Genomic DNA, 72,089 nt, shown 5'->3' on the forward strand with positions numbered 1-72,089 from the left:
TTCATCCATATCAATTAATCATGCATAAAGTAGTCCCATACACTGGGAGAAAAGGAAGATGGGGAGAAGAAGTGGGGATCTGGGAAGGTCGGATGGACGTGAAAGATAAGAACGAGAGTAGATATTACATGTCCGAGACCCTTTAAATGATAATTTACTAGTGATACGTGCTGTTGGCTGTTTAGGACAAATACTGTAAACAAGAAAGGTAAGCACAATAAATGATTCCCTGTGCAGTACTTTTTGAATGATATGGCGAGCCTCTACCAAGTTGTGATTTATGGTGGCGTGTTATGAGCTGCATACGAGCAAAAAAAATAAAAAACACTTTTGTGTCCCCCCCAATCCTGACATTGGATCTGCACCCCTGCTTTCAGCTTATTAATTGAACTGTTTACGTATAAAATTTGGCTAACTTAATTATTTATTAGTAAAGTTCAATTACTATTATCCAACTATATCAAATGGTGCAATGAGCAGGATTTGGCAAGTGTTTTATGTATTTTATGTTTAAAGCATGAGGAGCCACATTGATGATGACACCACCAAGATAAGATATGATCATGCTAACAAATGTTTATCTACCTCCCAAAAGATGGCTGTTGACCAGAAACCACGTTCAATGGCAAATATTACAAACAAAACAAAACACAAGTAAATCTTGGTGCAGAATTGGTTGTGTCATCATGGGGTGGACTGTTCCCAACGTGAAATAATAACCGCTGCATTTAGCTTTAAAATTTGAGCTGCTCAGTCTTGTTTGTTTGCCCACAAGGAATCTATGTGTGGGTGTTTAATATCCATCAATCTCCAAAAGCCCATCTGTGTGTTGATCTGGGCAATTGTTTATTAGGCTGTCATGGTTAGCGCACAATACAACAGATTGATAGACACAATAAAAGAGACAAATAAGCCAGGATATTAATGTGAGTGAGTTTTACATCTAAACCTAAAATAAGTTTGCCTCACACACACGTGTTGTTGTCGTACCTACTTTTCAGTTTTATTCCACCATTTATCTCACTCTTGTAATTGCAAAACATATTGGCAAAGATGAATAGATTCAAAATCCAACTTTCACACAGCATCAGCGGAGACATATCTTAGAGGAGCTTAGACAAATCCCCCATGTCTCCAGATTACATTTTGTGCCTCTCCCAACCGCACTCAGGTAAAGAACTTTTGGCATTAGATTATGAAGCAGCTCCAACCGCCACAGGGCTGACGACATCCAGTCTACACCCCCACCAGGAGTTGGCCTGGTACCTTTACATTGAGAAAGCCAAGGTCAAGTAAATGGCACTTTGTATTAATCCAAGCCAAACCTCTGGTCCTCTGGCTTTCTGTAAGAGTAGAGCCCCAGCTGTGTGTTGCCTATACAACCCCTCTGGGTGACTGGATGGTCAGGGCTGCCCTAAATGGTTTTCTCTCTCTGTTTGTGGCCAATGGATTGAACAGGCTGAAATGATGGATGAGAGGGGGAGGAAGATCTTTCAATCAATCTGTCATCCGCAGTTCTCCTCTCATCCGCGGGAAACAGGACTGATGTCATGGTCGATACAGTCGGGCTTTCGTCACTAGTGGATGTGTGTGTGTGTGTGTGTGTGTGTGTGTGTGTGTGTGTGTGTGTGTGTGTGTGTGTGTGTGTGTGTGTGTGTGTGTGTGTGTGTGAGGATGTATTTTTGCATGCAAGTGGCGTAGAGTACCTGCTTTTGTCAGAGGATGGTGGAGGATATGAATTTGTTTGTTTTCTCTGTGTGGAAGCTTTGTGTGGTTAAACTGTGTGAGCATATACATGTGTATATGTGTGCATGTGTGTGTATGTGATAGGAGAATGAGGGAGTGAGAGAGAGAGAGAGTGTGCTGAAGTTAAGTAGGCAAACTGTCACCATCTGCTGCCTGGAAATACCCGCTGACATTACACATCAGGCAATATAAATGCTCACTTCAGCATTTGGCTGGGTGGGAGCAGCTCTAATGCTAAACATGTGTGCTGATACAAGTGTTTGCTTGTTTGATTTTTATTTCATTCTTCATTTACATCCCCTTACAAGAAGATTACCTCTTAAAAAAGACCCTCAAGACTCCACTCAAGGGACTCTGGAAGTTATTTACTTAATAGGTCCTTGTCATGGTTGACATTTTGGCATGTCGCAGCAGGGGAAAGCGCAAGTGTAAATAAATGGTTTAATTCCATTCGGTTGCTTCGGTTTCCAGGTCCAGACATTGTGTGCACTGGCTCACTGTCACATTGTCATGGCTTACTGGGACATTGCAACAGAACAGAGCCATGTTGGCCTGCAGTATTCCCTGGTTGGGTAATTTGGGAGGAAATAAAGTGGATGAACTCAAAATAATGAGTGTGTCAGTCCCTGCAAATCCTGCAGTCTCTCTCTGTCCTGCTTTAGTTAATTTTAAATACTCATTAATACTAGTTATGAGACATTAAAGGCTCATCAAAGTCCTAGGATTACAGTCTATCTATCTATCTATCTATCTATCTATCTATCTATCTATCTATCTATCTATCTATCTATCTATCTATCTATCTATCTATCTATCTATCTATTTTCACATTTGCCAGTAATAAAGTGTGTTTGCTCATCTCCAAAGGACAGTCCATAAAAGACTCCACTCCACCCCATAATGGAGTCCATTCTTTCACAAGATATATTGATGCCAAAGCCAAGAAAAAAAAGATTTCAATTTGATGAGGACTGCCTTGGATGCATCATTAGTTTTGATAAATCCTCAGAGGGTCATTTCATTTGTGGAGGAGGTGCCTCAAGGATATACACTACATCTGAAGCCCACTGAATAGAGAGCACATCGTGGAGGACCAGCAGAGCTCTTCTGTCCTCCCATGGAGCTGCTCTCTGTTGTTTTGTTGAAGAATAAAGAAGTGGAAATCTTGACCCTGAGAACAGTATGCGCTACATAATAATCCCCAAAGGTCCATGTACTGGCTCTGTCTGGAGCTTTCAACCAACTTATTTGGCATCATGACACAGACACCAGCTCTGTCTGCTTATACACTAAAAACCATGAGGCAACACCATTATATCAGTTTTGAGTTGGAATTACTTTGGAACACAAAAGAAAGAAAGTATTAAAGGGATAGGTTCAACATTTTGGCAAATTGGCCCATTGCCACAATCCCTGTCATAGCAGTATAGGTTCATTACCTTTATTTGTCAGTGCAAGCTATTCTTACGTAAAACGGCGGAGCAGAGCCGTGAGCTGCTCAGAGCTACGCTACAGAGGCTCATGGGATTTCTTGGTTTCCCTCAACAAACTCATCAAATACACAATCCAACAACTCCAAAACGCTCGGGTGGACAAGTTGTGAGCTGCACATTCACCACGCTATGAGATTATAACAGAATGTTACGAGATGGAGTTGTTTTGGAGGCAAATGCAGAGACTGCTTGGTGAAAAACTGTCCCTGAAGGCAACGCGCATCAGCGGTTTCGCATGAATTTGCCTCTAAAACAACTCTGTCTGGTAACGTTGTGTTATTATCTCATAGCGTGGTGAATGTGCAGGTCACAACTTGTCCACCAGAGCGTTGTGGAGTTGTTGGATTGTGTATTTGATGAGTTTGATGAGGGAAACCAAGAAATCCCATGAGCCTCCGTAGCGTAGCTCTGAGCAGCTCGTGGCTCTGCTCCGCCGTTCTAAAAATACCTTGCACAGACAAATAAAGGTAACGAACCTACTGCTATGACTATAGGGATTATGGCAATGGGCCAATTTGCCAAAATGTTGAACTATCCCTTTAAGATGCTATAACACCACTGTGTAAATACACAGAAGGAAAAGTCCTCCATACAAAACACAAGTGGAGAAAAATGTTTTTTAAATACCAAAAACAGAAAACAGAGTTAATCAGACTGTAGCTGTTAAGGAGTGTGTGAGAGCTTGGTGACCTGATCCGACCCCAAAGCTGCTGGGAGGGAAGCCAGAGAGTAACATTGATTAGCAACATTATCACTTTTATTCTCACTGATTCTCCTCAGTGCATGTACACACACACACACACACACACACACACACACACACACACACACACACACACACACACACACACACACACACACACACACACACACAGAGGTTTCTGCTGATTTCCCTCAGTTCAACCCCAGCCCCTGCTCTCAGAGCGAACAATTAATTTCTCAAGGTCTTGGATTTCTCACATAAAAACAAGAGTTTTACTTTGTTTTTCTTTCCAGCCAACTCGGCGCTATCGCTTTGTGAGTTATGAGAATATGAAGGACTCACTTGGCCTCCTCCAACCAGAGTTCATCTCCGCTGCTCCAGGTAATACTCATTTCATCTCACAATGGAGGAGGAAGGCCTCAAAGAAAAGCATGGGCACACAGGTATACTGCTGATTTGGCATTGTTTGGATCTTTCTGAGAAAATCACTTCTCTGAAAATGTATCTTGGGAACATTTGAAGGTAGCATTTATTACAGTACAGTAAATGCACACACACACAAATCAAATAACTCTTGTACTACTCTACGCACAGAGAGCTCTGAATCACTGATGAAAAGAGGTGGGCAAGGACAGTTTTGATGAACTGCTGGGGTAAAATGCACGAGAGTGTAAAGGTCGAGCCTAATGTTTTCTGGGATGAACAGTGGTAAAAACACTAAATGTTTCATGCTGTAATTTGCAGACGTCAGATTGGATAAGCAGATTAATACCATTTCTCATACCAGGGGTTTGGCTAATTAACACAATATGTTTTAATTTGTCAAATTCATAATTAGAAAAATGACAAGTGATGGTTTTATGCTCAGTTATGTACAGGACTATTTCTTGGCTGGGAGCAGTGATTCTGCCTGCCAGGAAACCATCAGGATGTTAGCTCTACTGAACAGCCAAGAAATATTAGGGCAAATAACCTCTACAACTCTTAAATGTTTCATTTCCGCCGTTTGATTTAAAGCTTTAAAATATACAGTGTTAAGAAGTAAGATTTAGGATATCAGATTTGGTTAGCTCTTGTGTTATCAGGCTGTTTCCCTTGTTTGAAGTCTTTATGCTAGGCTAAGTTAAAATCAGTTAAACACAGTTAATTAAGATAAACTAAGCTAAACCAAGCTGAGTTACAACAAAGCAAAACTAACAAAGCTAAAATAAGTTAAGTTAAGAAAAGTTGAGCTACAACAAGAATAAGATGCTTATTATTTAATTTACAGACTTGAGTTATGTAATCATCTCATCTCCAGAATCTATTCCAGAAATATTCCTCTGATGTGTTTGCTAACACCGAAGGCTAATTCACCTTGACGTAACCTAGATTACATCAAATGGGGTGCTTTATTTTGAAAATCATTCATCAGCATAATAAAGGAAAACAAATGTGATGACAGGCTGCACTGGTGAAGGTGTTACTGTACTGTACATGTATAAGGGAACTGATTGTGAGTTCAGAAACACTTCAGTCTTGTGCTCAGTCAGAGTTTGTGGTTTGATCAAAGCTCCAGACAGTTTTGGCCAGCGCAGCTCCTCGTCCAGCTCCATCATCTCACATCCAGGATGTTATTACTCAAGTTAATCTAGCTCGTATCTGCAGCTTCATTGTTTTCCTGCATGTCAGACGCATTGTGGGCCGCTGTGGCACCTGAGCCAGAAGGCGGAGCGGTGCAGGTGATTAATGCTCGCAGGACAGAGTTGATAATAAACAAAGCAGCCGCCCAGTTGCTGTTGGAGGAAGCAGTGGATACCTCCTGCCATCTGTTGTGGAAATAACTTTAGGGTTGTTTGTTGGCATCAATGTGATGCGTGGCTCTGCAGGGAAGAGATGCAGAGCTGGTTTATGTTGGAATAAATGTTTCCTTTATGTGATACACGCCTATCTCTGAGTGTTTGTGTATATATCATGGTGTCACTGACCCTGGGTTGCACTGCATCCCCGTCCCCAAGCAGGTGTTGTCTAAAACAGCTATTGAAATGCATGAGTCAGGTGGAACTTAATGGATATTTATGAATGTTGGTGACACAGCATTGGATATGGAGCCCGCCACCCTGACCTCCGCCCACAAACCTAAACATCATTCTGCCTCATAAGATAGTTTTCAGTGTTTTATTCTCTTCTCAACCTTTTTTTTGTTAAAGCCGGAATCCAAAAGGCTGCACAGAGGAAGGGAAAGGCTGGACAGACAACACCCCCTGGTGGCTACACATCAACATGGAGGCCAGGATCACCTTGTACCTAATGCAGTAGTTTGCAAAGGTGCAAACATAAGCAGACTTCAGGAACTACACAGTAGCACAGTCCTGGATCCAGCTACTGCAGATGTAGATACTAAAGGCACTGAGGTCTTGTACAAACACAGAGCTGCTAGGAGTGTGAACATTTGTCTTATATCAGTCAAGTGGACAAACACAACTCTAGCTGAAATCAAAAGTGTGTTGCCAAAAGCTGAATTATGTCAGTATGTGTACAGATGGTTTTCATTGCCTTGAAGTGGACAAATAAATCTGTAGTTTTATTATTTTCTCAGTGAAAGGCGACATAAGCTTCTGATCCAAGTATTCCCAAAATGATATGCACCACCCTGTGATGGACAATGAGCTCACTGTATACATGAGTCTCTGCTGTAGTTCTAAATCAGCCAAAGCTAACAAGGTCCGTCTTGTCAAATGTGGATCTTTGACATATTTAAATAAAATGCCCAGTCGTGGTCTGATGGCTTTTATGTAGTTTACAGCATCTAATCCAACAAAGCTGTGTGGAGGCCTTTTCTCTCGGACCACGCTGTGGACAGTTTGACTTGTCCAACACAGGTGTTACTAATAACATTAATGCTGGCTTGATTCAATTTAGGTGGAGCAGTTCCAGCTCTGGCTTTGTGCTGGCTGGCTCACTTCACAGAGCTCTGTGAAAGCCCTAAATGAAATGGAGCCGAGGTAAATGTGATTAGTTTCACCTGTGCTTCCCCTGATATGACAAGTCCAAATCCCTGCTGCTGTGGGGAAAAAAAAGACCTATTAAGATGTTTAGAGAAACAGTCGCAGTTTAATGTTTCAGTGTAAGAGGTGTTTGGATGCTTCAACTGGAATCGTGACAAACTACTGTGAAGAAGTTGACTCTTCTGGCAACTTTTCTTTTTTTTACATTAACACCCACACAATAAGCACAGCAATAAAATAAATGACTGTGATTAGTTATTCTAAAGAAATAATGTGTTGTGTTTATACAGTAATGCAGTGACTGTTGGAACATTGATCCCAACAGGCGTTTTCACAGCAGAGATTCTGACTCCTCGGTTAAGCACTAATAACATTAACAATGCCTCTTTTCTACTCAAACATCCCACTGAGTCATTATTCATTTTCATCATGTTTCTCTCTAACGTGACCTCTGATTTGTGAGAGAAAAATATCAGAACAGACTTTTTTAATATATATATATTTTTTATTTAAAAAGGGAGTATCGAGCATCAGCATCTCACTTCCCAACCACCCATGTTTGTTTTTATGTGCCAAGAAATAAAAGCTGGTCTCCACATATAATGCAGATCTTAAGTATCACAAAAAAGGATGCATATTGCAAAATTCATATAGGATTGTTAAGCAATACAAGTTTGTGATCATGCAGAGAATTTCCTAATTCGCACATCACAGCTTACATGGAGCACAGATGTTGCTACAAAAGGCAGTCTGTACTGCACAGTTCCTCTCAGTCTCTTTCATACACACACATAATACTTTTAGTTGTGGATTTACATACACACGCATACACCTACACATACACACACACACACACACATTCACAAAACATTTAGGATAAGAACAAAAACATTGGATTTGGTCCCAAGCAACCAGTTTATCAGAGGGCCGCCATCGCTGGCAAACAGGAAGTTACTCATGAGATCCAGGAAATATTCAGTACCAAGCTTGTAAAAACGGAGTATGGGCCAGTTTAAATCACCTGATACAGTCAGCTGTATCAGTGTAATGATTAGAAAGTCATTTTAAATTTCATGTTTCAATTGGGACCAGTTTCTGCTCATTACAATCTGACTTGACAAAAATGATGTCATCACACAAATAAATGTGGAAACCTTTGGGATTTTTTTTGCTGTTACTATTAAAGCAGAAGATCTGTCTGTCACACAGTCTTAGTTTGACACCAGCATATTTCTTTGTAACAACCACAAATGATGGGGATTGTTCTCTGAACTGTCATTTGTTTTCTCTCCTCTTTGTCAACCTCACAGCGTGAACATTGTTCCTGCTGCACGGGCTGATATTTTCCATGAAATGTAAAAAATCGATCAATAATTCCCTCAGTTTTTAAATCACTGGCTATTTTCATACAAAGTCATTCTCACCCAAAAATCGACACGTCTGGACTAAACATAAAAACACATTCATCTGTAGTATATTACATATTTATACTGCGAGGGTAACTATTCTTACCATACAAAGAAACCATACTATGAAAAAAGATTAACAATTGCACATAATTGTTGGCTAAAATATTTCAATGACACAGAGAAACATGAAAAATGGCACTATTATTAAAAATAGATCAACTTTTGAACGTAATTGTACATGTGTGTTTTTTTTCTATCCTTTACAAAAGAAGGACATTATCGCTTTTTTTTTCTTTCTTAGAATAAAAAAATGTAAGAAAAGCTGCTGTGAACATAAAGAAAACAAAAGTCTGTCAGAAAAATGATTTTTAAAACAGACCCTTGTTTTTCTTCAGGTTCTTTTGCTTCCAGTTTGGCAGGGCGTTGAACTCTACTCGACTCATCTCAAGAAGTGTCTGTAAAACATTAAAGTTAGAGAACATTTTAGTGCCATAGTAACATTACACTGTAAGAAAAAAAGACACAAAGGTCCTTGAGGTTTGATTTATCTATTAACCAGTTACTTTATGAAAGAAAAGTGTTTGTTTTTGTTAACCATTTAAGCTTTATTTGTTGCTTTTTGTATAGGTACGTATCATTTGTGTTTGAATATTGTTGTATAAGATTCCTCCTGTTTTCTACCAGTGGGGGCACCGGGTGTCTCACCTTGAAGTCCTCGTCAGACAGGTAGTCCTCCAGGCGCAGGGGGTCCACCCCCTCTGGCAGTGGTTTGTGGGTCAGCTCCTCGATGGAGTACTGTTGCTTACTGAGCTTGGACAGAGCCTCCTTCACCATGATCACTTTGTTCTTGGAGCTCTCACTCTGCACAGATAAACACACGCCAGAACACTTGAGTTTCCACTGCTTTATTTGTGCTAGCTAAAATGACACACAACAGATTTAAATAGATATTATGAAAATATGTGCAAATGAATTCACATCATCAGCCAATATGCTACATTGTTCGTGAGTTTAATGAGGCTGATTGGAAACTAAAAGGTCACTGTCTTCAAGTCAAAGCAACATTTTAACTTTACATAAATTATTTTTATTTTATTTTTTTATTTTTAATTTGACATCTGCTCTGTTGCACTGTTGTCTGTGAGATTTCTGTCCTTTTCCCCAGCAACTCCTTACACTGAATGTGACACATCTGAGTGGTGACACTACCAGATGAGTCTTTGTGTTGTCAACTACTTTACATGGCTCCCACCTTTGGAGTGATGCTGGAGTCTTTCTCCCAGTACGGGAAGATGTTGGTGAAGGTGAGGGGCTCACAGCCTGCAAGGACCAGATAAGCCTGAGGGGGCCGCCGAGGGTTCTTCTCTGTAACCCAAAATTCAAAGGTGGTGATGCATTTGAACTCAGACATTTAGTTACATAAAACAGCACACTTGCAGTCATTTAGAAGGAGTATTTATAAGTATGTAGTATTTTCACTTAAAGGGACAACGAGGAGTTTCTATTTGGTCATAAAAAAGTCTCACGTTAATGTGGATGAATCTACACTACCCACACTAGTTAATGGGCCCATTTTCGATAAATATATGGTTTTGTCTCTATCATTATTTTGTTATTATTAGTGTTTTTTTACTTTCGGTTTCGCGGTGAGTCATGGGAATAACGCCGCAGAATTGCCGTTTATGGTCGGAACTACGACAGTATCTGATCGTCTTCGAACCTCTGACTTTAATTCTTGATGAATGAAAACATGAGTCTGTCTTGCGCCGGTCAAAGAATTTCACGGTGCGCGGAGGCTCATAAATGTAGTGTGAAAACACTTCGCTTTTCCAAAACTCCTTGTTGTCCCTTTAAAAAGATCAATATCTAAAAAGACAGTTGCAAAAAAAAAAAAATTAATCAGCAAGATAATGTCACACATCTTATTTCAGATTCAGAGCAGTAGTTTCTGTCTGTGAAGCCTGTGCATATTCTCAATTGTCCAGGTCATAGTATCTCAAAGGAGTTTTCAATCGAAAGCAACTGGACTTGGTTATTTGTCTGTGAAGTCGGACCTTTGCAGTACTGCAGCACCGTCTCCATGGCACATTTCCTTTCGTTGTCCCAGCGCATCTTTGCAGAGCCGGTGCACTGTGTGTCTTCAGGCTGCCAGCCCTGCCACAGATACACCTCCATACGGTTATCCAGCATGAACAGAGCTGGAGACGGAACGACAGGAGAATTAGACCGGGGGGTAGAGCTCGTACATCCGCTGACAACAAAAGGGGGGTAATATATTCAGCTGTAGGTGTTTCAAAGGCGAGAAGGTTGCGCATGGAAGTCTGAACAATGAAACATATCCATCTACAGAGAGACACGTCAAAGAGTCTTTAAAACACTTGATTCTTATTGTTATATTTTCATCAGTACAAGGTTCAAACAGAACAGTGTGATAGTGAACGTCCTTGTATTTGCTGTCTGCTGCTTCTTTGTTGTGTCGTGATGTGACACCGGTTGAAGCTCAGACATATCTGACTCAGATCAGGGATGAAGCTCTAAAAAATTAAAATTATTTTCTTTTTTGACTCACGAGCTTAAATTAATTCAATTTCTTGCTTTTTCAGGAAAAGTTCAAATATTCTGCAGATTCTTTTTATGTGTATTGACTCCCACTGTCTCTTTAAACTTATTCTAACACTTGTTTACATACATTTGCATTCCAGAAACAAAGCAGGATGTCTAGTTGAGTAGAAACCGTCAGACAAATAATAAGCATCATGCAATTCACTGATATGTAACAATACTTGTGGTGTGTGGTACCTGGCTGCTGAGCGGCGTACAGGTTCTCCTGCAGGAAAGGCATCGCCATGACTCCCTCCGTCACCCGGGCAGGATACAGCTGCTCCTCCCCTTCAAACAGCCCAGAGCTGGCACTGAGCCGGAACAGCCGGGGCGTGTAGTTGTACTTCCCTGGATCTGGAGATGACACACATGTAAATCAGTCACGATCCATGTTGCAGATAATTTGTGAAGTCGCTGAGGAACGTGTGAAACGTGAGGACGCACCTTGCAGCATACAGTCGTAGGCCTTTTTGTCCTGCGAGCCCAGAGCCTTGACGAACTCCGAGGGTTCAGCTCCTTCCTCCACCTCCTCCACTGAGACGCTGCTGCTGCTGCTGCTGCTGCTGCTCAGGCCCAGCTCTGAGGGACGGCGCTGGGTCAGTTTGTCCGTGGCTCTTTTAGCCACCTGCCTGGCGCTGGGGAGTGATTTACAGCCGTGCCACACGTACAGCTGAGCTTTCTGAGCGTTAAGAAGCACCAGGCTGGCGCGTGACCTCAGACTGGCACGCTGGCAGTCCACCTCCACCAGAGAGGCCTCCACCTCTGCCTCGCCGCGGACGCAGAACAACCTCCAGCCATCTGAACACAGACAAGATTTTGCAGTGAATTAAAGGGAAACTATGCAAGTCCGCTCGCTTTTCCACTGTTCTGGTTACGCTGCTTTCACCCATGTGCATTTGTTTACAACAAAGCCGGCGAAAAATCAATAAATTGAGCGGTGGATAAAGTTACATAACATATATACGATGTTACGGCGTGTGTGTTTGTGTAGGCTTAACTGTCAAAAACAAAAGATTATGGGTTACGGAGTTGGGACACCGGGGCGGCGACCAGGTACTACACTGATGTTGCAAGGTTGGTTTTCAACCGTGACACGCCAGGTGGAAGTCAGAGAGCCTCCAGAGCTTTTTAATTAAAGGGACAATGAGGAGTTTTAGAAAAGCGAAGCGTTTTCACACTACATTTATGAGCCTCCGCGCGCACCGTGAAATTCTTTGACTCGTGTTTTCATTCATCAAGAATTAAAGTCAGTAAATTATTACTTGCAGCAAGCAAGAAAGCGGTCACAAGAAACTGGCTCAATGTGAACACTCCAAACCAGGAGCAGTGGTTGGGAATTGTCCAGGAAATCCATGTTATGGAAAAATTGACATACCTGCTGAGACTCAAAGAGAACGTATTTGAAAGGAACTGGGAAAAATGGAACATTTGCATGAGACATGACACCAACTGAACGAACGCTAAAAGGAACAGTGGACTGAACAGTAGCATCTCCAGACAGTATGTTAGTGTTATTATTGTTACTTTAACTTGTACCTTGTTTGTTGTATTGTTTTTTGCCTATATGTGAAAACTCAATAAAAATCTAAGTGATAAAAAAAGAATTAAAGTCAGAGGTTCGACGACGATCAGATACCGTTGTTCCGACCATAAACGGCGATTCGGTGGCGTTATTCTCATGACTTGCCGCGAAACTGAAAGTAAGAAAACACTGGTCGGCTCGACCAGCATTTCCGCCACCACTAATAACAAAATAATGATAGAGACAAAACGATATATCTATCGAAAATGGGCCCATTAACAAGTGTGGGTAACGTAGATTCATCCACATTAATATGAGACTTTTTTTATTGTCGTGGAATTTTTCGTTCTGCCGATGGAGAAACTCCTCATTGTCCCTTTAAGGCAAAAATGTAGCATAGCCACGGGAGAAATCTTGCTTAGTTCCTCTTTAAATGAGCACAAAAATAGATCATTGAAAACAACAAACTTCTTGTTTTTTTCCGTACCTGTGTCTTTTACGCTGTCTTCTCTGCTGCCCTTGTGGATGATCAAACCTCCCTGGAAGAGCTGGAAGAAGCACGGTGGCTCTTTCCCCTGACTCACCAACACCTTGAGCCATGCAAATCACATACAGTCAGATGAACAAAGCCTCATTCATATCAGCTACCACCTGAACATGCGGCCATTCATGTGTCTCTGTTATAAAGCAAATTGTTCTCCCTCGCTAAAGAGGAACTATGCCTCCGATGAAAACATTTCACTGATAGTGTGTGACAGTGATGAGCCGGTACTGACCTGTGACCCCCTGTGGCTGCCCAGCTCCACTGTCATCAGGGCCGACGTTCCTTTCTCGCTGATGCTGGAGCGCTGGCCCTGCCAGAAAAAACAAGCAGTCCTCTCTCTTCCAGGAGCTCCGGCGCTCAGCTCCCCGGGTTTCTGCCGCTTCCCCACTGACAGAGAAACAAAAGAACCAAAGTGAACCCAGCAGCTGAAACCAGGACTTCTGTCTCCACCTCTGGACCGTTGGAAGACTTGAATGCAACATGCAGCTGTCAACCACAGGTACATTTGCATCTTTTCAGTGATGCAATGGTAGTAGCATGTGCTCTCCAAACAGATGCATTCAAGTATTTTCAGTTTCCATTACAGTTTTTCGGAAAATAAAAAGTGATATTTCTGAAATTTGTGTGTTTTTCAAATGAGCAGTAATTCTCATAAAGTCTAGTCTCACAATATCCCATAATTCTCGTAAATTCTCGTCCCGTGAGACATCTTGCGTTTCCATGGTTTTGAGACCGTGATCTCGACTGCTGCCACAGCCGCTGTGATTATTTTTAAAAGAAGACGAAGGCAGAGCTTGACTGTTGAAAGGCAAAGCCCTCATGTGGGAGGGTGACCTTAAATTATCTCTGTCAATTGCACAGTGGACCTTTATTTGGAATTCCGGCATACATTTGTCTAAATGTGTAAGATACAAGATGATTCAGTAAAAGATTTTATGCAGAGCCTATATGACTCCCGTCAGACTTGCAAAGATGTCGGAAAATGTTGATGATTTGTGCTGGCATAACTGTGGCCTTCGTGGCTCATTATTACATCTCTTATGGGAATGTCCAGCGGTCCAAACTCTATGGTCGGAGATGCATGCAATTATGACAGAGATCCTTGATGTCACCTTCACCCTGTCTCCCATGGTATGCATTTTGGGCTGTAAGCCTGAGAAAATAACCTGCCCCATTATCAATCGCCTATGGGCGCTGGGCTGCCTCACAGTTGATCCTTTGTAACTGGAAAGAGCGAAAGCCGGCCTGCTTTTCAAAGGAAGTATGGCTTGAGGAATACTTAGACCTCCCTAACATGGAAAGAGCAGCCGGTTTCCTGAAAGATTTAATAGGGGTCTTGGTAGACAATGGGATATTATTAGGAGATATTTGAATTAGATTTAGTCCTTCCAGCATCATATTCTACATCCATCCCTTGTTGAGTTTTTGTGATTCCCCTGACATTGTTTTGGAGTATCATGTACCCCCCCCCCTCCCTATTTTATTTTGTGTGTGATTTCGTCTACGTACCTGCCGTGTGTTTGCTTTATGTTATGTCTTGTCTCCATACACTGGAAAAACTTTGAATAACATTTTTTTTAAAAAGCCCTCATGTGTGGCATACCGCGCCATCTTACTTGAAATGAACTGGTCATGTCATGTTTGATAATGTGTAAATGCGTAAAAAGTGTCTCTTTAATAACCTCATGAGAGCATTAAGATGTTTTATATTTGAGAGGTTTTTTCAAAATGTAGGTGTTTCCATTACCAGTTTTTTATTGTGATATTTAGGTTTTGCACATTTCTAGGGATAATGGAAACATAGCTAATCAGATACTAATTCCTCTTTTCATCAAGTTTCTCCTAGGTTTAACTACGATTTCAGATCCAAACCTCTACAGGCCTCTACAGGCCGCTGCTGGATTCTAAAACTCACCAAGTGTAGTGACAGAGTACTTCCAGCGGATGATGTAGGCGTCGCCCTCGTGGAGTTGGCCCAGACTCTCTTGAGGCAGCTCCTCCTCCCCGTGCTCTTTGATGTGCCAGGCCTCTACAGCGACTGTGGCCAGCTCTGCCTGTCGACCGTCCTCCGTCCTCACCAGGCCGTGACCCCGCTGGACGTTGACCCCCTCCAGAACGCTCTTGACCGGATCGGGCTCATTGTCCAGCAGAACTCGGGCGTCACACGGCTGCAGCTCCAGTTCGAGTGGGGAGCGGACAGTGGAGTGGACCGGGCTCTGAGCAGACAAACAATGTTTTGAAGCCAGTTTTTTTTGTTTTCTCACTCAGTATGTTCCGTAATTAAATGACCCACAGCAGAGCAGTGTTTATCTTAACTCCCTGATAACAGATTGTCAGATAGCCACAGTCACTGCTATTAATGTGTTTATTGTGAGTCTAATCTCATCTACCTTGATTTCCTCAGATTGAGCTGCTTCCTCTTTCTTCCTCTCAGCCCAGTCCAGGAACTTCTCTCTGAACAACGCCGTCTCATTGTGTTCTGACAGCCGGCCAAACAGGGTCCAACTGGGGCGACTCTCCCCCTGCCTGGAAATCACACACATAATTACACAATCACACACACACGCAAGTGAAAAGAAAAAAAAAGAAAAAAGAAGCTTCCCAGTGCAGATGTGCTGGCAAAATAAAACCACTAGGGGCTACAATAACACAATGAATAGTCGAAACAAAGTCTCAAAGCTTTTACAGTCGTGTGGGATTTTTGTCCCGTCTCACTCACTGAGGCACGTCCTTATTGGTGCAGGAGGCATCTAATGGATTGACTCTGCAGTTGCTGTAGTCGTAGCTGCCGCTGTAGAGCTGCTTTCCCAGTTTGACAGCCACTTTTCTATCGCCCAAGGGCACATCTTTCCCATGCCACACGTACACCTCGCCGCCAAAGTCAAACACTAAAACCTGGGGTGGGATAAAACATCCCAGAGAGAACAGAGACACGTCAGGGTGTTACTGCAGCTATCACAACATGTAACACAAACATAAGATGTGCATAAATGTGCACTTAAAGATGTTAACTTTCACACCAGCCTTTTTGTTTTTGCTACTCAGTCTTTCTATGAGGTCATTACTCTCATTACATTACCTCCTTAGAGTTGAGCAGAGAAACGCTGGGGATTGAGGCCCAGGCATCTTCATGAGGCACCAGTTTGTCTCCCTGGAGTCTGTACACCCCATTAGAGTCCAGCACCCCGCTCTCATACAGTTCATCTTCCTCTGGCTCCCCCGCTCCTGTAACACATACACACACTCATCACAAAGAGCAGTGTAAGCATATCTGTATGACAGCAGGAGGGGGCACAGAGGTTAGACAGATAATCCTTCACATGGTAAACTGAGCTTCAAGCCTCTGAGTCAGAAAGACTCAACACAGCTGAAGTATTTCTAGGGAAATAAAGTCGATACCTACAACTTCTATAAAACAGAATTTATTATGAGTAGTATTAAGTATAAAAAAAAGGACTGCTATAAATATATGCTATAAAATAAGCTGTTAGGTGTATCCAGCTGAGGCACAGACACAGAGAGAAAGCAGATGATGATCATGAGTATTTGAGCTCTTGTGTGAGTGTGTGATCAGCTGTTATCACCTGGCATTCGCCCTTCAGTATAGATAATAAATGTGTGTTATGTACCTCTGTATTTGGTCTTTCCTCCCAGCAGGCTCCAGAACTCTTTGGCCCATCTGTTATCAGTGTTGATGCCCTCCTCCAGCACCGTCACCTGGGGGGCCTTGCAGCCCAGGTCCCTCTTGGCCTGGACAAACGATGCCATCTCCGACGCCTGGTCGTACAAAGGATTAGATAAGATTACAACTGTAATGGGGGTCGACCATTTATCTCTTAGGCAGGGAGAGTAAAGTCTTGTTTTAGTCAGGGCATGTTAATTGAAACAACGACTCGAATTTACCCGAGGCAGGACATTTTCTTCTGCAGAATGTCAGTGGATTTCAACATTATCAAGATGTAGCAGCACCTGTCTAAACATGACACTGCTGGCCCTGAAACCTGCCTCTGCAGTACACAAGTATGTGTGAGATTCACTACCTTCGCTTTCTCAATCACGTTGGCAAACTCTCCGCTCCACATGAAGCACTGCTTCGGTGTGATGAGAAGGAAGCAGTCGCCACTGTTCAGAGAGTTGGCTGTGGGCTCCACCAAGCGCACCTGGACGTGCCTCCGACCTACAGGCAGGGGCAGATAGTTGTCAGTAGCCAGAATGCACAACGCAAAGCAAGCCACTATTACCTCCTGGACTTCTTCAATAGAAAAAATTAAGAACTTTTTGTGCCCCCTAAACTTAATTAATGTTATTGTTACATTGTCCAAGCATAGTCTGATGTTCTGAGCCTGTCCTTGTATTGATGTGTCCTTGCTGCCTGGGGTGGGGTCGGGTGGGAAGGGGGATGTCTTTTCTTTATTTTTTTCTCTCTTTTTTTTCTTCTTGTCTTGTGTTTTGTATTTATTTATTTTTATTTATATACATATATATTTTCCCTTTTTTGCCTTGTTGTTGTTGAGCCCTTTCTGCTATTGTCTTGTTTTTATGTTTTCTGATGGAAACCAATAAAAAGTTGAAAAAAAAAATTCAATAACAGTATATATTTTATTTGAGGGGGGGTGGGGGGGCTATCAACCTCCTATTCCTAAGAAACAAGACACACATCTGAGAGTTTCGTATGAGCAGCAGTGTTATGTGCACGTGTTCTGTCATTGTTTATGATAAATGCTTATAGATGAATCAGTGTACAGAGCAACATTCAACGTTCTCTTGTGTTTCTGACCTTTGATGCGAATGAGCATGAGCTTGTTGAACGGCAGAGCGCTGTTGTTGGTGACGACGTCGGTGGACTTGACGCTGCGCAGGCTGACCTTGCGGAAGTTCTCCTTGCTGGCGAGCCCTGCCAAGGCCACGTCGGCCAAGTTGGAGTGTTTTGCCACTGGGTGGGAGAGCAAAAAGTGACACAGTTATCATCTACTTGTTGGTAAAGGTTGAACTAATGCAATGTCATGTTTTAATCTACCATCACAAAAAGCACAGAGCTTCAGCATAGATTATAAAAGACAGGATATCTTTTCTTATTTCTTCTTTTATGCAAGTTGCGCTTGACAGCACATGTATTGCTTTGTTGCTTCCTCTTGCGTAAAGTGTGAAAAGGTCTCTGTCTAAAGAATATTTATAGAGAGGAAGTGAATATGGAGAATAAACAAGCAGCAGACAAATAGGGAATATGATTAAGAGGGAGCAATTTTTTTGTGTTTACTGTGTGTTTACTGGGTTACTTTCTGCAGCAATCTGATTTCTTAAACATTGTGTCAATGAGAAACTCTCTTTCTGTAATCAGGTAGCTGGTTTGAGAAATGCAGTTTCCCAAACCTGATTTCTACAGGAGAAAACTGATTTGTTTGGCCACAGATTCATGTGGCAATAACTTCAACCTGCGTTCACTGGCTGCTGTGTCAGCAGTGCACAAGGATGAAACACTGCATTCTTGTATTCAGAACAATTATACAGGTCCAACCAAATCTCTTGCTCGTTGTTCTTTTGATGTTTTTTGTAGATTTAACTTTTGTTGATCCCTTCGAGCTGTTGAGCCCTCTAAGACTCTTAAGTTTAACTAGGGTAAGAACCTTAGCAGCGGCACAGTAGGTAAGTTTGAGCAGACTTACTCCTCTCCACTTGGATCCTCTTGGTCTCCAATGAGGCTACGTTAAGCCTCTGTTCGGTGTAGACCTGCCGGACGTCGTTCCGGGCAGCCAGAGCCCGCAGAGGGTTCCTGGAGCCCTGATTCCTCCGGGCTGGTCGCACTGCACGCTTGTGTTCTGTTACGGCTGAGGTGAGCCTAAAGATTCATACACAAAACAGTGAAAATTAAGAGAGGCACTTTCAGACCTGAAATTGACTAACATTCTCAAAGAAGTTCGAGTAATGGGTAGGATACAAGTTAAAATGTTGTGCATGATGGCAAATCATTAGGTAAACTGAACCTTTCTGTCGAGAAGGTACAGAAAATGTTCCTAAGAGTAGGGATAGATACCACTAACTAATTGATGATTATTATGAACTAACTTGGGTGTATTGGCCTCAATCTGGCTGAGGTCCTCCTCAGTGAGGATCACACTGGAGTCCAGCAGAGCTGAGGGCGAGACCGGTTTGTAAAAGCTGCCGAAAGTCTCCTCATCATCTAGGGTCATCACTTCTTTCTCCGTCTCTGCCGTCACCTCGATGGTGGAAGTCTTGCTTTTACTCACACCTGACCCGCCCATCGCATCGCAAGGAAACAGAGGAGACAGAACAGGAAGTGTTAAAACAGAACGTTTGCAAAAAATTCTTTTTTTAAATTTTGCCAAGTTGTGCTTTCAGTGAATAATGTCGGGACATGGTCTGTAATGATTGAGATCTGTGGCAACACTGTGGCTACGCGGTAGTAAAAGAGACATGCACAATGGATGCTTGATAACACAATGTGTAATTAACAATAACAAACAGGGGGGCTGTACCTTTATTGTGGAGCTTGTCTAAGAAGGACTCCAGCTTGTCCAGCCTTTTATCTCCTTCCACTTTGACAGCAGTTCTACTGGAGATTTCTGTCCATCACAAACAAACACAAGTCTGATCAACTGTGGCTCAGTACATTCATTCATACATTAATTTTTGTTAAAAAGGCACATTTCAAAAAGTCAACAAAAAGATCTAATGGACCGTACCTTCATGTGGCTTCACAGGCGTGGCATTAGACTTCTTCAGGGAGCTGAGTGGTGACTCAGTCTCTGACACAAGACCTGAAGGAACACAAGAGGAGAGTAAGAGCTGCAACTAATGATCATTAAATCGACAGATCAATAGTATTATGATCTTTTTAGTGACAATACTAACAAAGCACCTATTTTGTCTAAAAGTGAGCATAATTCAAGTGTAATGTCTTGTTTTAACAGTCAAGAGTGCAGATATTCAGTTTAGTATTAAGTGTGAAAAAGAAAAGCAGCAGATTCTCACATTAGAGGAAATAAATGGATGACTGAAAACAAAATGAATGTCACTGCTTCCAATAAATAACTGAAATTATCAGCAAATAATTCTCAATTGATCAGCTAATCAATAAGGTTGACTACTCATTGCCACTCAAAAAGGAATCATGGTCATGTGTCAGTATCCAACTGCCTGGTTGGGTCTTGTGAACACACCTCTCTTGGCCATTCGTCCAGCCACAGTGAACTGGTTGGAGTCGTTGGCTGCTCCTTTGCCTCTGCTCTTCCACTGCTCCTCCTTCTCCTTGAGGATCTTCATCCTCTCTACCAGCGACATCTTGGGTTCCACGTCTACGTTGGACTTCTGTTGGAAACATAAAGCAGTTTCAGATACAGCACTGTCTACTGTGAACAAGAACAGACACAGCCATGTAGGCCTAACTGTGAGTACGGGTGAAAGGAGACACACACACACACACACACACACACACACACACACACACACACACACACACACACACACACACACACACACACACACACACACACACACACACAGGCAAAGATGAATATAACAGTGAGATGACTTTTAATTCTTCCTAGAGGAGGGTGTCTTCTTCCAAAAACAACTTCTTCCACAGAGGTTTTTACCGTGTCATTCAAACTTTATTTCTAAAGCAAAAAAGTCCTTCCAATAAAATACCAAAACCCCTGTTTCTATAACAGCGCCATCCATCACCCACTACTCAGCACAGCTTTCCTGACGTGATTTACTCCTGCTGCCATTTTTGCACCTGAACTCCACCATTAAAAATGAATTAGCAGGGGTTTACTGGGCCTCCTGGTCCCACTGGACCCCAGGAGCTGTGTTACAGTAATTAATGATATTCCACTCCTAAATATTTGAAGCGTTTTATGGCCCTGCCTGGGTTTTTACTGGCTGCCAAGCCTTATTCCTTCACTAATAATGAGCAATTCACTACGTGTAATGTAGCATGAGAGGCGACTTCCTTTCTGCAGTGGCTTAGACGCAGCTTAGTCTCGCAAAAGGACGACCCCAGCTCTGCGGGATGATTACACAGGAGAAACACAGTAAATGAATTCCAAGCTGACAAACAGTATGATGCACAGGACAATTGTTGAACAGCTGCAGGCAGAAGCTAAACCAATTTTTGTTCTTGTGCTGTATTACATCCAACATTTACTCATGAGAGGGCAACAGCAGGACAGTTTGCGCTGGATGAAATTAAAGTAAATGGCAAACAAATGATTGGGATTCCCGAAACCGAATAGCTTGTTACGGTCACAGAGGAATGCGCTTTGTGGATGAGAGATGGCCTGTGAGTGATCTGCTGACTGTCATACTATAACATCATCTCTGCTGTATGCTCTGAAGAGTCAACTTAAACATTCGCAGATGTCAGCAGCTTTAAAGAGAAAAAGATGTTGGGCTAAAGTGGTGAACTGCAGCCAGACTGATGTCAGCGTGGCATTAGAGCAGGAAGCTAAATAAGTAGTCTATCCTCTCAATTGGAAATAAAACATATGTCAATGATATAGACTGAATAATTTGAGATGTAAATGTACAATTACATGGCGTAAACTGTTTCTTTTTATACTTAACCCAAGGCCTTTATTGATGCTTGCATGGTAATAAACAAGACACCTGCAGGGTTCTTCCTTATTGAGTCTTAATAGTACAGACACTGGCATGGAAAGAGCATATCAACCAGACAACAGGTAGGAGTCTTAATAGCCAAGTTTTGCCAAGTCGCAGAATTAGCCTTAATCAGCTACAGATGACTCAAGCTCTTGGGCTGCAGTTGTTTTTAGAGCAAGCATATAAATGAGTGGTGTTGTACTTTTATTAAACATTCTGCAGCTCGTTAAAAATATACTCTGACATCAAAGTTTCAAGACGAGTTGTTCAACAGCAGCGACAAACTAATAAAACGCAATACTGTAACGTTGACGTGTGAATATCTAATGAGCATCATGACTACAGCTCTGTTATTGGTCACCTGACCTGTGCAGGTCCTGCTCTGCCTCTCACCCACACTGACTCAGACTAATGACCCATGATGCAAGCTTTCAGGAGAACTAATAGTAATCTCTTTATTGATAAAGCTGTCTCCTTTACCCCAATAAATGCTTTTGAAATGCCAGAGTTGAAAAATGGGGGTGACATTTCCAATCTGTATGTTTTATTTGGCCAACAGCTCAAATCCCAAAGCTATTCAAGTTTATCAAGTATTTATCACAGAAAACACCAGAGTTTCACATTTGTAATGATAATATACAAATTGATTTATTTTCTGACCATAGACAAATCCATTTATTTGACCTGTTGTCTACCTACCATACTAACTTCCAATTGCTAATTCCTGGTAACTACGTCCTATCCATATTGAATAAAACAAACAGTAATTCTGTGGATCAACTATAATGCTCACCACAGCACTAACAATGACTCAGAATTCCAAAGAAACCTCCCCTCTCAAAGAGAACTCATGCAGATCTGAATCCAACAGGTCAGAGCAGTGAGTGATAGACAGGGAGATAACCCTGAGGTTGCAGAGACTCAGAGACTGGAGGGTCAAAAGTTTAATGCACAGAACAGTCCTTCTTCTTCACACCCATATATTTACTGGGGAACTGTTTCTGAGCAAGACACTCTATCCCTGCTTAGTCACTTACAGTTTGAAACCTCACAGCCATAAAACCACCTTCCTGTGGAGAGTCAAATTTAAACAACAGGTCTGAGGAGTCCTTTCTGTTTGTCCTGAATTAACAAGCTTAAATAAACAAACAGCTGCGCCGTGAATGAATGGAAAAACACCAGTTTCTTTCAAACTATTTCCACTCAAACACACCAAAGTCCTTCTCTCTCTCTCTCTCTCTCTCTTTCCTCATCCGTCTTTCCCTCGCTCATACAATGGCAAAGATACAAGTGGTAACAGACTTTTTTTCTCTCTCTCTAATGTCAAACATGTTGCCTGATGTGGTCAAATATTAGCCTGACATGTAAAGAAAGTTCAAAGAAGTGCATTTAATCACACTGGCATGCACACAGAGACAACACACTGTGGCTCAACAACATCAAAGTGAACTCTTGCTGATTTCAAAACATGAGAGAATGTGACACATCTGACGTACAGAGACGTTTCTGCACATGCAAGTCTTGAATGTAACATGAGTGCATACCAAGGGGGCAGTTGTCGGTCTGAGAAGTGAAGCTCACTTCCGCGTTCAAAACACTGCAATCCCCTCGGCTTCCTCTGGGGGCTGGTGTCAGAAAGCAGCATTCTCCATAGACCCCCATGTTAAAATCACCCACTTTACATCCTCAATAAACATGATGGGGGGTTTAAAGGGACAACAAGGAGTTTCTATTTGGTCTCACGTTAATGTGGATGAATCTACGTTACCCACACTTGTTAATGGGCCCATTTTCGATAAATATATCATTTTGTCTCTATCATTATTTTGTTATTATTAGTGGTGGCGGAAATGCTGGTCGAGACGACCAGCATTTCTTTACTTTCGGTTTCGTGCCGAATCGCCGTTTATGGTCGGAACTACGACGGTATGTGATCGTCTTCGAACCTCCGACTTTAATTCTTGATGAATGAAAACATGAGTCTGTCTTGCGCCAGTCAAAGAATTTCACGGTGCGCGTGGAGGCTCAGAAATGTAGTGTGAAAACGTTTCCTTTTTCCAAAACTCCTCGTTGTCCCTTTAACTCTACTATTTAATTTACTATTATTAGGTTTAACATTCTGGCCAATTGGGGCACGGAAACGTTGAGTGACAGGTCCGAGCAGGTCCGGAGACAGCTGCTTCGAGGCCAGTGGGCGGGTTCTCGCCCGGCCAATCCAACATGGCGCTGTTCAGGCCGCCATATTTGAGTCACAAAAACGACTCCCCAAAACCAATGGGTGACGTCACGGATGCTACGTCCATATTTTTTACAGTCTATGGTGCATACGCAAGGTTTTAATGTTATTCGCATTGACAATTTGATCCACACACATTTGCACTGAGGAAATCCTGCTCTTGTAACTTTGAACTAATAATATTCAAAAACAGCACTTCATATTGCTTGTAGACTACAATCTCTTAGTGCAATAATACTCAGAGTCATGCTCCAACACAAACCACAATATCTGTCATCTAACGGAGGCCTGAAGAATTCTCACACACTGACACAGCCCCTCCAGCAAGCAGCCCATCTCTGGAGTCAATCAGAGAAGGGAAATACCTTGGCCTGACAGGACCCCAGAGAGAGGGGAGGAGAGGAAAGGGCCGGGGCCTCAAGCCCCCACAGGAAACTATTTTTCTCAGCCCTGCCTTACTGTATGGTGCAGACAGCACCCCAGCCAAACCGCTGACACAGATATCGAGCAACTGAGGGTCAGCAAACCGCATTCATGTAGCAGCATAAAGTGTGTCGACAGCTTTGATTTTTCTGTGGTAATCCTCAGAGGGTGAGAGATTGTCCAGAGCACAGGTAGAGAGAGAGAGGGGCAAAATATTAACCCATTAAGTCCATGCAGAGTGCAGCTTACCTGAAGGGACAGAGAAAGGCTGACAGGCAGGTGTCAAAGTCAAGAAAAGGGGTAGCTTCCAGGGGTGAGGACAGAGGAAACTGGAAAGAGGGGTAAAAAAAAGGGAGGAGGAACAGTAGGAAGAGAAGAGGAAAGGAAAATTATCAGCGGAGAATGGAGGAGAAGAAGCATGGCAGGGCAGCAGTAGGCCACAGCAGCTGGAGTGAGCAGGTTTCAGCACGGACCGAAGAACAGACACGGGTCACTTAAAGTCTGGCATAATGTTTGGGAGAATGGGGGTGAAAGGAAAAGGGAAACAGGCTGTTTAGAAGAACGCATGAGGAGAAATCAAATGGCATAAACTGAGATGATGTGAATCGTTCTGGTTTATGATGGTATGAAAGCAGCTCCATGAGCTCAAATGAAAACGTCTCACCCCATAGGTGGAATTAATGGCAAACACTTTGTTCCCACGAGTGTATTAGCCTTCCATGGATCATGCCTATTTAGAAAGCCAATTTCAACAAACTCTTTGTGTATTTGAGCTAATCTGCTCATCTTTAGTTGATTATCTCTAACCCGTTTTCTGGGAATCAACACTCCAGGGACAATATTTCCAACTGGGTCTTTATGGAGAGAAGTTTGTGTGGGGGTAGCTGCAGTGTCAGTGTTTTTGACTTGTGGAGAGACATCAGACTGGTCTTAAGTGAGTCATTGCTGGAAAACAAAACATAGACTTCCAACAAATCCTGGAGGATTTAAAAGAAAAATGGCAACTTTCAAATCATTTTATCAATGCCTGTATGGATTGAAGTAAGAGTAAAGGGCATGTTAAAAAAAATTACAACTGAATTGGTGCCAAAGCTGAATTTATATTGACAAGGTTTGATGCTCTTCATCATTAACTGATTAAATGCTACATAGAGTCAATGTAACTTATGATGAACGATCATTACCCACAACACGACAGACCCTCTTTAAATTAAATTTACAACAAGGCCTCATTTTACAACACAAGCATGGCGAACAGAACAGCTTAGCTGGCCTAACAGGAAACATCTGGAGCTGGTTGGAGATGACCATGGTGTGTACCATGCATGTTACATTCCCTGGTCTCCCACATATCAACCAAAAGAGCAACAACATCTGCTCCAGCTTGGCAGCGCCTGAGATAAATCGACATGCCTCAACGTGAAAACCAACGGCCTTTTTCTTCAAGGGGGAAATGTAACATGTTACAAGAAAAGTCCTCTGTAAGTAAAAGCCCTAAAGCTAATGCAGACGTGGCATCGGTGCCAATTATTTAGCCAAACCATGCATCATCTACATCTCTGATGTGAGTCAGTTGCGCAGAGCTCTACAGTAGCAGCCACAGTAAACAGCAGGTTCCAGATCAGTTCACCAATAACCTCAGGTTGAATTAAAGGGAGAAATCCGCAGACTTTTTGGACCCCAGTCTGGTTCCCATTCATGCGGGAGTGTTGAGGATGCAGTTTTGGTGCCATTAATGGAATTACACTAAATTCTACGGAGCTTGTGTTGATTTATCGCAAGGAAGACGGACCAAATGTAAAATGACATCACTTTTAAGTATTTAGTTGACTGGGGATTTGTCCACATTTTTGGCTGTCTGTACTTACTCATAAAAAGGCTTTTTCCAGACTAAGAGTGAATTTATTCTAAGGTTAGGTCATCTTTGGATGAAGGATGAGCCCAAACCAGAAATCCCCCAAGAGGATCACTGGTCCACAAACATCAGGCCAAGAGATGCTTCACACAAATAAACATGACATCACTTCAACCTTAGTGTCAAACTGACTGTGGCTCACGCAGGGCTTTTTCTTCTGCTGGAGCATCACTCTTTAGTTGCACAGTATCCATGTGCTGGTAACCATGTAGTGTAATGCTCTTTGTGCACACAGAGAGGGTGGTCTTTTTATATAGAAGAGCATGTAGAAACCTGCATGCACTTTAAAATGCCAGTTGCCTTTGCTTGTGTCTGTTCTGTACTGAACCCTCTGCGCTGAGCTTTGCAAAAGTGTATTACCTGTACATTTAAGAGACAGTTAAAGTCCACAAAGCTTTCTGATGGAGGGAATTGTTTTTGTAACTTTGCGGAGAGAAAAGAGAAGTGAGTGTGAAACCCAGCTAAGGAAGCAGGCATTAGCTTGGAAGGTTTGCAGGTGTTTGTCATGGTGTAGGGTTTTATTTTTACAAGGGGAAGGGGGCGTGTCTCTCTTTCTCTCTGGGAGGCTTGCTAAGCCCTGGATCTCTGGCTTTGGCATCACCACTCCCAAATCTGCTGCACCCACCTCCCAAAGCCCTCCTAACCTCACACCCTCTTGGCAGCCGCCACGGGGGAAATAAGCTGATTCAGCAGAGGAAGAAATGTGTTCACGGCCAAATCTTTCTTTCCCTGCACACAAAGCTGAGGGGAAGCCTCAACATATGGCAGGATTTGCTCATTACATAGTTGATGTTGCCGTAATGATGTTGCAGCAAAAATTGCTTTTTACTTTTTTAGAAGCCTTGTAGAGTTGTTATTCATCCCAACTGGCCCATATGTTAACCCTCCTGCACAGAGAGAAAGGCTCAGTAAAAACTCACTCACCTTTTTCTTCCAAGCGTTTTCAGCACCTTGGAGCTGACTGAAGCGATCACCCAGTGAAGTCTGGATCAGTTCAGATGGCTTGGCCTTCTTCAGTCTGTCCTTCTTCTCTTCGTCTTTACTAGAGAACTCTGTCAGTCTGAAAAAAGGAAAAACAGACTTATTAGTTATTTTCCTATATATTTAAGGCAGAATTACAATGTACCAATTATCTACCTTAACTGAGTCTGAATATCAAATCATCTGTAGAAATTGTATGATAGCCATTCATGAGTTTGTGGTAAATTGTACCTTGAGGAAAACTGTGATTTTTAAAGGGATAGTTCACTCAAAATTCAAATTTCACTCATTTTCTACTCACCTTTGGTGTGTCTTTTTGGACAAAGAAAAGTGAGCTCCGTTCTCAACCGTCATATGGACATGAAGTGCTGCACGGAGCCCCACTGTAACTCAGAGAAGCCACGGAGGACTCTGAAACTTCTCCCGCCCTTAGTCCACATGAGGGTGAGTAGATGAGTGAAATTTGAATTTTGCGCGAACTATCCCTCTAAAGTGTAATTGCCTGCTATTACACTGAGCTTATTCCAAGGTACATAAGGTTTATGTAATCATAATAAATATTGTTTATCTTTGTTTGTTAGCTAGGATCCTACAACTACTGATTAATTATTAAATGTAAAACCTGTCACACACTTTCACTTTTCTGAAATATTTGAGATTTATGTCTTTTATTAACTTTTCTTTGGACAGACGAACTATATTTTCACAGTGCCTGCTGTCTTTGTGTTCGTCTAATGACCTCTGTTTGAGTGGTGATCCAACACTTCCTTCCAAACTGCTCTCCAGCTCCTCAACATCCTCCGACACGCTGGAGTTCTGCTCCAGACTGTCATCATTGTCGTCGGGCGAGGGACTTCTCATCTCCTCATAGCTGCCTCTGCTGCCGTCGCTGCTGCCCCCGCTCTGCTGTCTGTTGATGCTGTAGCACCCTCCGTCCGTCACGTCATCGGTCAGTGGCTCATCCTCTCTGCTGTTTTCCTCAGAGACCTCTTCCTCTATTTCCTCCTCCTCCTCCTGCTCCTCCTCCTCCTCCTCCTCCTCCTCCTCTTCTTCTTCTTTCTGCTCCTCTTCATCTGCCTCCTCCGTCTCTTGTTGGCTCTCGGGGTGGCTGAGGGTGACGCTGCTTTGTCGGGCTGGCGTGCACTCAGGCGTGGAGCCCTCGCTGTGGTCCGACTCCACACTCGTGGAGCGGCTTTTCTTTAGGATTCCCCTGATGCCCTGGGGCCCCGAGTCTTGGCGCTGCAGCGAAGCAGGCTGGCAGGGGGGAGAGGGAGGGGGAGAGGTGTCAGAGAGAAGACTGGAAGGCTGCTGTAGAATGAGAGAGAGAAAATGTTTAGTTTTTTTAATAGCAAGGATTATATTTGTACTCTATGGTTCTTGATTACAGCATGTAACTTTAACTGACCAGAACCAACATTTCGCAATAGCAGCTCCTCTGCGGTTTCCCCATAAACAGTAAAACCCTTCTCTTATTGCTTGTCTCAAACTCTCAAACACTGTAATATACAAGCATGTATACAACTACATGCTCTTGTTCAAATTTCTGCTGTTTGTGCTTTCTGTGAACTGACACTGTTATCAAGAGGTTGAGGGTTAGTGGGTGAAATAGCAGAGTGAGTGAATAGCATGGTTAAAAGTGACACAAAGTTGGAGATAAGCTGAATACATGAGGAGGATTTAGGGAGTGAGAATCAAAGAAAAACAAACAGCGAGTCAAGAATGTGAGGGATTTGTCCATTGTTTGGGACGTTGCTTTTGCTTTTCAAAGGAAACAAAACAAAAAACACACATGCACACAATAATATAAAACATATGCCAAGTAAAGTTGCAATTGTGAGAGACAAAGGCTTTTGTAGTCCCAGCTACCATAAATTAACTGTTTTACGTGTTTCAAAATACAGTAAATTGCTTCCAAGAACAAGAATATACAGCCCCTTTCTTTTGTGTGCGCAATATGATATTGGTTAGATGGCACAACTGCAGCTGGAGCAACAGCAGACATCCCACAGACAGGTCAAAGGTCATGAGGGGCTGCTGATTTAAGAGGAGATGAAGGAATAAGAATACACTGAAGCCGGCTGGGTGTTAAAAGTGCAATGCTAACCAGGTGGTGAGCTTCAATAAAAACACCATGTGCATAGAGCAGAGTGTGTGTACGCACGTCCATGACTTGTGAGGGTCAGTTTAAGACTTGGATGATGTCATCTTTGTCATGTGTTTGTTTGTGTTGTAACTGTATATAAGTGACGAAGATTACAATCACATAACACATCCAGCCCAGAAAAACAAAAGTGAAGTAAACCAGATCTGAACAAAACAGTCAAATCTAAGGTGAGTAAGAGCTGTGGAATTAGCTCACATACAGTGGTCTGGTTAAAAATATGATCTTTCCAAATACAATCCACAGAGATGACTTTTTTTGTATTCCAGTCGACTGACTTATGAAAACCATGTGACTTTTTTTTTAAGCTACCTTTACAAGAAACACTGACCTTTTTTTCTTCCTCAGCAGCAGCAGCACATTCACGCCGCTCCTTCCATGAAGGCTCATCTGTGGGCTCTCTCTCCTCCATTGTCTTGCCTACTTCATATCTGTGAAGCCTGGAATATCAGTGAAATAAACAGAAAGAAACAAATGTTAAATGAAATGTTTAATTGAAAACTGTGAAAAGCGTCTATATTCATCATGTTTCCATTCAAAATGAAACAAAGTTTCATCAATAGCTTTTTTTTCTGAACTTTTGCACCAAAAATGGAGCAAAAACTGTGTTCCTTGATCTTAAAGACAAAGGCTGTTGCCAAAACCAATAAACACTCACTGATGTGGTGCTTTGTAATCAAACTAGGCACTCGGCCAGTATAAATGAATAAATTGCATCCTCTGACCAATTTAGTTATATGGTAGTTTTGTTTTTGTAGTGTATTTTTCAATATGAACTTTGATTCTTTTATATTTGTCAATGTTTGTACTTGTGCTGCAACTGAGCATTGGTGAAAAGATCAAATACACTGATATCACTTCTGAACTGGAAGGAAACTGAGATTAAACTCCATGTGGACAAAAAGGCACAAGAAACAACTTAATTATATCTTAACTTATCTGCGCGCACGCGCACACACACACACACACACACACACACACACACACACACACACACACACACACACACACACACACACACACACACACACACACACACACACACACACACACACACACACACACACACACACACACACACACACACACACACACACACACACACACACACACACACACACACACACACACACACACACACACACACACACAGAGTCCAGACTTTTCTCCAGTGGTTACAGTGCTAAGTACAGTCTGGCTCTCGCTCCTTCAGCTATTAACTTCAATCTGGTTTGCATCTCCATGGCTACCACATAGCCTTGACTGTTTGAGTGTGTGTGTACTGTATGTGTGTGTTATTCAAGGCAAGTCCTGCAGGTTTATCTGGTTTATCTCTGCAGCCGTTTACATCAGTGGACAGCCTTTCAATTGCTCTGTAATTACCCCTGTGCTCCTTCAGCCTGCCTGCTCTGTTTATCTGTGTGTCAGCCAGTTTGGAGGCGTTATATCTGCCTATGTCGCAGTATATATTATCTATCACAGTCAATCTTACACAACTGTTAAAGAAATAGCAGACTCCAAAAATCAAAATTTAGTTGATGTGATAAAAAAAAAGGTCTGACCACAGTGGAATGAAAGTCATTTTGATTCTGCTGACCTGGTAGACACTTCCTCTCTGTCACTGCTCATTAGATGACGCTTCACTCCATCATCAGCGTGACGATCGCTGCCTCCGTCCTCTGTCTGCTCCACATCCTACAGGCAGAGAGAGAAGACGCTGAAGAGCTGGACTTACACAGAGGACAAGAACATACCGCTGAAGTTCTCCAACAGCTATAAGAAACAAATCTGGACAAGGAAGTGCATGAATGAGTAATAATGCTCCACCTCTCCACCCGCTCAGAGGTCAGTGCTGGGTGGAACAGTGGAGGAGGGTTTTACTGTACTGGAGTATGACTAACCTACTCACCTGAGTATAAACAGTACAAACTAAAAATCTGTACTGCTGGTTCTGCACTAGTGACATCAAAGCAAAGTCTCACCAGGGGAACCATTTTGGTTTGTTTTATCACATTTTTTTTATCTTTATGGCTCAACATTGCTTCACTGAGTCGACTGTCTGCCTCACTGTCCATATTAAGATCAGAGGTTTAGATACAATTTAAAAAGTTAGGATTATTAGCCTCTGATAGGTCCTTTACAATATATTAGATATTAATGTGGCTTGGGCCTACTGTGAATGGATTGGTGGTTGGGTTGCTGCATTAGTCAGTATTGCACAGTGTTCAGGCACATACTGATTACATAATTTCCAACCATCTTTTTTCCTTTCCTTTCATACATAAAATATATTTTTTGTTATTTTGCACACATACGTGGTAGCAATAACACTCCTTTATTAACTAAACACTTGTAAAATACTAGTTATCAATATGGGCAGTGTGATTATTAACTAGGAGTTTATAAAGACACATTTTAGATCTAACAGCCTGCAATCAGATACAAAACACTTGATACAGTGAAAATGGAACATTTCAGACATTTTTTTTTTTTTTAAACATTACAAGTTTTTGTGGGGATACTATGCATCCATTTGAAATAGATAGTCCTCTTTGATACTGCCTGAATAGAAGATGAATAAAGAGAGTGAAAAGGACCTGATGGAGTCGCAAAATAGATTATTTGAATGTGTCACTTTATTTCTACCCATTCTGTTTAGGTCTACTTGTAGTCAGAGACTTTCTAAAACCTGGATCCAGTGTGAAGCATGCAACTGCATGAGAGTTTTGTCAGTAAACACTTTGCTGGCGCCCTGGGGTGACCTGCTGAAGATAAGTGGATCTCCTGCTGTGAGGAAAGCAACGGAAATCAAATGCTAGTTTTTTCACAAAATTACACACCAAAGCCTTCACAATTAGAGGCCTCTTAGAAAATAACCAATGCTTACAGATTTTAAAGAAAGAACCCATTTTCCACCCAGCATGAATGTATTGCATTATGCAAAGCAAGTTTTTATATACTCTGGAAATTCAGTCAAGAAATCCAAAACATAAATGAGGCGAGCTGTATCTGTCTCCAGAAGTCGGCATGTGCATATTTATTGCCTCCATCCATGCTGGAAAGCAGACACAGACACTATAACCTCACTGCTACTTGGTCTCTCCTACTGGAGACACTGTCTCATTGGCTTTCATCAAGGACTGTGGAGCAGAAATGAGTGATAAGGCCAAAGTGAAGACAGCAATCGAGTGTCTGTCACCGCTGATGGCCTTTGAGTGAAAGGCCTTATGATAACAGAGCTGTAGCACAGAACAAAAGACAGAGAGAAGACAAAAAAATACAGTGTGATTGTGAGATAGGCTCTTTGTGGGAGTCTGTTTTCCCAGCAGGTTTCTGGTCAGGGTGACTTGCTGCCATCTGTGTTCACTTGGCCAACCTTGGCACTGCTCCTGGTCTGTGAAGGCCAAGTTAGAACAGCTATTTACATCCAATATCATGAAACTCAACCACTTCTGAAACCTAACCAGCCTGGGAAAGCCCGATCCCCTGCTCATTTTTAAGCGCACATGTAGCTCTCCCTGAAGGATTTGGGGACATTATGCACTTTTTGTTTCCAAGTGCATCTCCTGGCTCTCTGGACTTTTCTTTTTTTTCCCACCACCGCTTTAAGACCTCCATGGACTGTGTGTGTGCGGAAGTCATGACTTTGGCCAAGCCTACATCCAGGTGCAGGACAGCTCAGAGCTGTATGGAACAGCTCAATTTGTTATTAATGGAGCAAACTTCCAGAGGGGGGTTGAAGCATGCACCAGCTGCATTGGAAAGGCTTTTGAGTGAAGCAACAAGGGATAAGAAAAGAATTAACCATAGACTGGTGATAAAATGTGAATATAGCATCTGTGACATCATTCATAAGTTTAGACATTGATGATTTCAAGTTTGGATGAAGTTTGGATTGTGTGCTGTCATCCTGGATGACATCTATATTAAAAAAACGTGAGGCTTTTTCCAGTGCTGAGATTGCAAAAACAAGTGGCTGAGAGACAGGTGTAAATCAGTCAAACATGCTTCTGTGACAATTTATGTTACTGCACCTTGACCCTTTTATGATTTAAACTTTATTCTCTATCAAAAATAAGTTATGATTCAGTGTTCAGCTGGTACATACTTTGCCTTATTAAGAGCCTTGACAAACAACAAAATGTTTCACATAATTAAATGCAATAAATCATACAATACCAAACATTTGGATAAAGAGAGATATCCCTTTAAATAAACCTGAAATACCGTACCTTAAAAAGAGACATTTTGGATGTAGCAGACCTCTTGGATGAATGCTCAGGCGTCTCATCAACTGGAAAGAGCACATAGACAGAAAGAGACAAGGGTGAGTATGAAGGCAGCAGCAACAAAGTGTCTGTTTAACCAGGACAGAGGATTTCATCCACAGTGGAGCCATACATGACCGCTGAAATGATGGTTTAAGACAGATTGTGTGTGTATGGTATCCACAACATAATGCGTTGTCTGGTCTGGCACTAACGTTTTGTAAACAGAGAACACAATCGAGCAGAAATTGAACACAAAGGTAAATTTAACAGGCAATTCAATGCGTACGCACTACGCAGTACTCTCACACACACACGCACACACGCACACACTCAGGTCAAGTGGACATTTTCCTCACAGCTTGAAAATTCAAACAGGAAAACTGACTGGATATAATCTGATTGGCTTCACTCGTGCTTCTAAGGTGTCTGTGGACCAGAAAAGGAAATTAAAGTGTGATATGTGAACCGGCCTCAGGTCAAAATGTGAAACCTGAGTTGTTTTGGGTTGATGATGATGAGGTAAAGTTGGAATGGTTCTTCAGAAAAGAAGTCTTTACTATAGCTACTTTCATAAAAAGGGCCTGGTCAAGTGAATTATTTATGTGAATTCTATGTGGTTTTTGTTTTTGTTTTGTCTGTGCTCTAATGATTTTGTTTGGTGTCTAAATATGAAATGTGTCTTGTCAGCCCTTATAGGCTGGGCGCCTTAATTGGTGCACGACACGTAAATAATAATAAATAATTCATTCATTCATTCATTCATTCATTCATTCCAGACTGAGAAACCTCCAGTGGATTCAGTGAGTCTGTCAGTGTGGCATTCAAATACTGACAGTGTGATAGTGTGGCTGTGTTGTATGCAAGAGTACTACATTTACATTTACTTTACATGTGTCTGTGCTTGTGTGTGTGTGTGCGAGAAAAGATAATAATTCCTGTGTGTCGTCTAATCAAAACCAGCCATGAGAATATAATAATCTTCTAATCCGAACAAAAGGAAACAATTAAATTTAATGGCATTCCAAAACAACGCAAATTTTTTAAGTCAGCACACTCGACCCCACTCTCCCACTCTAAATCTGTTTTTATTGCCTCGACAATGTAACATTTCAAGCCAAAGTGGCCTCCTCTCCAAAGAAAACAAAAGGAACAAACAAATCCAAATAATGACATGTCTCTGACAAACCCCGCTCCGCTCTGCTCCGCTGGAAAAAACTGCTCAGTTAAGACCTAATACTCTCCTTGTGATTTATGTTTCCATGCTCCCCTGCTGTCCAGAACTTAGCATGATTTAGTTGGGATGATGAAACATTAAGCACTGCAGACTGCTGATCCCACTCAGACTGTACTCCTTCACTTCTGACTCCGGTCCAATCTATTTTACATCATCGTCCATCCAACATCCAAGTGAGAGAGAAAAGAGAAACTCAAGAGATGGAAAAACCCCCTCCACTCAAGTTCACCGACTCCTCAGTAAGTGTTTTCATCCACACCACATCATAAGACTGCTAAGCTTTAGCTGCTGACAACCTACTGAATGGGTGTTTGACCTCTTAATAGCCAATAGCGTCCGCACATTTGCAACTACATGCTGAAAAAAAGTCAAGTTCAAACTGTACAATCGACACAATTTGTGTTAGAGCAGCAACTCTAACCCTCCAGAAGAGAAATCTAAAAGAGCATTCACTTGAGATGAAGAAACTGCACCTGTCTGCATATGGTCACCTACTGAGTACAGCGGTCGTGGAGGAGAAATCGGCTTTCTTTGTAGTATCTTCCTGAGGTCATGAGCAGCTGAAATCACTCTGAATGCACTCTATTTTAATGAATATTTGTGTGACAAAGTGCACTTGTACAGAGTGCAGACACAGTGTGAAACAGTCAGATAGCTAATAGCAGGAGGGTCGGGGGAAACCCTCGACGCGACCATGAGAGGCGTTCTGGCTCGGAGCGCCGTCTCCTCTGCCAGCTTGGACAGGAAGCTCCGTCAGTCCTGTGAATGCGGCCGCCAATGTTCTCACTCTCTCTCTCGCTCTGTCACGCACATATTTCTTTTACAGATGAACATTGAGCCGTCCTTTGTTTCTCTTTCTGCACCTTTCTGTGTCTGTTTCGCTGCCAAACTGAATAAAATACACCGTGCAAGTGTTGTTTTTGTTCCCTTTTAGTCAGTTATTCTACAAACCATCGTTTGATGGATAATCACAGGAGCAAAGGAAATCCCCTGTATTCAGTACTGTTTTCTAATCTGTTCCCAAATATCCCAAGTTCTTGTATCAAGAGACTGGGAATCTGTGATACACCAGGTCTGTCATTAAAAAGTCGATGATAATGTGAGATTAGAGAGATAAGAGAACTGGTTTACCAACACAATAGCTTCTATATGACAGTCAGTCTTATGACTCAAGTTTTAGTTCCTTTGCTTGTTCTGATTAGGCTGATGATGATTTAGACCTGGTCAACGTGACTTCCTGACTGACTTAAAAGGGCATAAACGTTTGTTTGCATAGTTGTGCAAGTAAAAAATGTTACACAACACTGCTTCTTATGTCCTGAAATACTGACATACCTGTTGTCTGCTGATATTTGCTAAAGGTTCCTTGCTATCACCACCATGAATTCCTATCACTGCTCTGTCACTATCTTTTTCTCTTCTTGTGCAATCTAACAGACAGATAGACAGACAGACAGACTCTGGGGCTGTGGGCTCAGGTGGCTGAATGAATCAGAAAAGCAGCCAGCGGCCCATGTGTGAACTTAACCATTTTCCTCCCTCTATAGCAGCAGGCTCCAAAATTAGCTCATAATGCTAGCTGGCTGAAACACGCTTCCAGAGTAATTGCATATTGTCAAACATTTGCACAGAAAGACACACGAGTGTGAGCGCACGCCTCCTACAACCTGATCTTTGAACAAAAACTCCGCAGACACGTGCCAAACATTATCTCCCTCAGTTTTTGAGAGAGAAAACCATCGCCTGGGGCGCAACATTAATGTTAAATTAGACAATAAAACACAGCCAAGCACATCAGTGGATCTGTTTTTCTTTCACTCCTTCTCAGTGGCAGAGTATTACAAAGAAAACATGCATAAACCAGGTAGGTGATCTGACATCAGCAATGAGCTCAGTGTTCCTATAACACTGAGTAACAGAGATGGCTTGAATGAGTTACAGGACGGAGCAAGTCTGTGGAACGCTATAGGATGTGAGTGCGGTGAAAGTGGAGGGTTCATCTTACCCTCTGGCTCCTCGGTGTCATCAGTTTCCAGCCTACGAGAGAGACAGAGAGAGACAAATGAGGTCACGCTAACATACTGAGGTGATGACAGGATTACGCAGCTGTTACAATCGATGATTACAAGCTTGACAGAAAAATTAGTATATGAAGTCTAAATCGTGCATAATCCTAAAATGCACATTTGAAAATAAACAAAACAAATGCAACATTGGCTCGACAGACGGAGAGACACTCACTCTCCCTTGTATGATATTCACCCCACAACATTTACTCTCCCAGTCCCCTGTCTGTCCTCAGATAGAACAGCGTTGCCTGTGTCGCGTCTAGAGATGGCCATTCATCTCTAAGTAATGGGCGTTAAATATGGATGGGGACAGCAGCTGCCTGTGGGCCAGTAGTGATGATGTAACAGGAGAGGAGGGGAGAGGACTGCCTTAAACACAAAAGAGACTCGTGGTGGACATCTGGAAGAGGTCAAAGGTCGCTAAAGACGGGGAATAGCCCCAAGCTCATCTGCCCAAATGAGACTGAGACCAATCAAGTGACTGGTACTGGCTAAATAAAGAAGATTCCTTTTTTCAGTGTTTTGTTTTTACTTCCAAGTGCAAAACATTGAATATGTTTCTTACTGCAAGTTATTTAGCTGTCAAAGATATCATATAAATGCCTTAACAATTTAAAAGTAAGTATGGCAATAATCAGCCCTATGCCATGTAGGAAAAACAAAACTATAACTAAATATCGACTCCAACTCAAGTGTCATTCCAAAAACACAGTTGAAAAGTAATTTTTACTATAATTTGTGGCTCGGGGTTTGGCTACCGCAGAACTGTTGTGTCAGTTTTTGGCTGGTCTGCCTCGGTGCAGCTTTGTGATACTGTGGGAAGTCGGAATATGCCAGACCAAGGTACTTATGATGTGTGAATATGCTGGAGTGGGAACTGCGATGGAAGACAAATTGCTGTAGGTGCAACAATAATGTCAGTGAATGTGATACATGCCGATCTGTGGCTGTGTAATATGCACATGAACTTTAAAATTAACTTATTAGAGTGTCACATTATTTACATAACTTCAGCCACATGGGGAAAAAACTCTACAGAATGCGATATTACCCACTTCAAGCTACTGGGAAGTCTGCTCGTAGACCTCTGCAGACTGCAGTCTTGGTGCCTGAATGCTGGAGGGCTCAGCGACACTCCATCAACCCCACCCACTCTCCGACTGCTGGCTGACAGAGAGGGGCCACACATGTCGGTGCTACGCTCCCATAAAAACTAAGCAGATAAGAAGAGTGGAGTGCAGAGGCTGGACGGGAGGAAAAACAGCAATGCGGTATAGGGGGAAGTCTGAGTTTAAGTTTAACTCTTCAGTATGTAAAATCCATCTTCCTCATTCTCACCCTCCATTAGCTGATGACTTACACACACAGCATGAAGTGACACTATAGAATGAGAGAGTCGAGTGGAGAGGATCACGACTTCACATGGTTAAAAGATTTCAATCTCCTTCTCTCTAATTTGTGTTCTTTACTGTTGGAAAGCTTGGCCCCTCATACTAATGGTACTGTAAATCTGTAACAATTCAGCCTTATAAACAATAATTAGCCCAACTCCCATCCAGTCCTGTTTATTACCCATGGTGTTTGACTAACATCCATGTGCCAGTAGCACAGTTACTGGAGTTTACTACACAGTGAGACACAGAGCATCTAACCCCAAAACCCATAAATAAATAAATCTACAAATCAACTCCATTCTTTATTGGATATCTAACATGGATAAATACTAAAACAGTTCCATGAACAGTATTGTGTACAGCTGACTTTCATTTTTCACAACTCCCTTTATCTTACTTTTGTAAATTATACTTTTTACTTGTTGCTGCTGTATGTAAAGCAGCAATATAAGGCTGCGTATGTACAGTTTTCCTGTAACATACTTTTTACAGCAACACCCCCTCCTCCCCCCGCGCAAATGTATTGCAGCTGTTGTTATTGCAGAATCTTATGAAATGTGATGAAGTCACAAATACCTGACTTTACAGAGGTGCAGTCTTGGTGTGTGACCTGTCGGCTGTGTCCAGAACTGGCCAGACAACCCTGCTTGGTTCAATCACCATTCTGATACTTTGCAGCCAGGGATATTTTGGCAAGTGACAGTGGAATAATGACTGGGATGCAGCAGTGATGACAGACTGAGCTAAGACACTGAGACTAAGAAGACACAGGTTCATTAAGCTCCAACGCTAATAATCATTAGCAAAATACTGTAGGAGACGATGAGACATTCAGCTTCTCCATTCAGCTGGTGCTGAGCGTCGCTCTCCGTGGTTAAAGTGACAAATGTCGCTGGTGGCACGCCGCATCAGCTGGCGCTAATTAATGTTAATTCTATCAGTGACTTGATGTCAGGGCTGAATGAAACTCGGCTGCTGGAGGTTGGTGTGCTCGCTACATGCTGCTCTTGCATTATTCAAAGATAATTTGTGAGGCAAGAAGCTCCACTCTGTAACACAACAGTGCAACCATAATGAACTTATTGTTTCTTTAGTTTATAAAAACAGTGAGACATCTGCTTTCTCATAACATCACTGTCAGGGAGGCCTCCTCCCATCTCAACTGTCTTTCATATCATCATATTAACACGGTTAAGCAGTGGCACAGCACAGACTCTATATGTTCATATATTAAAGCAGAAGTAAGCGGAATGTTTGTGTTAATATTTGTCTCAAATCTTCCAACAGCAATCACTTTTATAGAGTGTTTGGTCTGAAACACGGGTCTGTCAGTCACTCTGCTCTGCTGTAAGCCGAGGAGAAAACTTTCCTTGTATCCTACGACCTTTATCCAATGAGGAGAGAGAACGGCATAAAGGGGCGGTCCTCTCTGTGTGTGCAGCCAAGGGATGCGCGTGAATGTGGTGACGTAGGGACGAGGACGGGGACTGCTAACTCCATCTGCTGACAAGAAGTTAGCCAAAACCACCGGATCGCTTACTTCTTCTTGTGGCAAGTGGCTCCCGTCAAAGTTCGCCCTATAAACCTGCATTTTTTTCACACTGACAGGCTCAGATAGTTACAATGAGTGTCCGACAACATACTAGAAATGAGAAATGAACTTAATAGTCTCTACCTTTAGCTGGAGGTCGTTGTTTGTTGTGATCGGTGTCCAAATCTCACCACGCTAGAAAACTCATTCTGAAATCTCACGATAACTCGCGGCAAAACACCGATGGGGAATAATGTTACCTAGGGCTGACCCAAAAAAATCGAAGCTTCGAAGCTTCGTTCGTTGCCATGGTAATCGATCATGAAGTCCGTGATCGATTGTTTTTTGTTTTTTTTTCCTTTTTTTCCCTTTTTGACACCGGTTCTCATCGGCAATTGTTACATTAAAATGAGTAGGCAACTTGGCATCCTGGAAACCTGCCTGATTTTGGAGATATGCCGTGTTTGTTTGCAATTACTTTCATTATTTCCGCTACCTGACTGAGGTGAAGAGAGACGACTATGGTTCGTGTGTGCGCATTTCCAAATTGTGGCAACAAAATGTTGGGCTACTCTTTGCGCAGCTTTCACAGACTACCTTACTTTGACACGGACACGCTGAAGTTCTGGCTAGCTGTCCTACAAATGGATGCTGACACTCCTGTGGATGCACTGTGCCGTGCCAAACACAGGGACTGCAGTAACCACTTTGACCGGGATGACTACTGCCAGTCAAAGAAGAGACGCGCTAAAGGTAGAGACATACGTTCATTTCTCCTTTCTAGTATGTTGTCGGACACTCATTGTAACTATCTGAGCCTGTCGGTGTGAAAAATGCACGTTTATAGGGCGAACTTTGACGGGAGCCACTTGCCCGGTTGAAGAGCGTTAGCGGGGCTGCAGGCTGCCTGCCCGGCTCAATACTGCAGCCACCTCAATAACTGTATTATCCATCACTCACGTATACAGAAAAACATATGAAAACAGGGCCAAGGTTAACAGATGAATATTTAGTGATAGTTGTAAATGTCCAAGTGAAGTGTTTTTGGAATGTCACTCTTCAACTGCGGCTTTATGCGGGGAGGATTCCTGTCTGTGTCAGATAAACCTGTTGATGGACAGCTTCAATTATCGCTGGGACAGCTGAGTTCCAGTTTCCTTCATGCTATTTCTGTAACAGACCCACACAAACATGCTGCCTAACAAGGCTCGGTGAATATCTGCAAAGCTCTAATCATGTAGTACGCGCAAGTTTGCCAAGAATCAGGGGGATACACCGTCCTGACTCAGAATGAGACTGTAAGGATACAATACAGATAACACATATTACCTCTATAGGTTCTATACAGTTCCTCTTTAAAATACTACTTGTGTCTGTACAGAAGACTGTGCACAGCTGGAATGTGACATCCAGAAAACCTCATAACAGAACTGTCAAGATTAGTAACTAACGTGACAGACATAGGAGACAAACACATCAACACGTCAGCCCGTCTTTGTGCTCTCTGTAATTAAAAGTGTCTTCCATATCTTTGTGTGGGACTTCACTCTGTATTTTGCCAAATATTCTTTTCTCTGTGGTGTAAACCGATGCTGTAAGAAAACAGCTCCCTTCCCATTGCACAACTTTATTTAAACTTCCCCTATAGCCACAAATAAGCACAAACTTGGTGTTTGAAAAGATTTACGATCTGGATTCATTTCACCGCAATTCTTTTTAAGACTTAAACACATCCTGACACAGACATGACTATATGCAACAACAACAAAAAACAGCTCTTCATTAAACTAACTCGGCTTAGCCATGAGAGATGATCGGCCAGGATCTGATGAAGCTTGTCATTCTGCACGTACTGGATTTCTTCTGAAAGTCTATCAGAACACAATACATGTCTTATAAAGTAATTGGTTCTAACAAGCCATCAATCACAGTGATTTAGATATCTTGCTTCATTAAGCACGGGGCATGAAAACTTGGCAAAGCTCAACTTCCCCCAGCCCCCGCAAGTCCAAACTCTGAAATTATCTTCAAGCCCTGTCCACCTCAGTTCTTCTCTCCCTATTGTCGTTCCCTCAGGCTGTTTTTCTAGAGGAGACAAGAGCAGACAAGTCCGACTATGCGCAAACAGCAGAATCTCCAGCTTGATTACAGCTCAAACATCCCCTGACCCACGACTGTACATGTCTTACTGTTCTCAGAGAAGCAGCCCTGGCAACAACTGAGTAAGCTCTTCAGTCTTCTGAGTCATCCTGACAATACCAGTTTGTTATTCCCAAATGTGCTAAACAAGTGAGATCCCCCAGATGACTGTAAAGTGAACCAAAACAAGCACCGTGCATGTCTTCGCTGCAAAGCATACCATGGCAGAATAAATGTGGCAGTTCCCTGCCGTGCACGCATGGCCAATTTTGGAAATGTTAGCAGCCGTGTTTACCTCAAACGGATAGCACTAAGTGGTCTCCAAACAGAGAGACTTTTTGCCTCCTCTCCACTCATTAGGAGGCAGCAGACTATTTCACAATAATCCAATAGACGTCTTTAAGAGCTGCAAATCTTCTCTAAATCAAGGAAGAACCTGAGAAAGAGCTACAGTACCTGGTCCAGTTGTGGGGATCTGAGAACTGTACTCCAAGTTTCTGCACATTTACCAGTAAACTGTGCATATCGTCTGCACGGCTATTCAGCACACAGTGCATACTTATTAAATGGGTATTATCCAATAAGCATGCAGAATACTAGAGCTTAAGATCTTGAAATAAAGCTAAAACTTTGCTCATAACATCTACTGTGTACTGTGTGTTCTGCTGAAATGTCAGCCTGGGCCTCTTGCACTAGCTTTATGAGTCTCTATGCCCGGTCAGCTTAGTGTTTAATTTCTGTGGCCAAGTTTATATCACGCTGAGAACAACAGTGTTACTGGTCTTGACCAAACAACCAGTAGGAGGAGTGTGCTTTTGTTTAAACTCGTGACAATGTGAATAAACTCACCTGGAATGAGACGTTGCCTTTGTGGAGGAGACTGCTTCTGTTTTGGAAGATAAAATTGCATCTGTTTTGAGGTTTTGACTTGTCGCCTCTTTTTCACCATCAGTTTGCTCCGCAGGTTCAAAGGATTTATTTCGGACTCCCCTCCTGCTATATGTTGGCTCTGCTCCATTATCCTCATACTTTTCCTTCTCCTTGGTCGCTGAAGAGACTGTTTCGGATGTGTCAGCAATTTTCCTGTCTCTGCGGACGTATTTGGAGGTGAATTCTTCCGTGTTGCCATAGCGCTCGGCAAGCTCCCTCCTCCTCTCTGCTTTGTAGCGGGCGATTCGCTCGGCCTTGGTCTCCAAGCTCGAGCTCTGCAAGGTGTCTATTCCATCCATGATTCAGTTCACTGCAGAGAAAGTGATAAGATTCAAATTTGCGTCTTGTGTCCAACTTTCTTGTAGATCTTCCTGGAGGGTGATGTCTCACTCCATAAAGAATCACCTCAGAGCTGCAAACAAGAAAGAAAGAAATACATCATTAGTTTGTTATGATCCTGAAGAACAATTTCAGAGGACTGGCTCTGTAAAACTGTGTAGAACCAGATGTACTGAGACATTTACTTCTCCAGCTTTCAGAGGAAACTGCCTTAAATGTAGAGCTCTGAGCCAAGCTCTGCCCTGCCCCAGCTAACCCAAACCCCCCCCCTGCGAGGATGATGTCAGCCAGCTCTGCACAAAGACAGCCGACCACCACAGTGAGACTCTCATATAACCTCTGTTCCATTGACTCACACGAGGCCGGCTTGGGAAGAGGGAGGAGGAAGTGAGAGAAAGTGAGAAACACACACATCAAATAACATCTTCATCCCATTTTATTCCCCACTTAGTCGAGGCTTTGTGCCTGGGCTAATCACCTCTCTCCAACATTATCCCACCCCATAATGACTCTCTATTTACTACAAACACACAGTGCATGAGAAACTCTAAATTGCCTGAGTGTGAATGTTCTGTCTCTATCTGTGTGTCTTCTCCAGTGTGTGGTGCAGCCCTCCAAGCTCTTTGTCGCTGCAAAGGAAAATCCAGTAAACATCTTTCCATCCCTCGCACAATAAAACACTCTTCTGTTTAATAACTTTTCACTTTTCAATACCAAGTGTGTTAAATTTAGGAGGTAAAAATTAGGAGGCTGAGTTGAGCTCATTTTGTTCCATTAAGTATTCACAGAGCAGAAAACCACACATGGCTCAGATGCATTGCTTTGAAAAGTGCACTTATGTAATCAGCAGCTGACAGCAGCCATGAAAATTGTGTGTGCGCACGTTCCGACCGCTCCACAACCGAGCACAGAGGCTTTTCCTCCAACATTTTTCACAGCACAAGTATGCTTACGATGCTTCAGGGCCTCTGTGTGAAGAAAGCCAAACTGAAGAGAAAGGAGGTGAATAAAAATGAGGTATATTTATGTTAGAGAGGGTGCGGGGGTTAATGTAGCCCCCTGTTTTCCATTACATGACAGGGCATAAGTTAATTCAGCACCCTGTTACTCACATTTATAGTCAGGGAACGGAGGGAAAATATACAAGAGGGTGCTTTGTCTGCTAAGTGTTAGCAATAAAGAGTCAAGAACAAAGAAGGAAAATGAGGAATGGGTCAAGAGGCAAGAAGGGACCAGAGGTGAGAATGCCCCTTTTCATAAGAGTCTTTTCTGTAATTATATCAAGCATGAAAAAAATCTCAAATGCATCTGTCTGACCCTTGACCACCTGCTGGGCTGTAAAACCAGCTCAGAATTAGACTCTTGGTCCACTTAAAAATTACTGCTTTGACATATTACACAGGAAATCAGTGTATGTGTGAGTGTGTTAAGTGGGTGTGTGTGTGTGTTTAAGTCTTCACCTTGACCTTCTCCTGTGCCTCTTTCACCTTACATAACAGCGATTGGCTAAACAGTTAAGAGACCACATACTATAGTGACTCCCTTGTGTATATTTAAATGCAGTTTAACAATAAACTGCTCAACAATTACATGTTGTCTGGTCCTTGTTAGAAACCTGGAGATGTCTACCACACCTCCACTGTGGGAAAATGTATGCTCTAAATGATGTCGGGAAAAGAAAATCACCATCTGTTGGTTAAATTAACAAATCAGCACACTTCATTTCCATTCCTGTCAGTCCACAGACCGAGTATCCAGCCAATGAAACAGCCAGTACAAAACCTAGAACCGATTCTAGGAAAGTAACCAGGATCAGATGAGGCTAAAGCTTTATAAAACAGAGTTTACTGCATAATACAGGAACCAAATGGCCTATTAAACAGGCAAGCCAAATCAACTGGTAGTGGTAAATCAAATGGTACCCAGCCTCGAGCCTTCAGGAGCTCCACGGCTTGAAAAGAAAAGGATGCTACAGGAGATAGGCTATATTACATATCTGCTCCAGGGTTAGGGCTGGTGAAACATTTCAGACTGAGGCTTGTTTTGGTTTTGAAGTGCATGAAATATTATGTTAAAATGTACATAACTAAAAACGAGGCTGCAGTAAATTGTGATGCTCCTTGGCCTATCTTTGGCAAAGAGCCATTTTCTTCATCAAATGCATTTCAAAAACTGAGTGTCGCTCCGATGCCTGTGTCAGTGTGAATTGCCTTATGAAGGCAAAACAGTCCTCAGTTTGGATGTTGATTTCAGGACTGTGCACAAGCTTACATAATTCACCTAGGTCAGTACCTATAAAAGGAGTGCTAAACAGTATGCTAAAGCTGGTCCATAGAGACCCAGCACAACTAGGCTGCTTTGTTTGGAAGCTGCCTCTGTTATTTCAACAAGGGGGACTGAAAACACAGTTGTGAGTCATACTTTAAAAATCATCATCATCCCTATCAGCAAATATGAACTCACCCATGTGTATTTGTTTTGGTGGGCGATTTCCAAAGCCACAATAGCCAGAGGTGCCATTACCTATTTATGGTTATTTCTGCAGATATACAGACAAGTGGAGGCAGGGAGAAAAATGCAGGACCAAAAAACAAAGAGAGATCTGAAGAAGATTAAATGTGCAAGTACAGACTCAGTATATGATAATAAAGGTGGTTTGAAGGAGAAAATGTAGTTGTTCCCATTCGTATTAGACTGAAATGGATAAGAGAGCTTGTTTGGCCTCAAGAGTCACATTTACCACAACTGAGAGTTTGTTGATGATGAGCAGAATTTGAGAAAACATCTGAGCACACACATTTGCTCTTGTTTCATTGACGACAGTGCATTATTCTTGCTCAGTATGCAGTTATACCCGTCCGACTTGTCAATTCATGTGGCCGATATTATTATGTTACTCCTCCAGGGCATGTAAACAAACTGAGTCCTTCGTTTCCAATCTCTGGAGTGCCGTCTGACCTTCTGTTGCCCGTTGGGAGTTCATACCGGCTACGAGAGGAAGATCTGTCTCAACAAAGGCCAAATGTGTTGCTTCCTGACCGTGCCCCATATCCTTCTTCATAAAACTCCATTAATCAGGAAATGTTACTCATAAACCTGGCAAGTGTCCAAGAGTCTCTTGAGAGAGCGGATGGGTAAGGGCAGCGAGAAAAAAAAAACTTTGAATGGGTCCATAAGCCACACATCCCCTCTCTGCACGCACAACAGTATCAGATTTACTATCATCATTTCCTCTTATAAGGCTAAGTGCTCCGTGGCAGTCACATCCTTAAATATTTATTTCTCTACAAGGAGCGCCAGTGATTATAAGCAGTTACTTTAGATTACATAATATCTGTTTAAGGGCCTACTGACGGTTGCAATATACCACAAATGCAGAAGTTTCAACACCCACAACAGTTCAAAGATGAGTTGAAATGTTTGGGGAGTTTTCAAGTTTATCCATGTCCATCAATCCAGCCGTTTCCAACTTTTCTGGTCTCCCCAAAGCATTTCAATAGTTTTAGTGAAGTTTTTCAGCCATGCATGCATTTCCTTTAGCAGTTTAGACCATTATTCTTGCTTGTTTCCCAGTTGCTACCTACACCGACATCACAACAAAGTGTTAGGATACAGCAGAGTCAACATGTAGGCTTTGCTTAACAAATTTTCCATTTACCACTTGACAACTGCAGAAGCACCCATGGGTGGGAACGACTGTCTGTAGTTTAACAGCATTGATAGTGTTCTTACACTGCAGAGAGGTGAGGACTTGAAGTAGAATAACCTTGAGACATAGGAAGCCCAGTGGAGAAAGAAGCTCTCTAAATATACTGTACCATCTGATGAGATGAGTCTTGTTATGCCAACACAAAGTTCTATCAACATCCTTCTGCAACTGGTACGAAGCAGCTCTAAAAGCCCAGCGCAAAGTGTTGTTGCTCAATAGGAAATGCTGAAGCACCTGAAAAAGAAATCTAATGATTTCATTCTTACTCACAACCTACTGATCTCATTACAATGGGAACCGTATGGGGAAAGAATACCTGTCACACAGATCCTTATGGGAGCACATGCATACACTTTGAGTCACTGATTCGTTCCGAGACAAGAGCCTGCCAAAAAGCTGCCTCAGAGGCAAAGGCTGACCTGTAGCCCACCAGTGTGTATTTTTTCAGAAATCACATGTCCACACAAGAGGACAGAGCAGGAATGCAGGCTACACCCTGCTCATAAACACTGGATTTGCATGGGAAAGGTAGGGAATCTTGACTGGATAAAAAAACAAAAAAGAAAACAGGACACCAGGGGCTTCCTCATAAAGTGAGACAAACTGCTTAAAGAGTCAAGGTGATACCATGGTGACTTCATTGCCCAAGGACCAAGCTATGTGCACTGACACTGTGTTTAGCAAACATTTGAAAAGGACAGACAGTCTGCCTTCTAGTTTAACCACCAAACCCACAGCTCTCTGTAAGTCATCAATTTAATGACTGGGGTCACAGTGCTAATGGAAGATCTAGAGTTGGAAACCAACAAACTAGTGTGCAAATGTGCCGGCATTTTTCAGTTTTATTTCTGCTCAGCTGCATTGCGTCAGACTGCGTAGTTTGTATCAACTCGGAGCGTTACACCTGAAGCTGCTGGCATTTTGACATTTCTCAATAAAGCTGTAGTCACAATTGGAAAGGACACTCCATGAGATATCTGTTCAGCTGCAACTATTATGACAACATTTTGCCACTGGAAACCTTTAGGAATCCACATAAAGAAACCACAAGCATCAGAGAGACTTTAAAGACATCCATTTTCCTTTGCTGTACCAGAAAAACAGAGGAGGCAGTTAAAGATATAGCCAACTGCTGACACACATTCTTCCTGAGGGAAGAAGGTGGAGAGTGGAAACTTTGCTCCACAGAGAAAACCAGGTGCCAGTGTAAAAACAGACTGCCGGTTCTTCAGCTGGTGCAGCTCTGAAAAAAGTCCAGCCAAGGTCAGGAAGCATAAAGGATCAAAACAAAAGATGGAAGTATCAAGTGCTTTCCAGTGAAGAGGTAACAATTTCACTGCACAGGATATCTGAGCAACTTCCTTGCTTTGAGGTTTAGTCACATAATGACGATCCCAAATCTCTGTGCTCAGGGGGGCACGATAAAAAAAATCTTATTTATAGGTACAGGAAAGTAAAATCTTACCTTTATTCTGTTCACTAAGTATCCAGTAAAGGCGACCGACCATCAGAATCCTGTCAGGACGGCTTGTGTCCTGTCATCTGCACAGCATAAATCATCTTTATCTGCACGAGTGTGTATTACTACAACTAGGTCATGTGATCATCCATTGAAATCAGATAGGCCTGAGCATGGGTCACCAGCGCCTAATCCAATAACTCCATACTGGACATTGCGAGTCAGCTTCTCGCCAATCTATACAACCAAACAAAAAACAGCTGGGGTGTGTGTAGGGGGTGGGGGTCGTGGCGTGGGTGTGTCGCCCATTTAACTGAGCCACCCTCACACAACAATTAACCACATACTGAGTGGTCGATGTGTTTCTCATTAAAAAGCAATCTTTCAGCATTTAAGGCTTCAGCATCAGGTTTTAATTGCATTTGTAGAAGCCCACGACACTTCATCCTGTTGAAACGGCCCCCCACTTCCACACAACTTCAAAGGCCGATTCTGACAGGAGGGGTGTGTTGGTCTAATATGGCAAAAGCCCTTTTTTCACATGACTCAAATCTTCCCCCGGCTTTCGGCTGTCAGGACAAGGAAAAATGGGGGAGTGGGGGGGGGGGGGGGGGGGATGACAGAGGAAGGAAAAGTAGAGGAAAGAGGAAAAGCATTATAGAGGGTGGTGGATACAAAAAAGAAACGGCAAGGATGAAAAGAGTCCAGAAGCAAAGAGGAGTGGGCACAACAAGAGAATTGAGAGAGCTGCAGAGGTCAGAGCAAAGGGGGTGGGGGGTGGGGGGGGTAGAGGAGAGGAGATGGAAAGGAGGCTGGAGAGAATGGGCTTTTGTGGGGGGTGGATGTGATGGCTTTGTGGGGCATGTGTCTCCACGGTGCCATGGGGCCCCAGTCTGGTGGTACGGGGGCGGAGGGAGGACAAGATCTGCTGCTGGACGAGGAGGAGGACGAGGAGGACGAGGGGGGAAACAGGGTCGAACGAAGACTAATCCATCTCTCCCTCTCCCTCCCTCTCTCTGTCTCCCCTCTCTTTCTCACATAGACACAAAGTCCCTCAAATCCCTTTTACCAGAAGTCCTGCTGACTGTAGCCAGTCACCCGAGAGCCAGTTGACATAACACCCCCCTGGGTACTCATGCCTGCACTCTGCTTTGCCTTAGTAACTGACACTGTAAAAACTGTACTGACCTGCTGGAGGGGCAGAGCTAGGATTGCCACCAGGCAAAGGAAAGAGAATTCCCCTCCTTGAAATCTTGGACAAGGGGGACAGCTTGTCATTCAGTTTCAACAAAGCTGTGAGATTAAAGACAGACGACGAGCATGTCTGTATTTCCCTCTGTTTATTTTTTTCATTCACAAGCTCACTCTTTGTCCCAGACTTCCGGCTTTCTGTTTGCCGTATTCAAAGGACCCATTAAATGTGACGTATGGGAAAGCAAACAAGCAAACTCACACAGAAACATACACACATACACATACACACTACAGCCTGATGTGACTCACAACTGAAAAATTGTGAAAACAGGGCAACAGGAATATACACACTGGCTCTCCAGCAGGGCTGCAATCATGGAAGCATGAGTGGTGGGTAGGAAGGGTGGGGTTTATGAGGCTTTATGTGGATCGGAGTGGGGGGGGGGTGAGCATGCATCGACCCTCACAATGTGCTAAACTGGATTCTTTTCAAAGAGCTAATGTGAGCCAGAAACAAACACGCACACAGGTTGTTTTTATGAGACAGATATACTGTAGTAGCTGCAGTTAAAGCACCTACCTTCATACCGGTCGCTACTCTTTGTTGTGCGCTAACATACGGAAAGAATTGCCTCGCTGCAGCAACACAAGTGTGTAAAATTTGCCAGATTTTGGTCGAAAAGACGCATGTGCATCCATCAGAATACACAAGGGATGGTGTGTGAAGTTGAAAATGGACAGTCAGTTTGAAGAACACCGATGATTGGTTTAATTGCTTCTTCCTCTTCCATTTTTACTTCCAGCATTTATGGTACAAGTTCAGATACGTCAGATTTGCATACACATGGAACACGTATGACATTACAAGTTTCCAGGAAGGAGGAAATCAGCATAGATACAAAAATATACATTATGATAAGCATGGCCGTGTTATATTTCAAAGTACTGGTGAATATCTCCTACTTCAGTGGTGTCTACTCTACTGCCATTCTTGCTCAGAGAGCAACTACAGAGCTGTGTCGCCCTACAAGCCCTCTAATGCGATTTTTCTGCCTGTCAACAACTTATCAACATGGTCCTCGTCACCGTCCTCATACAGACAAGACCGAACAGAGAGAGAGGGCGACATGAGGAGGAGGAGGAGGGGTGGGATCAGCGGGGTGGAAGAATGTCTGGTCCAGAGAATCCTGCTGGCAGGGGTTTCTCTCCTCCGGCTCTGTGGTGTCCACTGTGTGGAGCAGACACCATCTGGCCAGCTGGAATGCTACGGAGCAGGGGGTGGACGGGCTGAGGGGTCTCCCGTCTTGGATGTGGGGGGGGGGGGGGGATGGGTTATGGCTGAGAGAGAGATGGAGTATTAACAGTAGTGGTGCTTACCGCTAAGCCAGACGACGAAAATGCTTGAAGTGAAAAAAAAAAAACAACGACAAACGGCAACGACAACACAAGTCTGAGGCCACTGGGAATGTTGGCCTTTCTATGTCCCGTAAACACATGAAAATGTATATTATGATTATTTAACAACAATTACCCAACCTGTTGGTTAATTACATGCACAGATATCAGGTCAAGGTGTGCACTGCCACTTCATATGTTATTATGGGAACAGAAAAACACAGGATTTGTATAAGTGAGCTTTGGAGGTGTGGTAAGCAAGTGTTCTTACCTTTCACCCTTGTTTCCAGTCTTTCCACTAAGCTTGACTAAGCCAACCCCAGCTGAGCTAACTGGTTGCTGCTGGTTGACAACTGATATAACAAACATTAGGGTGCCATCAATCTTCTGGTCTAATTTTGAAAGAAAGCAAATATGCAAATGTCTATTGCTAATATGATCAGTGTTTATGTGAAGTGTGCAGATAATGGGTTAGGGTGGCTGTTTTGCAGCTGATGTTGCAGGTGACTGATTTAAGTTTCCCTTAGGGAAAAAGAAACAAACCTTTGTCCTTCACCAATATTCACATGGACTCAGATATTAAATATAACTACTTCTTTAAATTCAGTGAAACCGATGTTTTATGACACTATAGCTGGCTGACAGACTGCACATATAATCTAATGGTAATAGGCTAAATAAAGCTGAGACTAAGATGGAAAAAGGGAAGCATTATTTGGATTTGCTGCAACCCTAAATCCCCCTCCTCCAATTTACATTAACATTTCAAACACAATGTCTGCATATGGTTTACCAGATACATTTGTGTTGCATGTTTTATTAATGGACGTCTCATGGCAACATCTGTCACTCACATGGATACAAAAGCAATAAAAGCCTGGTTGACATGCACACAGAGGGCTTCACATAAACCCACTTTCTTACTTTTTTTCTGAACAAAGGTTCACAACACCCTCACTTATTTTAGTCAGGCTTTGTTTTTAGTTGACGGTGGTGTCAGATGAAATTGAGCTCTGGCACAGAACTAAAACAAAGTCAAATGTAGTATGGAGAGAGGCCTTACGCCGCCCCTACGCATGGAAACTATTATGCATGCACAAATCAAATGAAAGTCTGAAGTATAACCATATGTTTATGTGCCATTCAAATATTACACTGGTGAAAGACGTCACTGAGCCTTCGCCGCGCAGCCAGTTACTGACCAAATACAGTTAGCGTCCTGGTGTCGAAGCTGGAAGCGGTCCACCCTAACTGCTAGCCCAGTTTATAAATATGTCTTAGTGGAGATTAGCCTGAGGGTAACCCCGAGCACTCCTCCCTGTGGACTTCCTATTGCTCACATTGTCACATCCCTTCTGCTTTATATAAATATTTGTACTGCAGAACTTCTCTGCTGTGCAGTCCACATTAAACCCAAGTGAGAGCTGAGGAGAGAGGATGGGTCATGGGGGGATGGGGGTGGACCTTGTCTGTCTTTTTTTGCAGCCAGGTTTTGGAGTTCAGCTTCTGCCTGTTACTTAACTATTAAATAACACAAATACTGTGTATTACCGTCTGTGTAGCTCAAGAATTGCTCATAATACATAAATCTCACTCACCGTTTAAAACGCCATATACTCTGTTAAAATAATACGCTGTCTTCATTTGTACTCAAGCGTCTGAATAGCTTAGTATTTCAATGTAGAAAACCCTTACACAAGAGCCCACACTTTCAAGTGGTTCTTAAGCCTCCTTCATATTATTAATACAGTGAGGTCACACATACAAGCAGGAATAAAGAGCCCTTAGAGGCTTCTGTGGCAATTTCTCTCATTCTTACAAAGTGCAGAGGAACATAATACCAGAAGCTCAAATAAAGTCAATTCACTTCAAAGGTATCTAGGTATCTTTCAGCCATCAAAACAGACATAAAAAATAGTTAGCTGCTAATTTCAGACTAAACCGAGACAATCCAGGTGCACAAGTGTACTTAGTTTGGCCCTCTCTCTTTTAAAGGCTTGTTAAAAGCCTTAATTACCCATATAAATCTAAGCACCAATCCTAATTTAACAACAGTGTTTTTTTTTTTTTTTTTACATCCCTTCAATTACTTTTCAGCTAAACAACACCCTGTGGGAGGTACATTCACTCAGTGCACAAAACATCTTTCACCTTTCTGGCAGCATGCTGGCAAAGCAGCAGCACAATATACAAAATAAAGGCCTAATGGGAAACCATTAACTGCTCTAAAGCTTTATAATGAGACTCCCTGACAGCTCCCCAAAATGAGCCATAAGCCACCAAACAAGACAGCAAGAAAAGCTGTAGTCACAGTTTTTGATGGTCAAGCCAATCAGAACTTAAATGTCATCAATTGAGATCAAAGACATTCTTTATGATAAGTGTGCTTTCTCCCACCTCTAAACTTTCAGCTACTTTGAAATGCTGCATATTCTTTGCACTTTATTGAAGTGCAAGGTTACACTATTACTATTATTATTTTGCAATTTAGTTGTTACAGTCAATTTTGTACTGTCTCTATTGTCAATTAATGAGTCATGTTTCTTGGTTGTAACTTGTATTCTTGTTGAATAAACATTGATCAGAAAAAGAAATGCTGCATATTCTAGGAAAAGGGCCAGGAGTGGTTAGTTATCCAGGAATTGAAACTTGATCCACAGTTGCATTGCAAAGAAAATTTAAAAAAAGAAACAACTTTATGTTCCAGTACAGAAGAAGACAAGTCCCTGCAACAGGAGCCCTCATATACACAACAGCACACTCCTCCACTCAACAAAAGCATTGAGTAACAAGATCCCTGCAGGGACAACACAGCACAACACAGCACCACCTCCAGAGTTCAGGTGAATGACAACACTTACCACAAGTATACAACTCTCACTTCTGCTTTTACAACAATGGATTTGTCTGTGTCTTTGTTTGGGTGGAGGGTGGTGTGACGAGGGGGGGGGGGGGGGGGGGTTCCTTTAACGTGGTCCAAAGAAAAGGCAGGTAGAGTAAAGAGCAGCAGGACTGCGTAGGTGGGGGAGAAAATGAAACATGACAAGAGCCACTCCCTGCTGCAGCTCCAGCTGCTTAGCACAGGCTGGAAACCGACTGCACTTTGTCCATCAGCTTTCTGTCACTGCCCCCCCCCCCACCCCACCCCACTCCCAACTCCACAACACAGACGCAAAGCAGCATGCTCTGTTATTAATGAGCTGCAGAGTAACACAAACATGTGCTCTCCTAAAAGACACTAAGCATATCTCATCACAGCATACAACAAAGCATGCAATGCATTTTTTTTGTCTTGCTCAACACCAGCTGGCTGGAAGGGTTTGGGAAGCCTGTTGTGACATAGGCCACTACAGCAGGAAAATTACAGTCTGGCAAACCCTAAAAAAGAAACATAGCCTTCAGATATGAAGCTTTCACTGAGTTTCATTATGTTCAGCAATTGAGAGAAAAGCAGCAAAAGAAAAAAACTACCTCTAAAATGCTTGCCAGTGCAAGGCCAAAATCAAATTAAGTATGTTTTGAGTGGAACAGGTAGGTATGGCCAAAGTGGAACGCATTTAGAAACGGCACATTTTACAGATAATGAACCAAAGATGACATAATTCTTCAGGATTTTTTGCAAAGAAAGACTGGAATTCACCGGCTGGTGGCAGGTGCTGAGAGCCATGGCCAATGGAAAACATAAGAGAATGACTGCTGAAAGACATGCACACTGTACAAACACAGGCTACACCTCACAAAGAGCACAGTCACCATACTCTAAAAAGAAATCAAACAGGTCTCATCCACCTCAGTGTACACACTACAGCATTCGGGCAGTGTGCGAGTATTTGCATAGCCATATTAGTTTGACACAGATAAACACGACTTTGATTCCAAACTACTTTCAGCCAAGTGTAATAACACAGTTCTGTAGCGACTTTAGTGTCAATTTAACAAGGAAATGTAGCATGCACTTTGTAATAGTGAAGCTTCAGCCTTCTCAGACCATTTTATCACTTTGTTTTCACAGGTGGTTTTTGCACAACACAGCCCTGAATACTCACTCCTCTCTTGACAGCTGTTTGCTGAGGCTTTAGCCTTTGGTTGTAGAAGGAGTGCAGGCAAGTCACTCAAGTAGTCTGTTTACAGTCTACTAAAGTAAGACAGTGGGGCAAATGGGGAAAAAACAGCTGACTGGGGAACTATTTCTGCACAAAAACAAATACGTTAAATAATAAAATAGGAGTTTTGAGTGTTGCATGGCATATCCTTAGCAAAACACGCATGCATAGCAAGGAAGTGCTTTCAAGTGCAGTAGTAAACAGCAGAAAACTGAGTAGCGTTGAATGAAAAGTGACTTCCAGTGCCCGTTGTGTGCCGACTGTGAGAACCAGACTTGGTTAAGGAAGGAAACCACGCTGACTAATGTAATGACAGTAGCTGTGAGGGTGAGTGTGTGTGTGTGAGTGAGAGATGCGTTTCGACACAAAACTGCGCACGTAACGTTTAGTAAGCGATAAACCCACAGTGACTGATGAGCATTTCCTCATTCACCTCCATCAAAATGTTTTAAATGGGTCACAGGAAGCTTTCAGTCTGTGCTAATCAACGTGAGTTAGACCCCGTATCAACACGGTTACCACAAAAAGATAAAACATAATGTAAGATAACATACCTGCAGGTCCTAATAGAGGTGTGGTCGTCAGGAGTCCGCTGAGCTGCTGTGACGAGTTTCGCAGTTTGTAAAAACAGCTGTTATCAACTTTAACCGCTGTGTTTTGGTTAGACGCTGAGTAAGTTAAGCTAACTTCACGTCAACCTGAGCACGTCGCGGTTAGTGTCGGCTGTGCAAGTTACGAGTCCTCCTCGACGAGAATGAAAGAGAAATGCAAATAAATAGACTATTGTCCTCTATACAAAACAGCCGGGCTGTCTTTAAGCAGCCTCCACCGAAACTAAGGGGGGACAGCCGGGGCTCCGTCCTGCCCGGCCAGGGTACACAAGTTGGAAGAGACGAGCCGCTGCTGCCGCTGCTGCAGCTCTGGAGAAACTTCAAACTTAAAATGTTCCCTCGCTTCTGATTGGTCCAAACCCACTGCTGCGTTCACGTGCTTCTGGTAAACGCCCCCTCTCATTGTGGGGTCGTGTATTTTTGTCATGGACTATACAGTATATTTATAGGCCTAAATACAAAAAAGTCACTTTCCCTCATGAAACGGTTACTTACTCCTTTTTTATTTGGAAAAATAACATAAGACTGCTGGGGAATGAGACAAAAAGGTACTTCCTATTTTCAGAAGAATTACCCAAACTCACCCCACCCAAACAGACACAACCAAGCCAGTAATTTGAACAGTGTAAAAAAAAAAAGTGTATTAGTGTATTACAGTAATCAGTATATTTAGGCTATTGGTGGATGAGCGGATTTTAATAGTTTTTTGTAATAAGGATGGCCCATTTTAAAGGATCACTACATACAGGCACTTGGTAACTTGAATTACCCCAATGCCAATACCCCTAATGTCTTTTTTCTTTTCTAATTCATTTATTGAATTTTAATTAGTGATTTGAATCAGCAGAGTGAAGTAATCAAATAAGCTTAGTGGAACATTACAATACTTGCCTCTGGGCACAGCCTAACACTGAAACTAATAGTCACTAGTCAAGTAGAGTAAAAATACTTCAAAGTTTTACTTACATACACAGTTGGGTAGAAAATGTTATTTGTGATCCACTGCTGTTTACTGCTATTGCACCTCAATTCAGAGGAGGACACATAAAAACATATTGTAATGCTGCATTATTTTTCATGCATTAGTGCAGCATACCACTGCTAGTACTGCAGGTGATGTCTGCACCTTCATGGCCTCTGTAGCTGCCAGCTGCTAAAGACAAGGTCCATGATAATGTTGCAGCGCCTCCTGCTGCTCACATTTTGACAATGTAGGCTTGTTCCTCATGGTTTGCATAGTCAAAAGCAAAGAAAATGCTGATTTAAATGCTGCAGCGTGACTTTCAGTTTGTTTTTCTTTTTTTGCTTTATACAGTGGGAGCCTGTATTCTGGATTTACAAAGGCATACTGTAAATGACTGAATAGCAGTTTCCTTGGTTCATACTGTGGCTTTGTTCATGAATTGCCTGTGAGGGGTTAAGAGCTTTCATAGCAATCTTAAATCAATGTTATGTCATGATGAGATTTAACTTAATTGCATTTCCGACTCTGACATGATCTGTCTGCTGCGTGTACACTGACATTGGATTCTATGGGCGTGTGTGTGTGTGTGCATGTGTGTGCAGTAGTCTCTGGGGATTTCAACAATCACACAGTCGCGAGTTACATAACAAGTAATATGAGAAGGACCAATTTAAAAATTTGATGAGGACACAGTCATTAATCATTCCTACACTCACATGTAAGAACAAACATGCACGTGCACACACACACAAGAGCAATTTCTGAACTGTATGAATTTGTTTACTCAGTTTTTCATTATGTCATAAATAATATTTTTCTATTCCAAAAGTGTTTAACCCAATGAGTAACTGACAGCTAAATGATGAACGAATTGGCAAGTGGAATTTCATTTTTATTTCTTCATTTCTTTCATAGATTTGTGAGTGTATGTTTTGGAGTTTTTAAAACCCCAGTTGATGCAGTTTGAAGTCCACTGCCCTGCCAATCACTTCGCTCCTTTCATCTGGCTCCACTCTCCTCTGTCTTTCAGTGGCAGGTCAGTTGGGTAACACTAAGCCCACCTGTAAAACACACATCCATCAGCAGCATGAACACCAAAACTGACATCCATCACAAACAATAACCACTCCCCCCAATGAGTGCAAAATGCAGGTTGAAACTTGTACTCCATGATTGTTTTGTGCTGCTGCTGCTGCACTTTGTATTCCAGCATTTTACCTCTGTTGTTTGGGCTTTACAGTTTTAGCAAAGGTCACAATTTGCTGCGGGTGCCAGTGATTTTTCAGCAGTAATGAGATCATTTTCACCAGACTTATTGGGTGGCAATAACAGAAAGCACACAACATCATAAATCACTGCATTTCAGCAGCTCTTCTTCATACATCATCTTCTTTCCTGAACTAGGGGCATAATAAAATTTCAATAAAAGCATTTTCAAGAAGGTCTTGTTCTAATTTTATGCGTATTTAGAGCTTTTTTGTTGAGTTATTCATCAAAAGGCATCACACCTAGCAGGACTTTGAATGTGCTTTGAATACACAGCATGCCTTTGACTTGACAGATGGTGATGCTGCAGGAATCGTTACCTTGTCTGAGCTCATATTAGGACACGCCCAGTTGTACAGGTAGTAATGAAGGCACTTGTCACTGACGGTGAACTTTAGCTTCTCCAGGAAACTCTGGTTATCCATCACATCCAGAGCAGAGAAGATGTCATAACCTTTCTATCAGTGAGAGAAAAGAGCATTTATTTTCTCCATCACACACAAAATCAAATGGTCTCAGTTTAGAAAAATGTTTATGTCAGTCAGCTAAATCATGGAGGGGAATCAATCTAAAATAGATGGATATAGCTCACAGATTTAGCGAGGATCACTGTGTCCTCCATGAGGTCGGCCAGGTCTGTGGCAGATGAGGCGATGTAAAGGAGATGAGCTGCTCTCAGATCAGTGTGGACTGGGTGATTCAGCACCTTGTAAGAGACGCCATAGAAACTCACCACATCCGTCAGAGTGCCGTCATCACCCTGTGTTTGAAGAGCAGAGGGGAAATCTTATGGTGACCATGCACTACAGTGTGATGTGTGATGTTTGGTAAGGAAACATTAAAAAAGTGTGAAGTCAGACCTCCACCACGTAGGTGTCAATCACATTCTCCCGTGGCAACAGCCAGTGCTCTACTTCCTGTAGAGACAGGACGGGGCTGAGGTGATACTTGCTGCTGCTGCTCTGCAGTAGTAAGTGTGTCCCCTCAATGTCGTTTTTGGTCATCGGCCGAACACCTTTGGTCTTTGTCTCCTTGGAGCAGAAAAGGGGAATAAAAAAACAGCAGAACAGAAAAAATTAAGGGGTGAGGATCTTTGATGTTTGAAATCTGTCTTTTCTATCCATGTCCAATTGTTTTTCTGCCAGTCATACGGTAGTAGCAGTAACAGGTTTGTGTCTCTAGGTGGCAGCACAAACTAACCTCAGGCAGGCGGTTGAATTTGAGAGCTCTCTGCAGGTTCATGGTCTGTTTCAGACCCGGGTAGCTGACCTCCAGCACCTTCCGGGGATTCAGAGGTCGATGCCAGTATCTAAAACAATTAGCTGTGTTTAATTGACAGTGACAGTGAAGGTAGGCACAAATATCAGAGGTATACACACATATATACAGCTCTGGAAAAACTTAAGAGACCACTCCCAAAATGATCAGTTTCTCTGGTTTTACCATTTATAGATATGTGTTTGAGTAAAATTAAATTACATTTTTTTTGTTTTATTCTATCAATTACCGACAACATTTCTTCCAAAATTGAAAAAAAAAAAAAAGTAATTTAAAGCTTTTATAGGCTAATGACTAAACTAGTCTAAATAACAAAATATCAAGTCTTTTCAGACCTTGAATAATAATAGTAATGCAAAGAAAACATGTTCATATAAACAACACAGCAAGAATATTTTAACTCAGGAAGAGTTTATAAATCAGTTTTTGTGGGATAATGTCAATGTTTAATCCCAGCAGTGGTTTTTATAATCTTCCTATAAAATCAGATGTGGTTCAGGTGATGACCTCATCAGTGTCTCATTAAGTAGAATGAGATGTGTTTGTGTTGGTATTTAAAAAAAGAAAAGAAAAGAATGACTGTCATACATGTAGAGGTGCTTTTAAGAAACAGTTGTGAAAGTGGTCTCTTAATTTTTTCCAGAGCTGTATATATCTAATTAAAGAAAATTTGCAGCACCCATTGTAATATATAGTATGTTATACGTTTGTTGCTTGATATAATATCCTGAGATATGGATAAATAAGCAATTACCTAGTTAAGAAATAAAAATAGAAATCTGTCATGTTGAAAAAAATCTAACTTTTTTTGAGAGTTGAAAGCTGGTGGCTTGTAATGGTATGCTGATTATTATGGCTTCAGTTCCCTCATTTTAAATGAAATGTCAATCAGCCCTGTGTAGCAGCCATTACCTGCAGGAGCTGAGGGGAGTGGGCAGTACTACGTCTGCGGTGTAGACGGCCTGGCGGAGGCCCTGCTGGTTGACCCGTCTGCTCAGCTCTCGGATCAGAACTGGAGTCATCCGCTTGAGGCGCAGCTTCTTGTGAACGCACAGGAATTTGACCTGCACCATCCGCTTCTGCCTGCAGACCACGTTTAAAGCATTTGCTTCCAGACATTTGCAGAAAAATTGCTACAGATTTGCTGGCTAGTGCCCTGAATATTAATATTACTCATTGGTGTTCAAATAAAGTCATAACTATGCATATATTTATGAGCCATACTCACGTCTCGTATACACGCACATCAGCAGGAACAGCAGCGATGAAGCCGACTAACTTCTTATTGGTGTCCACTCTCACGGCACAGTGCCACTGGGGCAGCCAGTTAGGAGGCTGCAAAGCCCTGAAAAAGAAAAGAACTTAAATGTAAGAGTATCTCAATAAACTTTTATTAAATACAATTTCCAATTATAGTATTTCAGCACAAGTCGACTAAGCTGAAAGAATAACGAGGCTCCTGTGAACACCCGGGGCCAAGAACCTGTGCCACTTCCTGGAATGTTAATTACTGGTTTCAAAGTAAATTTTATTATGTTTTTATGTAAGTGTTGCCTAAAGGTGGAGATACAGTTTATGCAGATAACAGAGTAGTAAAGAGATTAGAGCAGCAATTCAAATATGTCAGAGAGTCGGACTGGATATTACTCAGCGCTTTAATTCCTTTAGAGGAGTTCAGTATAGCTCCATCGTGCTACATGGGTTAAAATGGTTCATACAAGGTGAAAAGGAGAGACACGAATATCAAAGACCTAGAGATCATAATAGACAAAGTGCAGCTGTTTGCTTACCATTGCAGGTACTCCTGACAGAAGTTGAATCTGACGGTGTTGTCATCATCTTCAAGGTAGTTCTCATTCAGCAGAGTGCAGAGTTCCTTCAGCTGGAATGACAGATGCAAAAAAAAGAAAGAAAGAAACCTTTGAATCCTGCAGAAATTTTGAGTACATTTTTTTCTGAACTTCACACAGACAAAAGTTTGCCTGCTGCAACTTGAGTCACTGAGGTTGTAACTCACCACTGTGCTGCTGCTCAGGTCCAGAGTGTCCCAGGAAAACCCTTGAGGCAGAGAGTAGGGCTCCTTACGGACACTGTCCTCGTCCTCCACTATTGGGCCATGAGTTGTAATGTTTTCACCTGAGGATGTTAGATTTTCATATCAAAATGACACATGGTACTTGTTTCTCATTGTTTTAATCACAGTGGGTGATGTAAGCAGTGACTTTTAACAATGTAAAATCTACTGTTTACAGGGCTTCTTTAGCATTATATAGAAAAGCATAACTTATGGGCAAATCAAACATAAAAGCCTGTAAATAATTATTATATCTTAAAGTGAACACAGACTTGGCTGCCATCCCCATATAACACAGGGTAATATGGAGCCAATTTATAGCTGAGAGAGTTGTGTTAAAATAGGAATGTGCTGGCAGAAGTAGCCCCCAAATGGACATGGATACAGGTTTGAAAATATAGTACAACAATTTCCAAAAGTTTTGACTTTCATTATTTCTGCAAAGTGAAAAACACATATTTCAGTAATAAATGGAGAAGTTTATATTACAGGGGAAAATGCCTGGTCATGGTCTGGCAGAGAATCAGATGAGAAGATTGATACCACAGTTGCGCTCGGCCTGTAGCAGCCTGTTAGCTTAGCCTACCCAACCTTACCATTACCTTAGCATAAAGCACAAACTGGGGGGAAACAACTGGCATGGCTCTGACCAAAGGTTTGCAAAATTCACCTGTAAGCTTCTATAAAGCTCATGAATGGCCATGTTTTGTATTGACTGTCTTTCCATGCTTCAGTCTGATCTTAAAATATTTCTGCATGAGGAGTTACTGCTCACCCAGTTTGGGGACAGGCTGAGTCTCCCAGAAGCGGTAGGTCCGTCTCTGGGCCTGCTGCAGGGTCTTGGGCAGACCTGGGCCCAGGGAGAAGAGGTGCAGGGCCCTCTGGATCTCCTGCTGCTTCTTCTCTGGCAGAGCGTCCAGCTGGGACAGAGGAGGACAGGGGACAGACAGACTGAAGAGACTGACATTTGAAAACAGATGCATGCAGTTAAAAGCACTTCTTCCTGTTTCTTATGCAACTGCCATAGAAAAAATCTAGTTTCTGATTGTGCACACACAAATCAAAATAAGCAAGCACATAGCTCAGTAGCCTATATACACTCATAAATAGACACAAACCATGGCAAATGGGTCTCTGGGTCCCTCTGGTTTCCAGGCATCTTCCTTCTTTTGCTTCTTTTTGCTCTTCTTCACACTCCCACCATCATCCTCTGTCAGCGTCTTTTCACTGAAAGACACATTCATGCTCTGACATTCCTGTATGTCTACATATATTCAGTCTAGATATTCAGATATCAAGTGACTTGTGGAGAGGAGCGGTGTACTTACGGCGAGTTTGAATCAGTCATTGTAAATAAGTGCCGGTCCTTGAGGCTGAGGGTGAATGAGGGTGTTTTCTGTCACATTTGTGGTTTTTCAGCTCTTATCTCAACGAGCAGCAAGGGGAGGAGAGTTACCAAACCCAACTCACGCCCAGCAGATAGACAACTGAGAACAATACTAACAATTAAATATAAATTCATATGTCAGACAGCTGCTGGGTAGAGCTCAGGGGCAGATTAACGCTTAGGGGCTTGATTCAGGGAGCACATTTAATTGGTTGAGGTTGTCCACTTGCAGAGTTCTCATACATTCTTCTATATTTGAAAAGCATAACTTTTCCTTATTATATCTTTTGGGGAGAGCAAATCCGAATTTTAATTCTTCATTTTATTCTGTATTTGAATCTTAATGTAATAAATGGATAAATAAAAAGATGGACACATCAAAATGTTTTATATAGAGAGTTGCTATAAGATTTAAAACTTTTCAGTTTGAAGCAGGTTTTCTTTTGCATTGTTGTCTGATTTGTTTTTTTGTTTTTTTAATGAAATATATATGTGGCTTTTTAATTCACCAGGAATAGCTGCATTTTCAATGTCCAGGGTTAAGTTAAAACATAGCATAGAATAGGAGTCCCTTATTCAAACCATACTAAACTTGTTAAAATCCCCTTAAATAGAAGATAAATAGAAAACCACAAAACAACCAAAAGGAATAAATGAATTAAAAGTGAACCTTAGACACAACAAGTAAAATGGTTGGAGTTTGACTTTCACAGATTCATTTAAAATAGGTAATGTTAACATCCCAATGTTTGCAGAGGTGTTACAAAGTCGGTCCTACTTAAGACCACATTACCAGTATGTTTGTGATCTCACAGTTTGAAGTCAGTAATACTTACCCTGGCCTTCCCTGGCTAACAGTGTGAGTGCCAAAACAGAATAATAACAAAATTGATAATGCTGTTCTGTGGAACCACCCTAGTATTTTTTTTTGAACAGTTCCTTAGGGAAAACAAAACAGCTTAACAAGTGCAAAAACATGCGTCTTTATTACCACATTTACATACCTTCCTGGCATGTTGTGCTTTTCTTTCTTTAGCTCAAACAACCTCAACAAACTTCAACTATCACTATGCCGATCACTGTTTGGCAACTCGTGCGATCGCTACTAGCATTCAAACGATCCACCAGCTCACAGCTTCTCCCCGCTGATCGTTCATAGCACTGCTGCTAATAATAATTGTGACATCTCTTGTATTGTGCATTCTCAGTACACCCCAGGGGAGGTTTACTGGAGTCCCCGCAGAGTCTGGTACATGCTGCTCGTATTCATTTGGGGAACATCCTCAAGAGCACTGAGACAGTTTTTTTTTTTTTTATGCCAAATGCATCAGTTTAACCATTAGTGCTATAAGTGGTTCAATCTCCTTTAATCCCTTTTTAGCTGGAATATATAGTTTGTGTAAAATAGATCTGGCCTTTTTTTCAAGCACAGACTAGAGATGTTTTTAATCTACTTTGTGGTTCCACTGTTACATTATCCAGGAAAAAGATGCTACCACCACATTCCACCATAAAGAAACTAGAGCAGGCCTGTAATCGGTATATCAGCTTACAAACTGTTGATTTGACAGTAAAGAGGCCAAGGGCAAGGGCAGGAGAGAGGGCAGAGGAGCACGTCTCTCTTGAGGCTGCAGGTGCTTCAACACAATGCAACGCACAACATGTTCCAGCTATTACTCATGGTCAGTGCACTTCTCTTTTCCAGCACAGCGTCTTGAGATGCAGCCGGGATGACCCAACTGGTGACACGGCTGGCTCAGCTGCACGCCCCGGGGGGCAAGCAGCGGCGTGGCAGAGGATAAAGACTAAATGAAATTTCCAATTGAACAACACACAGCACATCTCTGGTGAGCTAACGCAGCTTCTCCTACGCTGTGTTTGTATCCAGTGTTCAGATAAGTTTTTGTTGTAGTTGGATCCAATTTCTGCTGTGAATCCTAAAAAGACTTTATTTCTCCCATAGGTTATTAAAATTTAATCTAGTAACTGTTCTGGGGTTCTCATAGCCGGCTGAAGAGGTTTGCTGTCATGTGGAAAATACTTCACCCATTTAGCTGAGAAGGTAAAGAAAAGTTGAATGTGTGTGTGCATGTAGTTTTGCATGGTTACAGTCATACCTCACTGACTGACATTCTTAAAGTGATAGTTCACCCAAAATTCAAATTTCACTCATTATCTACTCACCCTCATGTCAACTAAGAGCTGTGAGAATTTTCAGAGTCCTCCGTTCCTTCTCTGAGTTACAGGGGGTCCGCGTACAGTAGCAGTATTTGTCCATATAATGGTTGTCAATGGATACCAACTTTCTTCGTCCAAAAAGACACACCAAAAAACATCCAAATACCTCCATGCTGCTCGTCTGTAATGTCCCTCTTGTATTGAAGCCCCGACATGAGAAATTGTTCCGAAAAAAATTAAATAAGTCTTATTTATCTCGCGTGATTTGCACTGACACAGGAACGGCGGAACAATTTCTCATGTCAGGGCTTCAATACAAGAGGGACATTACAGACGAGCAGTATGGAGGTATTTGGATGTTTTTTTGGTGTGTCTTTTTGGACGAAGAAAGTTGGTATCCATTGACAACCATTATATGGACAAATACTGCTACCCCCCCCCCCCCCCCGTAACTCAGAGAAGGGATGGAGGACTGTCGCTACCCGATTTGCGACGCTACCCGATCTGTGACAGCCACGTACGGCAACTCCACTTGGACAAACTTAGTTGAATTGACTTAGGATCACTGCCCTATGTGCGTCGCCAGAGACGGTTTATCTTTTAATTTATTTTTTAAAATACTTTATTAGTAATGTAAATTGAGGGTTCGTTGTGGTGGTATGGATCTTGATGCTCAGAAAACAGGAACACAGGCTGACTTTTAATGTTTACTGTCCTCTTTTCTCGCCGGCCTCATCACCATGACAACCACAAACAATCACAACTACCACAACACTCACTGAATAAACGAGTCTGCCGCGGCTGTCTTATGACGGACCTCCGCGGTTTTTATTTTATTTAATTTTTTAATCATTTTCACAGTACCGTATTTTAAATTCACAGAACTTTAAGCATGTACGCAAATCGGGCAGTGCCCAAATGAAGTTTGTCCAAGTGGAGTTGCCGTAGGCAGCTGTCCAAGATGGCGGCCGGTCTGCGCATGCGCAGACCAGTTTTGTCACAGATCGGGTAGCGTCGCAAATCGGGTAGTGACAAGGACTCTGAAAATTCTCACAGCTCTTAGTCGACATGAGGGTGAGTAGATAATGAGTGAAATTTGAATTTTGGGGGAACTATCCCTTTAAATTTTAATAATCCATACAAAAAGTGATGTGCAATGGAAGTGAATTTTATTAATTACAAAGAAAGTAAATAGAGCAGGTCTAATGACCATGCTCTATACAATATTATTAGCTAAAGGGTGAGCGGTAGTGTGGGGGAGAGATGAAGGAAAGAGGGAAACAGGATGATGGGAGGTGGCAGTAGCACAGAATTGCTCCCTGTTGCACAGCTGGGGGATGATGTGTCTCAGCAGCTCAGTCACATGCTTGAGAGACACATGAGCGAGGATTTGTCCATGGAAGTGCGCCACGGAGACGCCTCCCGGAAGCAGAATCGGGTGGATGAGCTCGGCGAGACTCAGCCAAACTTCTGGCAAAGAGAAAGAGATGTTCTCTGCCATGTCCAGGACCTCCTCCAGACCTTCAATGATCTGTTCCGCTGACAGGAGTCCTAAGTTGTGTGTTTGCCACAGCAGCAGACCCACAAACTCCCTGATTTTGCTGCTGGAGGCCAAAGTCAAGTCCGCTGCAGACCTGACGAACATGTGCATCAGCGCGGGGTTGAGCTGTCTGACTTGCTGCACAGCTTCCAGGAGGTCATATGTCACCATGTATCTGTAGATGATTTCTTTAGAAGTGGTCTTCATGTTGTACATTGTCTGTGCCCGTTTTGTGAGAGGAGAAGGAGTCCGCTTGTTGCTTCTGTGTTTCTGCGGCTTTTCAGCGATCACACCCGTGTCAGACAACCAGTTGGTCTCTGTCAGCCTGGCTGTGTTCCTCAGCAGGGGACGAGGCCTCGACGTCCTCTTCCTCCGCTTTCTGCTCGTCTCTGTTCCACTTAAGTGTGAGTCCAGCATCTGCTTTGCTGCTCTCAAATCCAGATCCCTTTCAATGGTCTTGAGGAGCACTAGAGCGCACTCCAAGGATTCATCGTCACTATTGTCTAGTAAGGTTGTGATGCAGAGGTGTATCACAGCTACACTCAAAATCTTTGCCTTGTAAAGCTCACAGAGGAATCTGATGTTGTTGAGCTGAAGCTCTTCTTCCTGTCGACATGATACCAAAAACAAACATGTTAAAGTGTACACTTTGTCAAGATCCACATAAATGATCTTTTATCTTTCTTATCCCTTCATGTTAGAAGCCATGTCTTTAGAAAAAAGCAATATAATACTCACATCCTTAGCAGTCTCCAGACGTCTCCGCCTCTCCTCCAAGCCGTAATCTGTGTGATAAACCTGAAACTGGTACTTGCAGTGTTTGACAAACAGCTTTCGGAAGCTGACGGAGGCGGTTGGGTCAGCATTCCTAGGGACTTGGATCTAAAACCAGAGAGAAACATCAATCAGACAAGATCAACTCCCATTCTTTGGAAAAAACATATTCTGTGTCTGAAATCACATTCTCATTCACTACTCCCTACTCACTATACAGTATGGGGAATTCTATATAAGTGACTATGTAGAGCCCATTGGTAAAATGAAAAAGACATTTTTGAACACTACAGTATGCTGCTGTGCAGTTCATTACATTTTTAAAGGGACAACAAGGAGTTTTGGAAAAGCGAAGCGTTTTCACACTACATTTATGAGCCTCCGCGCGCACCCTGAAATTCTTTGACCGGCGCAAGACAGACTCATGTTTTCATTCATCAAGAATTAAAGTCAGAGGTTCAAAGACGATCACATACCGTCGTAGTTCCGACCATAAACAGCGATTCGGCGGCGTTATTCTCATGACTCACCACGAAACCGAAAGTAAATAAACGCTGGTCGGCTCGACCAGCATCTCCGCCACCACTAATAATAACAAAATATAGATAGAGACAGAACGATATATTTATCAAAAATGGGCCCATTAACAAGTGTGGGTAACGTAGATTCATCCACATTAACGTGAGACTTTTTTATAACCAAATAGAAACTCCTCGTTGTCCCTTTAACTGTCACATAATTAAAACACTATTGATCAATGCCGTCCACAATGCGTGACCACAATGCATTGCTTGCTCATAGTGACCATCTTGTACACTACTTTTCACGCTGAATATGAGATGCTATCAGTCACTAAAAAGTTTGGACAGCATAGTGAGTAGTGAGTGATTTCGGACACAGCCATAGAGACATTTATTTGGAAATGAGCACTGGAAATTTAATATGAACTCAAAATCTGGAGAACATTAAGGTCAGAAAGTGCCAAAAAAAAAGTGGCAGAAAGTTGCAACTTACCTTTAAAAGGGATTGGCATATAGCGGCGTAGAGGCCCGATGAGCTGGGCCTCAGCAAGGCTCTCTCATATACGATGCTGATGACAGATTTGACGTTCTCCTCCGCCTCAAAGTTCAGCTCCTTTAGTCGTTTGACTGACGCCTGCAGCGTTCCAGGAGTCAGCCTGTCCATCAGGTTCCTGAAACAGCAGATGGGGTCTCTGGGCTTCTCCTCAGTGGGAAGTGCAGGTCCTTCCTTCGTCTTGTTGTTGTTGGTGGGATATGCAGGTCTCTCTTTTTTGGAAACGTCAGCTTTGTTCTCTCTGAGGCCGGTCTTCTGTTTCCTCTGGTTGGAGGAAGATCCAAAGGTGACATCAATGTTCTGTCTCTCCTGCTGCTTGGAGAAGGCAGAGTTGACAAAGATGATGGGCTTGGTCTCTGTGAACTCTTCCGCTTTGCTCTTCATATTTCCTGAATCTGTCTTCTTCCTTGTGGAGGCCGTAGGCTCCACGAAAACAACGGGCTCCTGTTGAGAGGATCTCCTGTTGATGTCCCTCTTCTCCTCGGCCGTCAGAGGATCTGGCATGAACGAGAGATTCTTGCGTTTCTTTGCTCTTCCAGACATGGTTCTTGGTTCTCTTGGAGTTCTTGGTTGGCTGCTTGTTGCTGCGCTTCTCACAAATGAAAGTTGTGTCCACGTTGATGTTCAGCAAACTGAAACTGACCCACAAACCTGTAAACCCTGGTGATGTCACAGTGGTATAGAACACTGTTGTCACAGTGACAGGGTTCCACAAAGAACTGAGTGACTGGAGTTCTCAGCAAACAGAATCAGATGATGAATTAGATAGAAACCAAACTGTACAAAGTAAAATATTTAAATAAATATATGTAATAAATGTCAAAGCTCAAAGCTATAGTGGGTGAAAACAACAACTTAAGACAAAATTACGAGTTGGAATAAAAACACAGTAAAACTAGTGTACCCCAGTGCACCATTAAAAAAAAGAAAAACATAGCCTAATTATGAAACCTCTGAGAAAACAACTCAAGTTTTTGGTGCAAATACTCTCTTGCTGACAAACAGACAGGCACAGGAAAAACATAAAATGACTGAAAACAGCTGTTTAAAGAGTCTTGAAGGTCTTTAAATGTGACCCCCACCATAGAAACCTGGCAACTGTTGCCTGTTGCTTTTCAGATTAGACGCTCTTCATGTATTTTTCTAAATACTGATTATCCACCTGTTTAAAAATGATAATAATAGATTTAGATTTTTTTTAATGTAAAACATATTTTAATGAGGATCAGATCCATTCTTTTTAGCTGTATAAAAGTTGAAGAAATGTCCCTAAATTGAGACTTTCACTCTTAGCTATGTCCATGTTTTATAATACAATGATTAATTTGTAAATTATTCAGCTTTCAATCCTTATTTTGGGACAGCAGGGAGAGTGTTTAGTGTGAATCTTTTGTTCGCTTGCTAAATATCAGTGTAACAGATGCAAGACAACTGCTTTGTTCAGTTTCCCACATGTTGTGGCTCAGTGGGCTGCTGAGGCTGAGGGAACAGCTGCCATCCCAGGAGCAAACATCTGGATTTATAGCTTAGTAAAGGCTACCTGCCTGCCCCGCAACATCAATGACATTACATTAATGTCAGGGTAATTTAGATGAACCTAACTGAACTGCCACTGCCTCCAAATTAAACAGCAAGAAATTCATTATATTAAAATATTATTTACTTCACCGCATCAATTACTGTGTAACATGTCACTTATCTTGTCTTTTGAGGAATTCAGTTCATTTTTTTTTTTGGATGACTCTACAAATACTTAACGTCATAGACAGTATGTACGGCTTAATCCTTAAAAATGAATGTCATATTTTCAGCCCCAGGCCTGTAGATGGCGCAAATACACCTACTGTAATAAAGTACAGCACTACTCCAGCCAAACAGGGCAATTTGTTGCTCTCTGCTCAGGCCATCAGGAGGCAAAGGTAGTCTGTGTTTGCTGTGTGTGTCTCTGTGTGTATAATCGTGTGTGCCTATGCAGGATTGTGTTGCACTGGTGCCTCTCTCTCTCTCTCTCTCTCTCTCTCACACACACACACACACACACACACACACACACACACACACACACACACACACACACACACACACACACACGTCAGAACAGTTTCTAATCTGTAAATAGATCTGTGTTGCTGTGATCTCTCCGGCGAACAAGATCCTCCTCGCTTTGCCATCGCTTTCTCTTCTTCTTCCCCATCTCCCTTGTCTGTCTCAGCATCTGTACCTCCGTTGTTTGCGAGACTGGATGAATGAGCGACAATCTCTGCATCTCTCTTTCCCTCTGCTGACTCTTGTCTTTCAGTTTCTCTGACTCACTGTCTTTCAGATTTTTCTTTCAGCTCATTGTTCTGTCCTTGTTTCGTTCTCTGTCGCTTATGCATTTCTTTATCCAAACTCGACTCAATTCTTCTTGACAGGCACAGCTGTCAAATAAGTCATCATGGTCTCCAAATATAGAATAAATATTTCTAAAAAAGTGCAGGTGTCTGTCTATCTTGTGCACTCAGCCTCAATAATCAGTGGATTTTGTGAAGTTTTATTTGCTGTGTTGTGTCCCTTTTGTTTCTGACCTTCTTTGTTTGTCTCTTTCAATTTCATCCCTTAGGTTTGTTTCAGATAATTGATTTCATTATTGATTTTTCTAATCCCACCACTAGGAGGCACCAAAGTTGATTTGTCAAAATTTTCCCAGAGTGGCTTTAACCAGTTATTTTTAAATGGTAAAATGTGTTCAGTGCACATTCAAAGTATCCTCAAGTAACTAAATTGACTGAAATTTGCAGGTTCATTCTCCTGTCTTATGGCAGGAGGAGGGCTTTGTATCCATCCCATGCACTTGTCAGTCATCTTGATGGACTGTCTTCCTTGTAAAGACGTGTAGCCTGAGGCTGAGCTAACTGGCTCCCCACAAGGGTGATGATGAAACAAACAAACGGGGAATTTCCTCATGAACACGTGACTCCGATAGATAAATGATACATCCTTTGTTCTTTGTTGTTTTCACATTGGAAGAAAAATTCATGTTGTGATATCACAGGTATAAGCTTGCCTGTGGGATCCGCTCGTGGAAAGTTGAAACTTTTTGAAAATTGTCCTTAAAACCAAAAGTCTCTGGTGATACAGGAGAAGGCAGCCGCAGCAGTCTCCTCCCTTTCTCTGGAATTACTGCAGGACCGGCTTTCTGGGTCCTAATCAAAATCCTTTCATCAAAGTATTCAGGATGCTACTTTGATGTTGCCAACAACTCAGAAAATGAAACGGTTGGTTTTGTCCTGATTGGAGGATCCTCCCTCTTAAATCGTGCAATCGTGGGGCCTTGTTTGTTGATCATATTTGTCCATGTTGCCAGCCATGAGGAGCAGAGCGGACAACAGTATTTGCATCCACCTTGCACTAATTACTGTTATCTTCCTCTCTGCCAGATTTTGCCATCGAGCTTTTGGTATTGAAACTGGATAATTGTCATTTCTGTCGGCCTGTCTGTAAGGCGTGGGCACTGTGGTTAGAAGTGACAAAAGTGAGGTGAGTAGGATACAGTGTCTAATTCAAGGACATGGTGGAAAAGGATGTCGTGGGAGATCGAAACATTGACTTGACAATAATGACCATTACATCTATAACCACTGACAACCTCCATCTCACCTTTTCTTCCTGTCTGCCTTCGCTCCTCTCATTCTTTTGCCTTCCTGACTGTTGCAAAGAGGGAAAGAACAAGGGACAGGCACGCTGTACTTGTCTGGATGTGTACCTTTCTGAAATGTCATTGAGCCTTGACAGAAAATCAAAAAAACCCAGACAACTCTTAAGGATGAGACACCTGTCACAAACCTCACCTC

General features: G+C 42.4%; 1 protein-coding gene across 3 annotated transcripts; it reads right to left on the reverse strand.

The window, feature by feature from the left end:
• Positions 1–7,419: 7,419 nt before the first annotated feature.
• svild (supervillin d) lies at positions 7,420–56,002 on the reverse strand. 3 transcript variants are annotated; one of them, XM_083994134.1, is made up of 28 exons: positions 55,665–56,002; positions 42,831–43,323; positions 36,854–36,885; positions 33,576–33,637; positions 30,941–31,038; positions 29,675–29,783; positions 27,922–28,436; positions 27,126–27,261; positions 20,184–20,331; positions 19,707–19,781; positions 19,500–19,586; positions 19,069–19,252; positions 18,669–18,841; positions 17,783–17,938; positions 17,046–17,182; positions 16,635–16,782; positions 16,085–16,230; positions 15,725–15,900; positions 15,396–15,531; positions 14,921–15,221; positions 13,238–13,392; positions 12,949–13,051; positions 11,384–11,737; positions 11,138–11,293; positions 10,393–10,536; positions 9,591–9,703; positions 9,044–9,199; positions 7,420–8,793 (listed from the first exon to the last, which is right to left on the reverse strand). In XM_083994134.1, exons 2-28 carry the CDS (start codon positions 43,208–43,210, stop codon positions 8,707–8,709), a joined length of 4,467 nt encoding a protein of 1,488 aa, XP_083850260.1. In that variant the 5' UTR covers positions 43,211–43,323; positions 55,665–56,002; the 3' UTR covers positions 7,420–8,706. The 3 variants fall into 3 exon arrangements, with proteins under 3 accessions (XP_083850260.1, XP_083850259.1, XP_083850261.1); XM_083994133.1 differs by having other exon boundaries at positions 27,922–28,490; XM_083994135.1 differs by lacking the exons at positions 7,420–8,793; positions 9,044–9,199; positions 9,591–9,703 and adding an exon at positions 9,932–10,290 and having other exon boundaries at positions 10,367–10,536; positions 27,922–28,490.
• Between the last annotated feature and the right edge of the window lie 16,087 nt (positions 56,003–72,089).

This window comes from Trachurus trachurus (genome assembly GCF_905171665.1).
Source record: "Trachurus trachurus genome assembly, chromosome: 19".
In the NCBI taxonomy this organism is placed as follows: Eukaryota; Metazoa; Chordata; class Actinopteri; order Carangiformes; family Carangidae; genus Trachurus; species Trachurus trachurus.

Excerpts from the sequence above, each read along its gene's own strand:
- svild (XM_083994133.1), bottom strand. The coding sequence starts at position 43,210 with ATGGATGGAATAGACACCTTGCAGAGCTCGAGCTTGGAGACCAAGGCC. Across the intron at positions 27,262-27,921 it reads GGATCACCACTCAAACAGAG|ACTGACAGAGTTCTCTAGTA; the intron begins GTCATTAGACGA and ends TCCTTTTTTCAG. Across the intron at positions 19,587-19,706 it reads GCCTGTGAAGCCACATGAAG|AAATCTCCAGTAGAACTGCT; the intron begins GTACGGTCCATT and ends TGTGATGGACAG.